This window comes from Lipotes vexillifer, unplaced genomic scaffold (genome assembly GCF_000442215.2).
Source record: "Lipotes vexillifer unplaced genomic scaffold, Lipotes_vexillifer_v1.1 scaffold1233, whole genome shotgun sequence".
In the NCBI taxonomy this organism is placed as follows: Eukaryota; Metazoa; Chordata; class Mammalia; order Artiodactyla; family Lipotidae; genus Lipotes; species Lipotes vexillifer.
Window position 1 is genome coordinate 1,503,321 of NW_006782167.1, and position 64,162 is coordinate 1,567,482.

Consider the following 64,162-nt stretch of genomic DNA (forward strand, 5'->3'; position numbering starts at 1 on the left):
CATCACAACTTGGGGTTGTCAGCTATGCAGATAAGTGCTCACAACTTAACCCCTGTCCTATCCAGAGCCATATACTTTGTATTGCTAGGAGTGAATGTGTCAAAATCATGTATTTTACTACTGGTCTGTTCCCAGCCCTGTGGCAGGGTAGAAAACTTCCACAGAGTATCCTAGGAATCACTGTATCAGAACAACCTCAGCTGTAACAGGCCAATGCCAGTGGTCATGGGTTACTCTTGTTGCTTTTCCCAGAAAGCTCAGACTGTCACAGAGGCTGCTCCATAAGGGTAGCAGAGACCTCAGACTTGACATCAGAATCATTGTGCGACTGCCCCCCCCCCCGACCCCGGACTAATTAAATAAAATCTTGAGGTGGGCTAGGACACTGGTAATGCCTTTAAAGTTCTCCTCACGATTCTAATACATAGCTTGGGTTGAGAACTGCAGATCTAACGCAGCTACCTAAGTTTACTGGGAGAGGAAATTGAACCTGGAGAGGTTACTGCCCCAAACAGCGGATTCACGGTACACTTACATCGGGGGTTCTCTTTTCCAGCAAGGCGTTCTCTCGCTATAGCACTACTGAACTTCATGTCCCAAATGTCATGACCCTTTATTTATAAAAGCAGCACATCCACACCTATCCCCGTCCTCTCCTTGCCTGCGTGCAAATAGACGTGCGGTCAGTTGAGTCAGCAGCAGCTATTCAGGCCTCCCGCAGAATTCTGCCGGCCACAGAGGGGCCACAGAATCAGTGTGGGACTGTCAGGACCACAGGGAAAAGTAGCTAAAGGTCCCACTTCCTTCCCTAGATGGTGCGTGGAGAAGGGAGTCTTAAACATGGAGTAGATGCAACCTTATTCTCCATTATCAATCCATTATTAGAATCCTTGCCTGTTTGAACAAAACAGCAGTAGGTTACTCTTCGAGTCTGGGCATAAATAAGAATGCTCAGCCCCTTCCCTCCTCCCTTCCCCCCCCCCCCCCCCCTATAAACCATGGTCTGCAAATACCCCCCCCGCCCCATCACTTCCAAAAATGTTCCAAATTGGACATGAAATGATCTGATCACCTTACTCTAGATTGTTCCCACCAAAAGTCTTAACCACACTTTCACTGACAGATCCTTTTTCAGGCTGGGAATCCCAAGCCTTTTCCCAAACCCACAGGCCACGCTCTGACTGCGCTCTGGCTGCGCGTCTGCTAAACCGTGTGCTGCCCCCCCCCGCCCGCGCCCCCGCATAGACCGCTGATACCCAGGGGATGTTAGTTGGTAGCCTTGGACTTCTCAGCTTAATCGCCCCGGCTTTAATGCCACTTAAATCAGAACGTAAGCACTGCAGGAATTTTAGGAATCCGATGATAGAAATTGTATTTTTAGAGCCGTGAATGACTTGAGCGCGTGAAACAGTGCAGTGACTGAAGAGAGTTCTCTCCAGTTTCCCATGATTTATCACAGGCGAGTTCACAGCAGGTTAAAATAATTGAACGCCGTGATAGCCTACATACTGGCATGGTTTTATGGGGAGTCATTCGTAACATATTTGTCACAAAGCATAATTTCCAAGATAGAACTCTGATCCACAGGCCTTTTTTTTTTTTTTTCCCACCACGACGACACAGTTGAAATAACTCCTTCGTGGAGGCTGGCTCCATTTTCACAATGTCCAGCCCCAAGCTAGAGCTTCGGGGAAAAGGACCAAGGAAATGATTAGTCCGCCAAATAAAATGTAAGTATATCCTGACAAAATGCTCACTTGTACTGGGGAATAAAGAGGAATGTTCTTTCTGGGATGGTTGTAACTCGGGAGCTCTGCTAGGCAGACTCTACCTGCCTCTTACTGCTTCCTCTGTTTCCTTTTTGCCTCATTGTTTATTTCCCACTTTTCTCCTGCTGTGCTTTTTCCTCTACTTATTAGCGGCAGCCCCTGGGGAAGTAATGTTTCCACTCTATAATCAAATGCTACACCATGGGGAGAGTAAAAAGGGATTCTGTAGCATCACTGCAGCAGAGCGAGATCTTGCACGTGTGGTGGGTCCATATGGACCCAAGTTCAGCTGTGTAAGAAATGCAATGGTCCTTTTTTAAAAAAAATAAATCTACTTAATTTCTCTTCTGAACCCCAATATTTCTTAGTCGTGGGGCAATAATCTCAGTCAAATGAGGATGTCCACATCCGAATCTGAGGAAGGCCAGGGGACCCATCTGATTTGCCATCTTCAGGGCCTGTCTGGCTGCTGCATCTCACCCCACCCAGGGGATAGTGGGCTGCAGGGCAGGTGGGAAGCACTCAGGGCTGCTTCTCAGGGTCCCCACCATCAGATCAGCTTTCTTGGCTTCCCCAGCTCCCCTCCTCCCCACATCTGAATAGTCTTATCAGGCCTGGAGAAAGAGTTTCCCAGCTTTTCATGTAATCTTCCAAATCTTTGGTTTATGCCGAAAGCCTGGGATTTGAGACTCAAGAGCTAAAAATATGACTCCTGTGTTATCTACATTTTGCTGGGTTTCCCTTCCCTGGAGCACTAAAGACAGACAGCCTAGCTGCCTAATGGGGAGAAAACACAGGGAATAACCAGTGGGCCGATATCTCCCAGTAATTTCCCACTGCAACTGTAAGGCACCAAGAGGAAGGCCTGGCGTACGGAAGGCAGTCCACAAGGGTGGTCGCCATGCTTACGCAAGGTAGATCAGAGAAGCAATTGAGAATGCAGTCTGTAGACGTTCCAAGTCTGATTCCATGGTTTCCTGGCTCTGTGTCCTTGAGCAAGTTACCTAACCTTTCTGTGTCTCAGCTTCTGCATCTACAAAACAGAGATTATGATAGCACCTGCCTTACAAGGCCCTATGTATATACCGTGCTCATGAATTATGTTATTATTACCACTACTACAAACTCCTGTCTCTTAAAGCCATTGGTGATCATGGGTCCACGCCATCAACACACACAGTACCTCCTATGTACCATTTCACAGGGAAAGAAACAGCTACTGCTCCCAGGGGGGAGGCTGGGCTGAGTTTTCTGGAAATGCAACCCTCTGGGTAAAATCTGGGTAGGTCCTCGGGGCTGGGTTAAGAAGGAATCAGCTGATGTCAGTCAAGGCAGTGCTGAGGCACTGTCATAGAGGGGCAGATTCTTTTTTTTTTTTTTTTTTTTTTTTAACCCAAGAGGCAGATTCTTGAGGATCAAGAGTCGGAATTGGAAGATGGATCCGTGCTTCCAATCCGGGGGACAGGAAAGAGGCAGAAGGGGAGATTGAGCAGAGTCGGGGAGAGGCCGGCCAGGTCACTGGGGACGTGCCTGGTTAACCTTGATGGCGGCTGCTGGACATCAGAGCCCATTCTGGGCCTCTCCTGAGATGTGAGTCCTGCATGGGCTTTTGCTGAGGGAGGTGCCGCTTCTGGGAGCCGGGAGCAGAAGGGGAAACCGAGGAAGAGACAGTGGTCCAGCAGTGCCCATCTACGTAGTCTCCTTCTGCAGCCCAACAAACTGGAGAGTGTGAGAACGGGAATGTGAGGACCTTGACCCTTCCTCCTGCCCATCCTGTGTGTCCCAGGGCCAATCTGGTCACTGTCCCTGTCAAGCCACGCTCAGGCAGGACGACACGCTTGCAGGGACGGCGGAAAGGACGTCATATCAGGAGTCAGGGGACCTGAGATCCCATCATATGACCAGTTAGCCTGTGGCCTTGGACATACCCCTTCTCCTTCTCCCTGGACCCCCCCCCCCACAATGAGGAGGTGGGAGCCGGTAACAATAGCTGCATTTGGGAGGAACAACGTGGGCATAGTTAAACGTGGGGTTTGGGAGCCAGAGGGACCTCAATGTGAATCCTGTCTTTGCTACTGAGTAGATGTAAATATAAGGCAATTAACTTATTTAATCTTTCTAAGCTCCACTTCCCTCATGTATAACAATGGAGATACTAATAGCACACTTCTCATGTGATTATTTGGAAGATTAAATTCAAGAGTGTATGTGAAGTGTTCTGCACAGCACTGCTGAAATACTGTAAGCACTTGATCGATCGTTGCTTCTTATCACTGTAGTGACTATTCAGAGCAGCCCCAGGGCTCCATCAGCTCTGCAGTCGGAGGGTTCTAGTCTGCGGGGCTGCTTCATCCACAGCCTCTTTGTTTTTCTATTTTATGTGTGTGTTTTTTTTTTTAATAAACGTAAATGCTCCACACTAAAAATAATAATAATATTATAAGTCACTGGACTAGACCGAGGGTTGGCAAACTTTCTGTAAAGGGCCAGATAGTAAGTAGCTAAAGCTTCATGGGCCACACGTGGTGTCCACTGCATATTCTCTTATTAGAGTTAATAAAAGAATAAAAGTTCATTCTTTTTTTAGGGTTAGGGTTAGAACTAGGGTCAGGCTTACACAGAGAATAAGAGTATTTGCTGGGATTGGGTAACAGTCAACAGAATATCTCAGTGGCTGAACATAGTTAAGATTTATTTCTCACATCACAGTAAAATGTGATTTGGGGGTCAGGGGGTCTACAGCACAAAGTCTTTTAGGGGCCAGGAGTCCATTCATCTGGAGGCCTCCTCTAGATGGAAGGGACAGACAGATGGGCCCACGTTAAAGAGTGATTTAAAAATATACCAACCATTCTGTACAGTGATAGACCGTGGGATGATTTTGGCATGTAGGATATTGTCTCCCCTCTCCTGGATTAGACCATCTCTAGGTTCCTTCTGAAGATGAAACAAACTTCTCCCTGATAAACCTTGTTTTTCTCCATCCAAGTAGCCTAGCACCCACTCCATAAGATCTCATACTCCCTTTCACATGATAATCATTTTCATATTTCTAACAGTTGTCAGGTTCAGCGTTTTTGTTAAATTTTATGTGTAACATTACACAGAGTTCTTTCGTGGGCAGTTCTCATAGAGATGGTATATTACACCCACAGGGCTGCCGTTACAAAAGACCACACAAACTGGGTGGCTTAAAATAATAGAAATTTATTCTCTCAGAGTTCTGGAGACCAGGAGTCCAAAATCAGAGTATAGGCAGCATTGATTCCTTCTAGGGGCTCTGGGGGAGAATCTGGTCCAGGCCTTTCTCCTGGCTTCTGGTGATGACCAGCAATCCTTGGCATCCTCGACTTGTAGACACATGACTCCAGTCTCTGCCTTTGTCTGCACGTGGAGTTCTCCCTATGTCTCTGTGTCATCACGAGGCCATCTCCCTACTGGGTTAGGGCTAGCTCTGACAACCGCACCTGAACTTGAGGAAATCTGCAAAGACCCTATTTCCAAATAAGCTCATGTTCACAGCTACCAGGGGTTAGCAGTTCAACATATCTTTTTGTGGGGACACAGTCCATAGCAGGTGGCGATCGGCACACGGTAGTCTCTCCATATCTAAGAACTGTGAAACGTTAGAAGTGGTGAGGATGGTCCGGGCTGCCCTGGTGTGTATCAGAGATGAGAAGCCTAAAGGAGCTACCTTTCATTGTAAATTGCAGAGAGAACAGTACTATTATAGCTGCTACCTTGGGGAATGTAGAATTTTCCTTTTTAGAGTGTTTTTTTTTTTTTTTTATGGACATGGAACAATGAACTAGAAAATGTTGCACATTCTGTACCCTCCTATTTTCAACTTAGAAAATGCTGTATTCAAAATACCGGAACAGTGAGGCTTGTGGTTACTAACGAAATTAAAAATAAAAGCAAAAGCCCCATAGCATCCACGTCACCCCACGAGGGAGATGCAGGCTGATGCCCTGGACAAGCAGTGGACTTTCTGGTGAATTTGCAACCCCTTCTGCAGAGGTCAGGATTGGAAAATCATGACCAGCTGGTTGTAATTCTGTCCTATTTTGAAAACAGATGACATAGACAGCTAGCCCATCACTAGGGCGGAGATTTATTTTCCCCTACTTGGTCTAAGTTCCAGAGACCCAGTTTGCAAAGCAGAGAAAAGGGGCAAAGTATTTTCTTGGTGACCTCACCCCACTGCTGCCAGTGGAAAACCTACCAATATCCCACAACTGGCCCATGGGAATGGGCCCATGCCACACCATCTCGAATATTCCAAAGCAGGACTCATGCCTCTCTTCCAAAGTTTCATGGCAGTTTTTGTCTTTACTCCTATTCAGTGACACTTATGACAGTCTTTCGTATTTACAAGTCACTTCTCCCCTCCTGAAGGGCAAGCTCTTTAAATCTTGGTCTTACGACTCAAGAGGAAGAAGCCAGTCGAAAGAGAGAAACTTGGGAGTGGACCCTTCAGGAATCAGGAAGGATAGGGCAAAGGGCCAACTTGGAATGGTCTCTGTCCTGCACAGGGCACCAAGCAGCAGGGAATTTCATTTCAGTTTCCCTGGAAGCCAAGTAACCCCTTCTATTGGGGGTGTAACATCAGACCTAGAATTCTAGTTGAATGCACCTGAGATAACCCTGTCCACAGCTGTCAGCAGGAGCGATTCACTTAACTTCTCTCTGCCTTAGGCTTCTCATCTGTATGATGGGCTAAATAAAAACCCTCATACAGTTGTTACAGGGATCATATATGATAATGGATGGAAAGCACTTAGCACATGGCCAGCCTAGCACAGTGGTTCCCAAACCTCCCAAATTTACCCCCCTGAGAATTCTGATAGACGTGGGTTGGAACCTGAGAATCTGTATATTTGCCAAGCAGAGAAATTCTTATTTCCAGGGAAATGTGGGAAACCATGCTGTCACAAAACTAAAAGTTCAATAAAGAGTAGCTATTTTTTATTATACTGATTTCATCATCATTAACACCATCATCATCGTGGGGAATTCTTTTCTTTTAAACCAACAAGTTTATCTCTACTAAACATATAGGAAAGAATTAATAGACTTAATCCTTAAGTTTTGGATTCAAGAATACATAAGCCGTGGATTCTGATTCTGGCTCTGGCTGATAAAGCATTCTGACCTTCAAAATGTTCAATCTCTACACCTCAGTTTCTTCATCTGTGAAATAGGTGGTTGTTACTGGTGAGGGTGTGGTAATGGTTATCGAAAATGATGAATATAAAGTAGCAGGTCCGTCATCTAGGAAAGATTTTCCTTCTTTTAAGCAACGGTTCAACTGCTTTAAAGAATACTTTTAAAGATAATTATCTAAACCCTTTTTGCCAAGTTGACCTTACATAGAGGACCATTACATAAACAGATGAAAACACAACTGTTTTGGTTCTCACATGTGTATCTTCCTTTCTTCCCACCAAACTCCCCTGTTGGCCCTTGAGTTACTCCCATAGATCTCTGTGCAATGTCTTTTTAAAAAAAGACTGTCTTAAATAACAGAATTGTTAACTGACCTTTAACACGTTAGCTGACCTTGTGATTTCTTGTATATCTAAAGTGTAGCTTTTGGAGACTATAAAAATGTCTTGCATAGTATAAGCCACTTACGCTATTTACAGTGTACTCACATGATGGGGTATCCTGCTTGAAGATACTGTTTGGGGAAAGATTCAGCAGTACTGGCAGATTCTTTGGTATAGTTGAGGCTGGTTATCTCGACTGTGGTCTGATACGGAGATGGTCTCACTGCTTGTGGAACTGGTAGGCTTGTAACCAAATCCAGATCTCTCCCAGCTTAAAAGCTCAAGGCCATTCTTTCAATTTTGCACTGATTTAGGTGGGGAGGGACCTTAACTTAGAATAAGCACTCGGATTTCACTCAGTACATTCAAAGGCTATAAATCTCACCCATGATTCATTTCCATGATTCCCCTGGGGATGAGAAACAAGAAAGCGTCCCCGAGAAGGGCTAATCACCACTTTCTGACTGGGGCACCCCCAAAGAGGGAAAGAACTGTGGGGCTTCGGGATTAAAGGGGCAGTGGGGAAAATCTCCTTGTCCAATGGGGACTCTTGCCCCTTTTAACTCTTCACGCTACTATTTTTCCGTCCTTCCTAGACATCCAAGGGCAAAGCCTTGTACGGACTCTTCTCTGTGTTTGATTGCTTTAATGGTTCTCAGACTCCTTAGAATCGGTAACATGTATTTTCCTCATTTTCTGTTTTCTGTTATGTAATTTTCTTGACTTTTCCCAGTCCCTACAATGAACACTTAGGGAGAAGAAACCAAATCACATAATTCATTGTACTTACTTCAGTGTCTAGTGTAGAAATGTCTTGCTAATGTATGTGTGAGAAGATTCATGAACCAGTTATATCAAATTACAAGGTGTCTTAAAGTCCTTTCTTTTGAGCATATCTGTCTAGTCAGTTGACTGTTTCTTGGCTGCTTCTCTACATTGCTTATTGTTAAAATTATATTGATAGTAGATTAATAATAATTATAATACTAGATTGCTGCTAAGGGCATATTAAAACGGCACCTAGTCCAGGGGGCCTGGAAATAATGAAATCCCAGAGGTGCAGCTCTCAAAGGGAAAGGATGTGTAGGTAAGAGTGGCAGGTAGAAACAAAGCAAGAATTTTGAGTTGGGTCTCTGGCCCAAAACGTTAAAGTTCCCAGAAGTTGGGCTGGACCCTGTAGAAGGCTTTACCTACCCCCAATTAGCATAACTCCCAATTAGCACAACCCTGGGTGTCAGAACTCACACTCTTTAAGGGAAAATTACATGAAAATATTCAATAAAAGTGCCCAGAAAGACAGGGAGGGGGAGCGTCTATAGCTAAGATAGAGCAACTCTATTAAAAAAAACCCTCTAATAGCTATAGCTAGGTGGCTGAACACAATTAAGATAAAGTAAGTCAATGGGGCAGGGCAGCTGTACCCCACGCAGGTTCTCAGGGACCTAGAATTCTTCCATCTCATGGCTCGTCCACTTCCAGAGCTCCTGAGGCCTCCACCTGATGGAAGAAAGAGAAAGATTATGGAGCAGTTTTTAATTTGAGAAGCTTGTAGATCGCTTGGACCCACATTTGAGAGCCCAGCCACAGGGCAAGCCTTAATTATAAGTGAGTCACCTAGCTGTGTGCCCAGGAAGGAAAGAGAAAAGGTGAACACCTAGCCCGTCTCTGTTGCGGTGAGTGAGGACTTGTCCCCAAAGCCCAGTGGCTAAGCCTCTGCAGGCAGCCGAGGAAAGTGGGAGTCCACAAAGGGAAAATAAAAGGCAACGTGTGGAAGAGGACAGAGAAAACTAATTCATGAAAGTCCTGAACTGCCCATCAGCGTCTGGGAGCTGGATTGTTAGCTCAGTTTCGTACCTTAGAAGAAAAGTAAAAACAAATGGGAGGTTGTAGGTTTGGGGCACAAGAATTCTGTCTTCAACTAGCAGACCATGCCTGCTTTCCCTCAAAATCTGCATTCTCATCCTAATTTCTCCCCGTTTCTAAATCTGTCTTCCCTAGAGTACACGGGCACAGTTGCTAGAAAACAAAAAAAATAGGACCCATGGCATATTTACTGTCACAATTAAAAGTAAGGGTTTTCAGTGTATGTTTTTAAATTTTGTGATTGTTTTTCCCTTAGGGAAAATGTCTTCAATTCAGATAATTTATCACCAGGTGGTAAATAATAGTGAAAGTTAATGATACTTAATCTATGCTTCCTTCTTGCCAAGTCCTATTCTAAGCACCTTACAGGTGTTACCTATTAGGTCCTCTAACAACCTGTGAAACAGGTCTTATTATTATCTTCTGTGTTTTACAGCTTTGGAAACTGAAACACAAAGAGGTTAGGTAGCTTGGCCAAGGTCACACCACCATAACTGGAGCCAGAATTCCAACCAAAACAAGAACAAGTCTTAACCACGATATTCAATGGCTTTGGTGCCAAAAGCTGGACATCCCCTAAGAGTATTTAAATGAGAAACATAGATAAGCCTGATTTTGCCCTCAATAATTGTTTTTTCTATCAAAAATAGAACTTTTCAGTTTATTTAAACAGCAAAACATAACACTACTGTTACCATGGCATTACATTTTAGAAGATTTAAAGCTAGATGTAAAAAGACAAGTTCCTAGATACAAGTAGGCACCTTTTCCATTCATCTTAACGACCAGAAATCTTAACCCTTTCCTTCTGTACTACTTTATACTGATTGAAAACAAGTAGCTTTTATTCACATTCTCATCAGTGATACTTTTTAATCCCTTTGCTCTTTAGACTTTCTTTTATTGCATGGAAACTTACATTACATTTCTGAAACTCTCAGAAAATGATTTACCTCCTTTAGTCTCATTTTCTATCAATATCCTCTTAACTGTAATATTTTCCTCCCCCCCCCAAAAAAATAATAATCAGAGTACATTTGTATGCCTTATATAGTCTCGTTAGTTTTCCTTTCCACTCAGAATATTTCCTCCAACTGGCCAGTTATTTTTGCTTTCATTATGTCTCTAAGTCATTTGAGATGTAAAGCTTCTGTGGTTCCTATTTACTGTTTTCTACGGGACTGGCTAAGACGTGCAGTGTGATATTAAATAGGGCATCACTTGCTTTCCTCCAAATCTTCTGGGAGGAAGCATTAAGTGTTTCATCATTAATTATGATGTTAGTTGCGGGAGTTTTATTTAGATGCTCTTTACCGGACTGAGGAGGTCCCCTTTTCTTCCGAGTTTGCTGGGAGTTTAGATCACGAATGGATGTTGCATTTTGTCAGATGTTTTTTCCCTGCGTGAATTGATATGATCACGTGGTATTCATTCTATTTTAGACTGCTATTTTGGTGGATACGTTGATTGATTTTTTGAATACTGAACTAGGCTTACATTCCCAAGATAAACTTCACACAGTTGTGGTCCATTCTTCCTTTTATACATTATTAGATACAATTCACTTTTTAAAAATTATTTAGAATTTTGCATCTATGTTCATAAAGAATTTTAGTCTCCAGTTTTTTCTTTCTTTTTGTACTTTTTCTCTCTGGTCTTAGAATCAGTAACGATGGACCTCATGAATTTAATTGGGAAGAGAGATTATAGCATTGGTGTTATTTCTTTCAAACATGTTTGATAAAATTTTCCAGTGAAAACATCTGGGCCTGGAGAATTTTCTTAGAAAATTTTCTTTTAATGACTAATTCGATTTCCTTAAAAGTTATGGAGCTATTCAGGTTTTCTGTTATATTTTGAGTGACTTTAGGTCATTTATGGTCTTTTCAACAAATGGTGTTGAAACAATTTGGCATTCACATACAAGAAGATAAACCTCTAGGCCTCACACCTTATAAAAGATTGACTGAAATGCATGCTAGATTTAAATGTAAAACGACTAAAATTTTAGAAGAAAATCTTCGTGACCTTTGGTTAGACAGAGAGCCCTTAGATATGATACCAAAACCATCCTCCATAAAACAAACCAAAAAAATAGATAAAAATGTATCAAAATTTAAAATCTTGCCCTGAGAAAGACCCTGTTTAAAAGAATGAAAAAAAATGCTATAGACTTGAATTTTAAATCACACTCTGACAAAGAATTTGTATCCCACTATATAAAAAACACTCAGTACTCTGTAGTAAGAAAATATACACGCCAATTAAAAAATTGTCAAAATATTTGAATAGACACTTCACCAAAGTGGACATACATCAGGGAGAAATAAGCACATGAAAAGGTGTTCATCAGTAGCCACTAGAGAAATGTCAGCCTGAAACCAAGGTATTGGGATTTAGATGCTGGACCACGTTAAAATTCCACTTGTAGAGAAAACCGTGATAACTGACACATATTGAGTATTGAACATGGGCATTCAGAAGAGTTCTTAAGGAAGAGGGCAAGACAGACTCAAATTGGTAACTCCAAGAGGGGACTGGTGCTGGCAGCTGCTTTCAATCTGGAGGGCAAAGCCCAGAAGGTCAGGTTGGGACCCCAGCCAAAATGCCTAACAGCTGGGAGTCAGCATCTAAGCAAGAGGTCTGAGTACTAGTCCAGCGGCTTTCCAACAAAAATAGATTTTATTATAAAACTATGTCACCTTCTGAGGCCAAGTTCTCCAGCGACGTCTGCCAAGGTCTCAGATGATGGGTGATTTGAGCTACATGTATGTAGGAATACTTAGACCTAGCTGTCTGAAGGAGGTGGCTGATTGAGAAATGGAGACCCCAGTGTGTTCTGACACATCTACTGCATGGCCAAATATCAAAGCATAGGAAGTGAAAAAAGCAAAATTAGATAAAAGAGAGTTCATGGTTTGTAAAGGTGTTGTTGGGTATAGTTTCCTTTTTTGTCACTTAACTTCATCGAGAATGTTGGAAGTTTTGTACCTGCGTAAACCTGATGATACAGGGATATCTGTAGTCATCTCAAACTCTTGGACGTATGATAGTAATAATTACCTATCACAATATATAAATTATGTTTTATACTATGCGTGTTTTGTGCTAGGTTTCAATAGTGTAGTCGGCAACAGTGCATTCTCTGGAGTCGGATAGCCTTGAATGCAATACCGACTCCATCACTTCCCATTTATGTGACCCTGGGCAAGTTACATGACTTCTCATCAGTTTCCTTAATTGCAAAATGGAAATAATAATAGCTACTCATGATTTAATTGTTTTAAAACCCTTGGAACAATGTCTACTACATGCTGCGCTTTCAGTAAACAATTAAATCACCGTCATCCTCATCGGAACACAGTTTGCTTATATTTTACCAAGAGAGACTTTTGCAGAGCCCTTAGCTGTAATTCACTGACAGCTACACAGAGATATGCTAGTTGCTTCGAGGTAGAGATCGCTTACATGATTAATACTCCTACCGATGATTTTAAAGAAGAGAGAAAAAAATACTTTGTTCATTGTAAGGTGTGCTGAAAACCTTCTTACCAAGAAAAATAAGTCTTCCCTCCCCTTCCCATCTTTCTAAGTCTGAGTGGAACTGATTTTCTGAGTTTGTGAAACCTTAAAGGGAAATCTTATGGTGTAAGAACTTCCTGCAATTGGATGTTTTTGTTTCTTCGATAATTCAGATTTACTATAACTCATCTGGGGAGAGGCCACTTTGACGACCAGGCCAGGCCTATGTGTGCAGGCCTGAAAGATGACATTTCTGAATGTGTCTCACACAAAACCTTCCATTTCTTCTTCAGGGCAATTAAAATATTTGTAATACATGTGAAGAATGATTGACAGCAAAGAAAAGCAACAGTGACATTTGTCCCCTTATTTTTTTTTTAACATCTTTACTGGAGTATAGTTGCTTTACAGTGGTGTTAGTTTCTGCTTTATAACAAAGTGAATCAGCTATACGTATACATATATCCCCATATCCCCTCCCTCTTGCGTCTGCCTCCCACCCTCCCTATCCCACCCCTCTAGGTGGTCACAAAGCACCGAGCTGATCTCCCTGTGCTATGCGGCTGCTTCCCACTAGCTATCTGTTTTACACTTGGTAGTGTATATATGTCCATGCCACTCTCTCACTTTGTCCCAGCTTACCCTTCCCCCTCCCCGTGTCCTCAAGTCCATTCTCTATGTCTTTGTCTTTATTCCTGTCCTGCCCCTAGGTTCTTCAGAACCTTTTTTTTTTTTTTAAGATTCCATATATATGTGTTAGCATACAGTATTTGTTTTTCTCTTTCTGACTTACTTCACTCTGTATGACAGACTCTGGGTCCATCCACCTCACTACAAATAACTCAGTTTCTTTTCTTTTTATGGCTGAGTAATATTCCATTGCATATATGTGCCACTTCTTGTTTATCCATTCATCTGTGGATGGACACTTAGGTTGCTTCCATGTCCTGGCTATTGTACATAGTGTTGCAGTGAACATTGTGGTACATGTCTCTTTTTGAATTATGGTTTTCTCAGGGTATATGCCCAGTAGTGGGATTGCTGTGTCGTATGGGAGTTCTATTTTTAGTTTTTTAAGGAAGCTCCATACTGTTCTCCATAGTGGCTGTATCAATTTACATTCCCACCAGCAGTGCAAGAGGGTGGTTCCCTTTTCTCCACACCCTCTCCAGCATTTATTGTTTGTAGATTTTTTGATATCCCTTTATTTTAGTTTTTCCTTGTATTTTGAGGCCTTTGTGGGTAAGAAAATGAAGCCAGGTTTTGGGATCACATAGCTGTAAGTGCAGTTTGTATGACTTTGGACAAGTTACCCATATTTAAGTGGACTTCAGTTTCACTATCTTGAATTATTTCACATTATAGGGTGCAACAGGCTGAATAATGCCCCCACACCTGCCGAGATATCCACGTCCTAGTCCCTGGAATCTGTGAATGGTACTTTATGTGGCAAAAAAGGACTCTGCAGGTGTGACTGAATTAAGGATTTTTGAGATGGGGAGATTATTCTCAATTATCTTATGGGACCCTAGATGCCATCACATGTAGCCTTAGAAGTAGAAGGCAGAGGGAGACTACACCACAGAAGGTGGGACTGCAGTGTGAAGACAGAGACAGAGATTGGAGTGATGCAGCCACAAGCCAAGGAATAGCGGCAGCTGCCAGACGCTGCAAGGGGCAAGGAACAGATTATCCCTAGAGCCTCTGGAGGGACAGTGGCCTGGCTGACACCTTCAGATCAGTGATGCTGGCTTCAGACATTGAGCCTCCAGAACTGGAAAAGAATAAATTTCTGTTTTAAGCCACCAAGTTTGCAGTAATTTGTTATAGCAGCCACAAGAAATTTATACATATATGTTATATACAAAGTATATGACATATACATATACATATGAAGAGTATACACAATGTATCTAGCAGGGTCGGGCACACAGGACTTCAGTTGTTGGCAGGCATGTAATCTCTCAGTCATATTTATCTGAGCTGTAGCAGTTTGCCTGCCTGGTTGACATCTCCCTATGATATTAAAAAAAAAAATAGCCCTTTTTGAACTTTTTAAAAAATTTAATTAATTTATTTTATTTTATTTTATTTATTTTATTTTATTTATTTATTTTTGGCTGCGTTGGGTCTCCGTTGCTGCGCACAGGCTTTCTCTGGTTGCGGCGAGTGGGGGTTACTCTTCGTTGCGGTGCACGGGCGTCTCATTGCGGTGGCTTCTCTTGTTGTGCAGCACAGGCTCTAGGCGCACAGGCTTCAGTAGCTGTGGCTCACGGGCTCAGTAGTTGTGGCTCGCGGGCTCTAGAGCGCAGGCTCAGTAGTTGTGGCTCACGGGCTTAGTTGCTCCACAGCATGTGGGATCTTCCCAGACCAGGGCTTGAACACGTGTCCCCTGCAATGGCAAGCGGATTCTTAACCACTGCGCCACCAGGGAAGCCCTAAACTCTTTTTAAAATTAATTTTTATTGGAGTATAGTTGATTTACAATGTTGTGTCAGTTTCTGCTATACAGCAAAGTGGATCAGTTATGCATATATCCACTCTTTATTGGATTCTTTTCCCATATAGGTCATTACAGAGTATTGAGTAGAGTTCCGTATGAAAAATAGCCCTTTTCAAAAAAAAAAAGTGTTGATTCCTAGGGTTTTCTAAGAAGAAAACAAACCCTAGGCATAATACCATCCCTTTGTTTTATTTACAAAAATAGAATTCACTATGTGACTGTTTTCTGTTTATTAAAGTAAAATTCCCCCCAAGTTCTTTAACCATCTTTAATATTCAGAATTAGTCAAACATTATCACGTTTCAAGAATTTATTTCCTACTACATTGCAATATATATATATTATATTTACATCAATAAAGTAATATCCTTTCTCCCTAAAATAGTCACATACACACACAAGGAGGCTGGTAGAGAGGAAGGTGTCTAGGGAGGACAGAGCTGATGTCCCGGGAGTGAGGGAGCTAAACAGGCTCTAAGGGGAGGGGTCGCCGTTGGTGAGCGAAGCCTGAATCCACGATGCCAGAGCTGTAGCCGGGGGCAGCCACGCACATGGGCGCCTCACTGGCCTGAGGATGACAGGGTCACAGAGAAGGTTCCGGGGTATTGGGTCAGCCCTCCATGTGGGCGTCAAAGTCACCTACAACTCCTGCAGAACTTAAATAGCAGGCGGACTCTAAGCCAAAGCCTGCAGTGAATCCAGGACAGGGAGTAGCAGGTCCCCAGGTCCTAAATTATTCACAGGTGCTGAACCAGTCTCTACGTTCAGTTTTCAGGTTTGTATTTTCTGCACAGGTTTTGTAAATTTGGACTTTGCACCTGTATGTGGGGCAGGGCATCCAACTTCTTTTTTTTTTTTTTTGCATTTGTTTTTTGTTTTTTGTTTTTTGTTTTTTTTAACATCTTTATTGGGGTATAATTGCTTTACAATGGTGTGTTAGTTTCTGCTTTATAACAGAGTGAGTCAGTTATACATATATATATGTTCCCATATCTCTTCCCTCTTTGTCTCCCTCCCTCCCACCCTCCCTATCCCACCCCTCCAGACAGCCACAAAGAACCGAGCCGGTTTCCCTGTGCCATGCGGCTGCTTCCCACTGGCTATCTACCTTACGTTTGTTAGTATATATATGTCCATGTCTCTCTCTCGCCCTAACACACCTCACCCTTCCCCCTCCCCATATCCTCAAGTCTGTTCTCCAGTAGGTCTCTGTCTTTATTCCTGTTTTACCCCTAGGTTCTTCATAACATTTTTTTTTCTTAAATTCCATATATATGTGTTAGCATACGGTATTTGTCCTTCTCTTTCTGACTTACTTCACTCCGTATGACAGACTCTAGATCTATCCACCTCATTACAAATAGCTCAATTTCGTTTCTTTTTATGGCTGAGTAATATTCCATTGTATATATGTGCCACATCTTCTTTATCCATTCATCCGACGGCGGGCACTTAGGTTGTTTCCACCTCCGGGCTATTGTAACTTCTTATAGGAGAATTTTTAGTTTTCCCGTCCAAGGCATCCCACTGAAGCCCAGCCTCCTCCCTACCTCCCTGGGCCAGCGAGCCCCTCCTAGACTACAGGGCGCTCCCAGAGACACGGGTCTCTAGGGTCCTAGTTCTGCCTCTCTTGTCTCCTCTGTGTGAAGAGGTGTGCCCCCTTTTACCACCTGGGCATTAAAGTCCTGGTCTACATGTAGACCTGGGGTTTCCGGTTACTCTTACCACTTGGATTTTAATTTTTTCCTTTTTCTTTTTTTTTTTTTTCCTTTCTTTTCACTTCTTCTATGTGTTAAAAATATCTTTTTCTATTTTATGTAGCATTCCTATTGCTTATATTAAAGGAAGGGGCTTCATATCTGTTTGGACCACTGAGTCACCAGAAGTGCCACTGTTCCCCAGACGTGGTGTCAACCTCCCATTTTTTATTTATTTATTGTTTTTTGCAGTACGCGGGCCTCTCACTGTTGTGGCCTCTCCCGTTGCAGGGCACAGGCTCCAGACGCACAGGCTCAGCGGCCATGGCTCACGGGCCCAGCCGCTCCGCGGCACGTGGGATCTTCCCGGACCGGGGCACGAACCCACGTCCCCTGCATCGGCAGGCGGACTCTCAACCACTGCGCCACCAGGGAAGCCCCCAACCTCCCATTTTTAATACTTCACACCTCACAGTTGTTTGTGAGTCTGTCTCCCTTCACAAGCTTCTCTAGGGTTGATTGATGGCATAGCTTACTTCTCTTCGTATCCTGCTGCCCAGTACAACACAAGGAAGATGCTTATGAAATCATGGAATGAGAGAGAGGGAGAGAGAAAGATAACTTAATAGGTGTTAACCTCAAAGTAGTGAACTTTTTTTGGAGCCACACAAACAAAAATGTGTTACTTTGTTCAGTATGAGATCAAGTCAGAACAGTTGAACTCAGTTTCGAGGTACGTACAACTCCGATCCGACCCTATTACTTATTAAATGCAGCATCTTAAAGAACTGCAAAAAGCCAAACTGTAAATCTTCTAAGGACTCCGTCGTTTTAAATTTATGTTTGCAGCTGAGGTCAGCCACACCTCCTGGGGCTGGTCTTAAAATAATTCGTTTCTCAAAAAGTCACAGTATCCTGGCACTGAACAATAACACGAAAGAGCCCCAGCCTGGAGGAACTATTTGTTTTTGTAGCACCAGAATCAACCCTCTTTTAATGAACACAGAGCTCGCCATAGGTTCAGCGGTTTTATTCAGCTGTTTTCTGAATCTCTCAAAGCTCAGCTTCTGAAATTCTAGCAAGACCCCATCCACGGCTCTCCTCAGCCTGGACACCCCCTTATTCTTTCTGCTCACCAACCCCGACCTCAGACAGACAGGCAGGGACAGACAGAGGGGCCGTACTGACCAGGAGCCTTGCTGCCTCTCACTTGCTTTGCACCGCAGCAACAGAGGTGTCCTGGACCAGCGCCCACGCCCTGGAAACAACACACCAGTCTCAAAGGCACAGGCCCTGCCTGATAGGACTTGAATGCGGAGGTGATAACAGCAGCTGAGACAGAGCAGGGCCGGGAGCCCCCCCACCCCCTGTCTATGGAAGCATAGCAGACACTTAAACACCCCCTCCACTGCTGCCGGAAGGAGGGGTTGAGGCGGAGACTGACGGGCAGGTGGCTGCGCATCACTCCAGGTGAGCAGGCACTGAACCTGCACGCCAGGTTGGCACCAGACCACCAGCTCTACCCTCCTTCCTCTAGGGTGACCCCGAAATGGTACTTTCCCAGCCAAGAAGCCTGGCGGGCCAGCCAGGCAGCCAGGAAACGGATGCCAAGGCTGTCACTAGCGGAGGGCTTGAAAAGGCGCAACCGAGACCTTCTGACTCCCACCTGTATCAGACACACCTGTATCCATCTGACTGCCTGCTGCACCAGAGATTATAGAGAACAACAGAGCGGGGAGGACGGGCTCCTCTCTGGCAGATTTCAGTACAGGAGATGGATGATGAGAAATGTGCAAGGATGATGAAATCGCCCCTGCCACCCCAGTGCCCTGTGTGTCTGTGCTCTAGGCACAAAGCCAAAACATTATAAGAGGCGTGGCTTTTTCTGCAGAACCTCCAGACCTCTCTGAATATTGAGGTCGTCTGATACATACGGTATCTCATGCTTCCTGAGCATTACAAAGGGAGGGGACAATTTCTGCCAACATGCTAGCTACTCTCCCTGGGACCAGCTAAATCTAAGGGTTCGCGATGACGTTTCCTCCGGCCACGGGCTGAGTGGAACAGGGAGCCGTGTGGATTCCTCATTTTGTATCCCTGCAGGCCTGGAATGAGATGCACCAGCCAGTGTGGACTCAACAGACGCCTGAAATGCCATTCCTCAGAACTGAGTCTGCCACTCAAGCGGGGGCTTCCTAGAAGGCGGGGGGGGGGGGGCCCGAACCCCACCTCAGGCCCCTCCATCCTGAAGCTGTTCGTCCTAGAGCCCTAGGTCTCCCCACTGCCGGAGGCCAACTGGGAATGCTGGAGGGCAAAGCCCTGTTGCAGGAAGCAGACCCCAGCTCAGCGGGAAGTATTTCTTTATTCATTCCAGAGGTGGGCTGTGGAGCGGGTGTGGGTTAGGGCCGTGCTGCTCCGATCAGCCTTGAGCATCTTGTCGGACCGTGTGCCTGCAGAGTTGGACGGAGACCAAATGCGTCTGCAGGTAAAGCACGGCTGTCCGTGGGGCTCACAACACGGCCGTCCGGGTGAAGAGCTCTTCCAGCAGAAGCAGGAAGGTGTGCTGCCCATCTCCGGGGGCCCAAGGCAGCGCAGAGCTCCCTCTGACCTGCACCCACATCTGAGTGCTCTGAGGGCCTCTGGGGTTACTCCACTAATTCACAGAGGGCCATTAACCAGAGGTGACGCCTGACACCACTCCAGAAGCAAAACAAGAATTCAACTGCACCAAGCTCATTGAAATATTCAGACGCACACAAACGCAAAAGCAAATGAGACCCCAAATGCGGCGGTTTCTTAGGGCAATCAGACTAAAAGCAAGAGATTAGGTTCGAATTTAGACTCTGCTGATTAGATATGAGAATCCAGCAAGTTGCCAGATGAGACACAGGACGCCCTGTTAAACTTGAATTTCAAATAAATTTGAATAACTGTTTAAGTGTGCCCCATGCAGTGTTTGTTCCCTGCGGTATTTTTAGTTGCTAAATTTGGCAACCTTGGTGCTGCAGAAGTCGAGGTTATCGTTAGGAGGTAGATAACATGGGGTGATCTTTGTAAAAGGGTGGTGTGACATTGAATGAAACTTTGGGCGGGCCTTTCCTACGTGTTGGCTGCTCCTAGAAGCAGGGACTGTGTCTCACCAGATTGTAACCCACAGTCCCCAGTGCCCGGCGTATGGGCAACAGTACGTGAACAGTATGTTGAATTGGGTATAATGATTAAATGACATTTAGGTGGCACTTTTGGTAGAGCAGCTGATGGAGATGGTGGCTGAAAAAAAGGTTGCAAAGAATATGCAGTAACTGCACCCTGAAGGAGCTGCCCTGGCTGTTCTCATGGAGGCCTGCCGGGTTGGAAAGGAATCAGCCATGGCAGCAAAATGGAATCCGCAAGTTGTCAGAGCAGAGGTGTGCGGGGAAGTTCATGATAGAGAATTCGTGATTAAGTGACAGTGTGGCAATATTCCTGATGTGACATTTTCCCCAGATTATAAAAATCATTTATGTGCATTGGAAAATTGAAGGAAAAAAAAAAACTACAGAAAAATATTGATTAAATTCCTTCATAACTTCACAACCCAGAGATAAGCACAATTAACATTTAATTCTATACTCATATTATTTCTGAACCTATATGTATATATATTCAGAAATTAAAATTCATATAATTTTTTATCTAGCTTTTTCAAAGTATTGCGAGCATTGCTTCATGTCCTTAAATATTCTTTGAGTATATAATTCTGATGTCTGCCTCTTATCAACTTTTGGATGGGTCCAAATGTGTTACACCAATCCCTAAACATTCAAAATTGAAGTTGTTTTTAGTTCCTTGGCATTATAAGTAAAGCTGTTATAATCATTCAGTCATGCACACCAATATACACATCTCTGATTATTTTCTCAGGGCATTGGAGGGAAATTATGGGATCATTGATTATACACATAAAAAGGTATTTTTTAAATGTATTTGTATTTATTCAGCACTGACTGTATACCCTACACTATTCTAAGTACTTAAGATATGCTAAATCATTTTAGCCCTGTAGTACTAAAGGTGACGATGGTTGTTTTCCTCATGTTTCAGAGGAGGAAATTACACCACAGGAAAACTAATAACATGCCAAGTTTTCACATCTAGAAAGTGAAAGAGGAGGGATTGTCACAATCCAGATGGTCTCCAGTCCAGCTGTCTAACTGCTCCTCGCTGCTGTTTTACAGGTTTTCCATTGGTAGCTTTTGAATTCTCATCTCACACATTGGGAGACAGAGGGAAATATTATATCTTTATCTTTGGTACTGTGATAACCTATAGGTTGTTTCATTTGTACCTTTGATAACTATGTACGTTGAATTTTTTCACATTTATTAACATTTTTCATCATAGAATTTTTTAATATTTATTAAAAAGTTGCTTTTTTCCTCATTAGCGAACTGGCAGTGTTTATGTTAGGGTGATTGTCTTTTACTCTTTGACATATGTAAGTGTGTATAAATACGTATATGTGTGTGTGTGTGTGTGTGTGTATTTTTCTCTCTCCCCCTCCCTCCATAGAGGTATATACATGTATATATACATATATATATATATATACACACACACACACACACATAATATATACATATATATGTATATGGAGAGAGGGAGAGGGGATGCACATGTTGAGTATACTAACCCTTTGCTTATCGTAAATATTCTATTATTCCCTGTGTAGTGCCACGTAATTTTATAAAGGTTTGGATGTCTTTAATTCCTATATACCCAAACTATTTATTGTTCCTTACTTTAAATATTTTTAGTTAAGAATTGCTTCCATCTTAAACATTCATATTTTCTTTTAGCTCTGTTATGATTTTATGTTTTATTCAAATATCTGATCTACTTGGAAAATTTTTTATTAGTGTTATTTTGCTATTAGGAATATAACTGATCTTTAAAACTAATAACCAAGTTTTCTAGTAACATTTACTAATTGATGCATCATTTCTCCAATTTCCTTGGAAGTGTACTTCTGTCATATACTTTTTTGGGCTTTCTGTTCTGTTCCGTGGCTCTCTTTATCCTATGATACTACCACATTGTTCTGATGATTGTAATTTTATAAACAGTTTAGCAATGTCCCTGCATTGCTCCTCTTTTAAATAAAATTGCCTGTCCTTGTTCCTTTATGTTTTTGAATAATCTTCAGAATCACTTTTTCAACTTACAAAATAACATCATGGTGAAGTTTACTGGAAATACCTTAAACTTACCTATTATTTGAAGAAAGACTTACGTTTATAAAATAATATCTTTCCTTCTAGGAATAAAATTTATTTTACTTTTGTTTCTTTAATATATCTTGATAAAGTTTTGTAGTATTTTTTCACATAGACCATTCTTTTTTAATTTATTCCTTGCTATTTTGTGTATTTTGTATTCATTTGAATAAGGCTCTTTATTTAAAAAAAAAATGCTACTTGGCTTTTTGAAATGTTTAAAAGAGTCATTGAGGCTTCTGTGATAGTGGTAGTTGGTGCTTCTTTGTTTTGTTTTAGCTAACGTTCTGTGTAATTTATTAGTTTGAGTAGATTTTTAGTAGATGCTCTTGATTTTCCAAGGAGAACAATCATTCGTCATCTGGAAATGACAAGTTGGTCTTGTTGCCACTAATGATGTCTCTTTTTTCAGTCGTTTGTTTTATTGCTTTGGATAGAACTTCCAAAAAATACTGTGTAATTGTGGTGATGGTGGGGAGGGAAAGGGATGGACTCGGAGTTTGGGGTTGGTAGATGCAAACTACTATATATAGAATGGATAAACAGCAAGGTCCTACTATAGAGCACAGGGAGCTATATTCAATATCCCGTGATAAACATATGTATATGTATAACTGACTCACTCTGTTATAAAGCAGAAACTAACACACCATTGTAAAGCAATTATACCCCAATAAAGATGTTGAAAAAAAAATAATAAATAAATAAATAAATAAAACATCATTATATGTTACAATAAAAAAAAAAAACAATAATGGAAAAGAATGCCTATATGTGTATAACTGAGTCACTTTGCTGTACAGCAATTAGCATGACATTGTAAATCAACTACACTTCAATTTAAAAAGAGAGAGAGATCATTGTCGTGATGGCAGATGTGTACCTGATCCCAATGAAAACTCCTATGGTGTTTCATCATTGCATGTAATCTTCTCTGGGTTAAAATATATCCTTTTTTCTCACGTCAAAAATTATGTTTTTTGATTTGCTAATATTGGTATTTGATTTTATCTAATACATTTTTTCTTAGGATGCTTAGAAGATTTTCCCCTCCTCTGGCCTGTTTATGTAATATATTTTAATAGTAGCTTTCCTGAAATTAACACATCCTTTCATTCTTTAGGAAAAAATTGCAACTCGGCTGCAGAACATTATTTTTTGAGGTCAGAGTCACATTCCTAATATTTTCTCTCTGACTGTACAATGGGTACATAGTTTGTATTTTTCTTCTCTTGTGCTGTAGTTGTCAAGTTTTAGAACCAGGGTTAAGATAGCTTTACGGAACTAATTAGGAAGCTTTGGATCTTCTGTCCTTTCAGTTTACAGAGTCCGAGAATTATCTGTTCTTAAAAGTTGGAAAAAATTGTTCATAAAAACATGTGAGTCAAGAGCCTTTTTTGGAGGTAAGCCTTTGACAACACTTCCAGTTTCTTCCCTGGTTATTCATTTTTTTTTTAAGATTTATTTATTTATTATTATTATTATTTTTGGCTCCATTGGGTCTTTGTTGCTGCACGCAGGCTTTCTCTAGTTGCGGTGCACGGGCTTCTCATTGGGTGACTTCTCTTGATGCGGAGCGTGGGCTCTAGGTGTGCGGGCTTAAGTAGTTGTGGCATGCGGGCTCAGTAGTTGTGGCGTGCAGGCTTAGTTGCTCCGCGGCATGTGGGATCTTCTACGACCAGGGCTTGAACCCGTGTCCCCGGCATTGCAGGCGGTTTCTTAACCACTACGCCACCAGGGAAGTCCTTCCCTGGTTATTCTTTCCTCCTCAGGTGTCTGCTTCATCCTCAGTCCATTTCTGTCATCTCTATTTTCCTAGAAAATCGTCCATTTCATTGAGATTTTCAAACTGACGAGCATAAAGCAGTAAATAGTATTCTCTTAGGAACCTTTTAAACTCTCTCCTGTCCACAGCATCATTGCCTTGTAACTAATTTTGTACGTTTACATTTTCTCTCTCCTTTTTAAAATTAGATGTGTAGTTTGTCTATATGATTGGCTCAGTCACAGTACTAACAAGGTCCAAATATCAGACCTTTAAAATAAATTCTAATTTTTTCCCTCTTTCCTAATGAATTTTTGCTTCTTTCCTCATTACTTTCTCCTTTCTGCTTTCCTAAAGCTTATTTTGCTATTCTTTTCGCATATCTTAGTTGAATGTTTAATTATTTTGTATTCATCTTTTCTTGAATAGCAATGAACATATTTAAGACCGTGCAAATGCCCCTGAGTGTCACTCTGGCAACATTCCATGGTCCTTTATAGGCAGCCTTCCTATCAACATTTTCAAAGTAAAATTGACCCTTGAACAACACAGGTTTGAACTGCGTGGGTCCATTTATACATGGATTTTTTTCAACAAATACTACAGTTCTACCTGATTCACGGTTGGTTGAATCTGAGGATGGAGAACCATAGATATGGATACAGAGGGCTGACTAGGAGACTTGAGCATCCGTGGATTTGGGTATCCGCAGAGGGTCCTGGATGCAATCCCCCATAGATACTGAGGGATGATTGTAGTTCAGAGTTATAGTTTTTCCCCTCCAAAGTACAAAAGCTATTTACATAGTATTTTATCTTAATTTAATGAGGTTGGATTTGTTTTATTTAAACTGGCATTAGTCATTTATAGAGTAGGTTTCTTCTGTTTTTTGGTTTTTACCATAGTATGTGTAGATGATGCTATCGTAAGATTTCTGCCCTGAGGGATAGACATACTAAGGTTTTGTAAGGGTTTTGATTTTGTAAATGAAAATGTGAATCAGTTTGATTTAATACGTCATGAGCATTTTAAAATAAAGTGGATTCCATATTTTTAGGGCTCAAATTTGGTATGTATCTATTATATTAGTAGCTTTCATACTTAAAGTCATTATAATATTAATTACTTGTGACTTCCTGCAGCTATTAATGACCAAGAATGATATATTAAAGTATATTATTGTGTTTCTATTTCTTTCTCATTGTATTTTTAATTGATATTCTTTGTATGCTTCGGTGTGATGTTTTCAGTTGTGTGTATGAACTGTATTTTCATGGTGGAGTATATACTTTTTGAAATATAATAGGACATAATACGATTCCTATTTTTCTGTGTAAAGTATTGCATCTTTCATTTTACTTCAGTATAAATATTTGCACTCATCTTTGTCAGTTTGGGTAAATCTTTATCGGTTTTACTCTTAGCTGTTCTGAGTAATTTCAGTTAAGATGTGCTGCCTTTAAAGAAACAGACTAATAATACCTACTTCTTATAGCTGTTTTAAGGATTCAGTGAGATAATACAATTAAAATGACTAGTGTAGTGTTCGGCACATAGAAAATGCTCATGGGACTTAACTGGTGGCTCAGTGGTTAAGAATCTGCCTGCCAGAGCAGGGGTCACGGGTTCGAGCCGTGGCCCGGGAAGATCCCACATGCCATGGAGCACCCAAGCCCGTGCGCCACAACTATTGAGCCTGCGCTCTAGACCCCTCAAGCCACAACTACTGAAGCCCACATGCCACAACTCCTGAAGCCTGCGCACCTAGAGCCCATGCTCTGCAACAAGAGAAGCCACTGAATGAGAAGCCCGCACACAGCAACGAAGACCCAACGCAGCCAAAAATAAATAAATAAATAAATTTATTTTTTTAAAAAAGAAAATGCTCATGAAATACCAACTGATAATAGCATTAAACAGCATGCATTGAATTTTTTAAACAAAATGATAATTTAAGGATTGTAATTAAAGAGGATGGCCTATTTGCTTTTATGGTCACATGGCTTATGTAGGCATTATTCTTGACATCTTGTTTCATACTTTCTATTTTTTTCTATGCCCTTTGCTCTTTCCTTGTTTGTTCACTTTACTTTCTCTCGAAAAATTGTATCAGGCACTGTGATAAGCTCTATGGATGTTATCGTGAGCAAAATGTACTTGGCCTGACCTCAAGCAGCTTATATTCCAGCAGGCAGACACAGATCAAATCATCCTTCAAACAATATGTGAAATTCCAACCACAGTCAGTGCTTTGATGTCTGTTATGAAAGTAAAATCACGCGTGCCACCTTGGACTCCTATAAACATTAGTAAAGCACTTTTCATACATTATGTCATTTGAGAAGAATGATGGTGGTATAAGAGGTGTCTCTCAATAGGGTGTGATTAAATGGCAGATGGTTATTAGTTCCTTCATAATAAACATCTCTTGTGTAAAATGTCACAGTCAACTCACTGGAATCTCTCTTAGTGGGAACATGGAGACATGTTGCCTTCTGATGGGATTCAACATTTTCAGGGAGAAAAATCACCAGAACATCTCATTTCTCAGGTAGAATATCCAAGACCCCAGGCTGCGGTTCTACCACATTAGAGGGGGAAAAAACCCTACAAAGTCATTAGCTATTCAGTGACATGTGTTGTGTGTCTTCCATGTGCTAAGTACTGGGCTAAGTGATACTGTTACAAGAAAAGTGAGACATGGTTCCTGCCTCAAGGAACTGCCAGGCATTTGGGAAGCATCGTGAAGTTGAACATGAACAGCAGAGGACTCAGGTGGGCGATATCAGGATGGGGCAATTATAGCCCTCTTCAAATATTGAAAGGCCGAAAAACCAGAGTATCTTTCTTCTAGTCTGAACTGTTGAAAGATGGAGTGAGTTTCCTCATGAAAAAATATGTTTTTCTTTCACCAGTTCCACGGACTGGTCCTTCAGCTTTTTTTAGCTCACCTATGACATCAAGTGAAGATACCCTGTATGCGTGACTTTTAGAATTCTTAACTATAGTAATTTTCAAAGTTTCAGAAAGGTACTGAAAATAATTTAACAATTAACCATGTACCCAATCCCCAATTTATTCAGTGTGATCATTTTTGCAAATCTACTTTAGATTTCATTAATGAAGAGGTAAATTTTTATTTTTTTTAATGACGTATAGTCGATTTATAGTGTGTTAATTTCTGCTGTATAGCAAAGTGATTCAGTTATGAATATATATATATACATTCTTTTTCATATTCTTTTCTATTATGGTTTATTGAATATAGCTCCCTGTGCTCTACAGTAGGACCTTATTGTTTATCCATCCTATATATAATAGTTTGCATCTGCTAACTCCAAACTCACAATCCATCCCTCCCCTCCCCCTCCTCCCCCCGGCAACCACAAGTCTGTTCTTTACATCTGTGTGTCCTGTTCTGTTTCATAGATAAGTTCATTTGTGTCATATTTTATATTCCACATATAAGCAATATCATACGGTATTTGCCTTTCTCTTTCTGACTTCATTTATTATGATAATCTCTAGGTCCATACATGTTGCTGCAAATGGAATTATTTTATTCTTTTTTATGGCTGAGTAGTATTCCATTGTATATATGTACCACATCTTCTTTATCCATTCATCTGTCAATGGACATTTAGGTTGTTTCCATGTCTTGGCTATTGTGAATAGTGCTACTGTGAATATAGGGGTACATGTATCTTTTTGAATTAGAGTGTTGTCTGGATATATGCCCAGGAGTGGGATTGCAGGATCATAGGGCAACTCTACTTTTAGTTTTGTGAGGAACCTCCGTACTCTTTTCCATAGTGGCTGTATGAAGAGGTAAAATTGTAAAGATACAGTTGAAGCTCCTTTGTCCCCGCTACCGATCCCATTCCCTTTTTTCCAACCTCAGAGCTGGTACTGCAAACATCAACTGAAGTCGATGTCCATCTTTCCCATCCCTGTTTTTCCATATTTACTGAATAGACACATCTGGGTTTTTCCTGAAACTTTTACCCTAAGTCACTGTCTTGCTCAGAATCCTTCATTGCTTCCCACTGCCTGTCCCAGTGGTTCTCAAATCACAATTTTCTGAATCCCCGTGGGAGTTTCAAAATTATATGAAGAGATTCCAGGGTTGTCCTTGAGGACTTTTCAGTTTTCCAAGGTGTCTTGACCCTGGAACTGTTGACGCTTGGGGCTGCACAGCTTCTAGTAGTGAGGACTGTCCTGTGCATTGTGGAACGTTTAGCAGCCCCGCTGGCCTCCACTCGGTAGATGCCAGTAGCAGCCACCCTCTCCCCAAGTGTAAAAACCAAAACTGTTTCCAGACGTTGCTGTATTAACCATATCTTTTACTTTCTGTAGTTCTGATGCTTTGTCACCTGGGGTCTTGCTTAACTCTAGAACGATTGCTCCTCGCAGGGTTAACCAATTCTTAGAAATAATAACTTGCCCACAAGTGTGCTTTTCAATTACAACTCCACCAAACCAGAGCCCACATTCCAAATACCTCTTTTATGGAATTCCCACACATCAGGCCACTATCCACCTGCTCTGAGCATTCCAGAACCAGGTACCAGACAACTAGGGACACCCCTTGCCCCAGAGCCTGCTGAAATGATTCATGCTAGCCAATTCTAAACCTGCTTACCCTGCCTCACCTGTTCCTTCCCATGGAAACCCCAATAAAGTCTCGTGTCCATGGTTCCCCCTCCTCCTTTTGGCTCATGCCTGACCCTGGTGCTTTCCTGAGTGGCCCTCCCAGCAATGGCATGCCCCCTCCTCTTGGAAACTATGAGTAATAAAATATCTTTCCTTTTTTAAAAAAAAATTTTTATTTATTTTTGGCTGCATTGGGTCTTCATTGCTGCGCACAGGCTTTCTCTAGTTGTGGTGAGCAGGGGCTACCCTTCATTGCGGTGCGCGGGCTTCTCATTGTGGTGGCTTCTCTTGTTGCGGAGCACGGGCTCTAGACGTGCGGACTTCAATAGTTGTGTCTCACGGGCTCAGTAGTTGTGGCTCGTGGGCTCTAGAGCGCAGGCTCAGTAGTTGTGTTGCACGGGCTTAGTTGCTCCGCGGCATGTGGGATCTTCCCGGACCAGGGCTCTAACCCGTGTCCCCTGCCTTGGCAGGTGGATTCTTAATCACTGCACCACCAGAGAAGCCCCTAAGCTATCTTTTCTATGGTCGTTGTTTCCTGATCTGTTGGCCCTCTTGTGCCTCAAATTTGCTATGAATATACTCAATTTTAAGCAATTCCCAAGTGTCTTCTGGTGCAGAATTGCCCCAGTGTGAGAATGACTGGGTTAACTTGAAAGCTGGGCATCTGTATTTTTAAAAAATGATCCAGGTGATGTGAGATCAACAAGTTTGGGGAACCCGCAGCCTTTAGAGTTTGTGCACAGAGCTTTGAGTCTGGCGCTCAAGGCTCCATACAGTCTGACCCCATCGAGCGTGAATTCTTTCTCCTTTCCTGCATAACACTTCACAGCTCTAGTCCTCTTGTCCTGTGACCTGATCCTTTGCTGCATGCTGACCCCTCTTACTTCCAAACCTTTGTTCCAAATGCAGACCCCAGCTTTTCAAATGAGCCATCAGACTTCTAATCTCATATGTATTATTTTTAATAATAAATTTTTTTTTAATCAAAGGAATTAACTCACCACATCTTAATCTGGACACATCTGAAACTGCTAAAACACTACCCTCAGGCCATAATGCTTTACAAACCCTCATACAAATATGAGGCAGTCATTGCAAATTTATACTCTCATAACACATGGCAAGGCACTTCTCACGGTTTAATTTCATATCCGCGTCTGTGGTTATTTGATTCCTGTCTCTGGCATTAGACTGAAGCCTTCACGAGGTCACAGATCAAGTCTGTTTTTGCATTACTTACCACGGTGTCTGGCAGTAAACATTCAGTAAATAAACAAAAGAATTGATTAATTAACCAATTAATTAATCACTACTTTGTCTTCTCAACGTGATTTCACGCTCCTGCGTATTCTTTGTTTCCATATTTCCTTCCAACCTTATGCATATAGTTATGTTTAAACAGTACATATTGAAACAATAAATGATAACTGTTACCTAAACCACATTAGTGTTATCAGCTCTGCTCTACAGAGACTGAACTACAGATGCCAGCACTCATTTGTTTTATTTTTTAAATGGCAGACTCCCTTCAAACAACGACAAAAAAAACAACAACAACAATTGCATTTGAAAAGAAATATGATGTTACTTATGGCAATTATGTCGTTGCTTATCTAGAAAGGACAGGTTTAATTAAAACTGAGCATTGGTTCCTAAACCCCAAAACTATCCTCTCATTTGACAAATGTCTGTGTTGCCAAGGCACTTCCAAAAGTTGAAAGGAATTAGTAGAAAGTGTTCTCTGCTGTATTTATTTCTGTTTCCTACATGGAGATGCCCTTCAGCCTGAGGGGAAAAAACACAACATGTCTCCCCAGCTCCCTGTTTTTCCACCTCAGCATCTGCATTTCTTATTTAGAGGGGGGAAAAAAAAAAACCCTCTCAAATGCTAGGATTTCTTTCGTTCTCAGTGATGAATCTGCTCATGCTTAGAAAATACTGACTTGCCAGTTCACTGTGAGAATTCTCACCTGCAGCTCCCACCCCACCCGTGGGAACAGGTGGCACCTCTGGGCTCCTTGTAGACCTGGCACCGCTCAGGCTTCTGAGGGGCTTCTGAGGACCCAGGGCAGGTGCCGTCAACAGGTTGATTCCCCAAAGCCTTCTTAATGTTCTGCCCATCTCCATTGCTGTAACGCAATTAAGACGTACTTGTTTCCCAAATTCTGAATGTAATTTATATCTAAAGGGCCTGAACACCTAAAATTAAATGCTGACTTATGAAGGTAGCCTCCGGGCATTATAGGATGAGTCAGACCTCCTCTCGCAGAGAGTAAATGTGAGGTATCCTCACAGCCCTTGAGACTCAAGGGAATTTTTTGACCATAGTTTGTATAATAACTGCCAGCACCAAGGCCCCGAAAAACAAAACAAAACAAAATAAAACCTCTTTGATCTTTCTTAGATGGGCAAACCTTCGAACTTCCTCGAGAAAATAAATCTGCACTTGAAAATTTATATCCCAAGGTTGGAAAACAAAACCACACTCGCTGGTTTCACTAAACAGAAAAGACTTGTTGGAAATGGCTCCAGGGGTGATGGCTGTGACTAGAGCCATGAGGAAAGCTGGCAGCTTCTTTGCCAGATGATCAGGGTCAGCTCAGGCCCGCCCAGGCGTCCCTGCGCTTTCTTTCTCTCCTGCTTTCTCTCCACAGACCCTTCCATCTCCACCTGTACCCCCAGCATCTCTTCCTCTTCTCACCCCCGGACGCCATCCCATTTCAGTCTCTTTGTCTTGTTTTTCCCTCCCTCTGCCTGCCCTCTGCCTCCCCCCTCCTCTTTTCTGAGCCCTGTGATAACCCTTTTTCCCCTTTTCCTCCTTCTTACCTTAGAGCTGTTTGCATCCCTGTTTAAGGTTTCAATCTGCCTTAGATCCCTACAAAATGAGATGCGCTCAAAATAGGCGCACAGGGGCACCTCAGGGCCAAAGCAGAGAATCCAGGACCTCATTCTCGGTCGTGATTTCAAGCCTTCGCTGCTAATCACGGCGTCTTAGACACCTGAGGATGAGCGTACCACATACCACGTCGCGGGACCTGACCTGACATCTGAGCGTGGGACTTCCCAGGCTCCCGGAATCGAGATGCGAGCACCCCATCAGCCCACTAGTCTCCGATGAGCCCCTCAGGCACTGCAGTGGGAATGGGCTTCTCCCATGAACTTAAGGGGCACACGGCTCACGCACAAAGAGATGGGTGACTAGCCAGGCAGAAATGACAGCCCAGGCACCAGGTTTGGTTGAAGAACCAATGAGTTAAATGGGGGAAGAGCAGAAAGGTGCAAGAAGGTTGCACAGGCCAGTGCAACCAAGAGGAGGCGGGTCACGCATCCAGACTCTCCACCGATGAATGGAGTCCCTGTTCATCCAAGGCTCTCACATCCCCAAGGCAGCCTCTGCATGGCCCCCAGGACCCTGCATTGGTAACCCGGTCTGGTCTTCTCTGCTGCACGATAGTGAGCTGGACAGGCAGGTGGCTGTGGTCCCGCCTTTTGTCTTCATCTCCTTAGGACATGGCCCAGGTCCTTGAAGCCCATGGGTGTTTTGAAGAGGACGAGGTCTCAGCATCTTCAGCAGCCTTTATCAGTATCTCCCCTTGTCTGGTCACCCACTGGAGAGATGGGGCCTCTCTGTCTGGTTAAGGCAGTTGATGCCTATGACACAGGGACATGTTGAGAATTTTAGAAGCCTTCCAGATGGTTAATTCTGTAGATTTCAGATATCACGACTCTAGGTCATATGTAGAATTTATAGAGGATGGCTCCATCTTCCCTTTGCTTGCCCCTATCTTCCTTTGTGTGTTTCCATTCCCAAATTTATGGGTCAGGGGCAGGACAGATATGCTGGAATGTCTGCATGTGGGAGAATGTTTGGACACTGGGAGCATCCCCAAGCCCCATTCCACGATAGAGAGTGGCAGGGGGAGCTGGGGCGGAAACGTATGCTACATAGACACGTTATCTTTATGGAAAGCCAGTGGTCCGTATGGCAGGTAGAGAGGTACCAATCACCGTCTACTGAAATGAAATACACACCAATCTCCACCCAAAATAAAAACACACACAAAATTTGTAATCTTTCTTGGTGAGAGGGAGAAAATGAGCTCTTAACAGAGACCCACTCCAGAGGTGAAGGGAAAGTGCCTCATGTCCTGTTTAATATCCTCCTCATTCACTTTTTAAGCAAATGCTTGAGTCAGAAAGAAAAAAAAAAAAAAACCTGCTCCCATGTAGAGATAAGTCATAATCAGAAAAGAGCCAAGGCATGGATATAACTAGAGAGAAGGAAGAAAGAAACAAAAGCCAGATGGAGAGAATATACATCAGAAGAATGACTTAGCAAACAACAGTACAAGCAAACATCTATCCACAGACTCAAAGAATTTTTAATGGCATCTGTGAAACTCAGAGCTCAAAGAAGAGATATAAGGATCAAGGAAGACGTGATAAGGCAACAGAAAGAAATAATGTGAGAGCTGAGAGAGCGCCAGGGAAAACGTGGAAGAGAAGAAAAATCCTTTCAAAACCTTTTTGAAAAATCGGTTCCAAAACCCAGAATCTTCAGAAATCAAAATAAATATTGTTGAGAGAGAGGTGAAGGACAGTCTTAGAAAAAAAGAAACAAACAAAATATGTGAAAAGAAGTGAAGAAAGTGAGGCACAGTGGTTAAACATGCACGTGACTGGTGAACCGTCAAAAGGAAAGCAAACAAAGTAGATCTAAAATATTCAAATATACAAGAGAGGGACATCCTATGAAACAAAGGCAATTATGTGTCTTAGGATTGGAAGGGTACACTGTGTCCCAAGAAGAGCTAGTGCAGAATGATCAACTGAAACATATCTATTAAATTTGTTGTGCTTTGTTAATTACAGCGAGTTTCCTACACCATCGAGCTCATCCTTTGTATGGCTCTCCAGCCCTCCCCAAAAATAAATTAGCAAAGAAGACACACATTTTAAAGAAGCTACCCCTAGGGGTGAAAAATATCTACCTGGGTTCAAAATTCTCTACAGCAACATATGTCTACAATTCCTCAGATATAAGAAATGAGACCAAATGTTTTCTGCCAAGACAGACACGTTCAAATACTCAAGAATGAAATAAACATAGACTCCATAAACCCTTCCGGAAAAAAAAGTGTTAACTGAATTGAGATTTCTAAGAGATTTCGTTAAATCAACTTAAAAACTTTGAAAATTACTGCCACAGGAAAAAAATATATATAAATTTTGATTAATGCTGAAAAACCAGAACGCATAATAAAATGGTCTACTTGGAGAGCAATCTTTTTCTGAAAAACTCATTGTAAGGTGAATTCACCTGTTGCTATTATTGTTGTTATTGTTATTATTATTATTATTATCTGCCTCTTCTAACTAGAAGATAGTTCCATGAAGGCAGGAACTCTATTTTGTTCACTGCTATATCCCCAGCACCTGAAATTACACCTGGTACATAGTAAGTGCTCAATAAATACAGTCAGCCCTCCTATCCATGGGTTCTGCATCTGGGTGTTCAACCAAATGTAAATCAAAAATATTCAGAAGGGCTTCCCTGGTGGCGCAGTGGTTAAGAATCCGCCTGCCAATGCAGGGGACACAGGTTTGATCCCTGGTCCGGGAAGATCCCACATGCCGCGGAGCAACTAAGCCCGTGTGCCACAACTACTGAGCCTGCGCTCTAGAGCCCGCAAGCCACAACTACTGAAGCCTGCGTGCCTAGAGCCCGTGCTCCACAACAAGAGAAGCCACCGCAATGAGAAGCCTGCACACTGCAACAAAGAGTAGCCCCCGCTCGCTGCAGCTAGAGAAAGCACACATGCAGCAACGAAGACCCAATGCAGCCAAAAATAAATTAAATGAATTAATTTTGTAAAAAATTTCACAGATGCAGGGAATGGACTTGTGGACACGGGGAGGGGGAAGGGTAAGCTGGGACGAAGTGAGAGCGTGGCATGGATATATATACACTACCAAATGTAAAACAGATAGCCGGTGGGAAGCAGCCACATAGCACAGGGAGATCAGCTCGGTGCTTTGTGACCACCTAGAGGGGTGGGATAGGGAGGGTGGGAGAGAGACGCAAGAGGGAGGGGATATGGGGATATATGTATAGCTGATTCACTTTGTGATAAAGCAGAAACTAACGCACCATTGTAAAGCAGTTATACTCCAATAAAGATGTTACAAAAAATTCTGAAAGTTCCAGAGAGAAAACTTGAATTTGCTGTGCCAGACAACTACTTACATAGCATTTACATTGTATTTACAACTATTTACGTACCATTTACATTACATTAGGTATTAGAACTAATCTAGAGGTGATTGAAAATACGTGGGAGTATGTGCATAGGTTACATACAAATACTACACCATTTTATATAAGGGACTTGAGCATCCATGGATTTTGGTATCCATGGGCGTCCTGGAGCCAATCTCCTGCAGATACCAAGAGACGACTATTATTTTTTAAAGAAACATACAAATGAAAACAGAATACAAAGTGAAATTACAGAAATGAAGCCAAACACTGATAACATATTGATAAAAATGGATGAAATGAATGCATTTATTAAAGGAAAAAAATCTCAGATTGAGCCAAATACATAAACCAAGAAAATTTAGTGGTTAAAAAAATACAGGCTCTGAAGTAAAAATGCAGCTTTGATTTCCAAAACAAGATCTATCCATTGTTCATCATTCATAAATTATCCTCATCTTACAAGGTGCATTTCCCCCTCTTCTCCTAGGACTGTTTTGAGTCTGTAAGCAGATAATCCATGTAAACCATGACTTTGAAGGGTGCCTAGTGTACGGTGCCCAGTCTGTAACTGTCAGCCCCCAGAAGTAAAAATGGAAGTGGCCTTGGCTGTAACAGGGTGAGAGTAGTAATAACCCAAAACCAGTGGTTCAGAAGGACCACGACAAGAAGGACTAGTGACATGGCAGCATGAAAGACGGGGCCTGATGTGGTCTGCAGAGTGAGAAAAATATTCTTTTTTTTTTTTTTTTTTTTTGCGGTACGCGGCCCTCTCACTGTTGCGGCCTCTCCCGTTGCGGGGCACAGGCTCCGGACGCGCAGGCTCAGCGGCCACGGCTCACGGGCCCAGCCGCTCCGCAGCACGTGGGATCCTCCCGGACCGGGGCACGAACCCGTGTCCCCTGCATCGGCAGGCGGACTCTCAACCACTGCGCCACCAGGGAAGCCCAAGAAAAATATTCTTGAAGGAAGTGACACTTAAGCTGAGACCTGAAGGATAAATAGGAATTAGTCAGGTAAAGAGCAAGACAGTGAGTGGAGAAGATAGAAAAAAAAGTTGTGTGTCTAGTGGGGCACGTGGCAGGGGCACCAGCTCACGTGAGCAGAACTTAAAATAGAGAAATGCCAAATAACGCAACCTCAGAAAAAAGTATCATTGGCCTAAACACTTTAGTTAACAGACGCTGTAACAAAGGGAATTTTTGTGATTCATGCATTCAGTTTACTTAACAAATACTTATTTAAGTTCTATATGCAAGTTCTATGTCAGAGGCAATAAATAGTGCCAAGAGATGCAGAGCCCTTGGACTCTGGAAGCTGACAGTAGAGGGGGATGTTCTGAAAAATTAATCTTAAGTACCCTAGGTTTAACCATGAAAAATGGCAGAGTGCTATAGGAGCCCTTATTTAATTAGGGTCCAAACAATCTTCGTAGAGGGAGTATCTTTCAGGAGAGAACTTAAGAGAAAATTAATAGCTCTTAGGTGTGTGAAGTGAGATGGTCAAGGCAGTTGTGAAGATATTGAAGCAAAGCACGTTGCATGCAAGGATCCAAAATAAGTCCAGTATGTGTGAAACAGAAGCAGAAAGAAAGCAACAGAGAGCAAGAGTGAGGGAGAGTAAGAAAGTAAGAAGAGAAAAAAGCTGAGAGGCCGACAGGGCATGGTCATCCATGGTAAGGATGCTGTGATTTCCTGAGTCCATAGAAAATCATGGAAAGGGCAGTGATGAATGCATTTTGTGTATTTTAAAAAGATCCCTCTGCTTACTGTGTGGGAAATTGTTGGGAGCAACCAGAAATGAAAGTTGAGATCAAGCGTATTTGTCAGGATAGGCTTAGTTGCCTAAGAGTAACAAGCAACCCCGAATCTCAGTGGCTTAACAAATAAAAATGCTTTTCTCACTCAGGCCGCACATCTTTCAAGGATTGCCTGGGAATTCTGTTGCACATCATCCTCCCTCAGGGATGCAGACCGAGAGAGTTTCCTCCAGGGAGGGTGCTTACTTGCCATGGCGGGGAGAAGGAAGCAGGGCAGATCACTCACCAGCTCTTCACACGGCAGAGGGTACCATGTCATTTCTGCTGACATTTAACAGCCCAAAGGACATGCCTGAGTCCAAGGGTCTGAGAGGTACAATCCCACCGTTTGCCAGGGTGAACTAGAACCAGAGAGTTGTAAACATCTTACAGACCACCACACCAATTCAGATGCAACAGTATTCCAGGTAACAGGTGACAGAGGAGCAGTTAAGTTTTTTTCTTTTAATTTTTATTGGAGTGTAGTTGATTTACAGCATTGTGTTAGTTTCAGGTGTACAACAAAGTGATTCAGTTATACATATACATATATTCATTCTTTTTTCAGATTCTTATATAGGTTATCACAGAATATTGAGTAGAGTTCACTGTGCTATACAGTAAGTCCTTGTTGGTTATCTATTTTATATATAGTAGTGTGTGTATGTTCATCCCAAGCTCCTGATTTATCCCAGCCCTCCACATTTCCCCTTTGGTAACCATAAGTTTGTTTTTGATACCTGTAAGTCTGTTCTGTTTTGTAAATAAGTTCATTTGTATCGTTTTTAAATTAGATTCCACATATCAGTGATATCATATGATATTTGTCTTTCTCTGTCTGACTTACTTCACTTAGTGTGATAATCTCTAGGTCCATCCATGTTGCTGCAGATGGCATTATTTCATTCTTTTTTATGGCCGAGTAATATTCCATTGTATATATGTACCACATCTTCTTTATCCATTCATCTGTCAGTGGGCATTTATAATTAGAATTATTAAAATTTATCAGTTAGGTGGAAGTGGGTGTTGAGGGAGGTGGAAGCCTCAGGGGTCAGTCCAATCTCCTGTGATGGAAAGGGCAACTGGGTAGGTGGTGGTGACATATCCCATGTTACGGGACATAGAAGATCTAGATGGGAGTGGGGGGAAACATCCAGAGGTGGCTTTGGCATCTAGATGGTACCAAAAGCCAATGGAACAGACGAGATCCACAGAGTAGGGGCGCAGTTAATTCTACTTTAAGGCAATTCATCCTACCTTGGGATTTTATGTTTTAGCACGAGAAGTCCCATGTCATGGAAACCTCCTCAGGCCTGGACAAACTGTGACAGTTGGTCACCCCATGAGAGAGAGTGTGTGAATAAAAGGAACACTAAGATTCTTGAGGAGGACAGTGTGAGCTGGACAGACAGATGGAGGAAGAAGGGCTGTCAAATGATCCTGAGAAAATTAGCCATGAAGACAGAAGCCAAGTCAGGGGAGTGTGAGTCCAGATACCGCAAGGGAAGGGAGTGTTTCAGGAAGGAGCAAGTGAGTGGTCAACGGTGGGAGATGTGCCAGGAAGTCTAGTGGGACACAGTTGGAAAGCGCCCACTGCTGCAAGATTGGAAAAGAGCTGATGTTGGGGTCTGTGGTGTTCATGCCTCCAAGCAGAGGAGCCTACAAGAGGGGAGGTCTGACACATCAGCAAGTGGTCTGGGCTTGTCCCTGCCATGCTGACCAGATGGGCCAGATAACAGCTTCTCACACAGCCGACAAGAAATGGGGCTGATCAAGTTTCTTGACCTACGGTTCCCTCCACACCTCCTCTGGCTCCTGAGCTGCAGAATTCAAAAAGAATCCATTGAACCCACAAGAGGAATTTAAAAAAAAAATCCTCCCTAATTATACAGCTTTAAGATACAGACGAAACTCAAAGACAGAAAGAAAATAGCCAGTTTGGAGTGTCTGAAGGATTCCTTAACATAAAGATGAACTGTAAAGAAAAAATTTTTTAATTTTAATAAACATCTGATTTTTTTCTCAGTAACTTTCAAGAAAATTCTGATAATGTAAAAAAAGGTGAAGAATAAAGACGCTAGAATTTCAACAAGTTTCAGATTTTATTATAAGCTCTATTAATTGGTATAGGCTAGCTACTGAAACATGCAAGAAAAAAAAAGCCTCCAAAATTTAAGTGATTTAACCTGATGGAATTTTGTTGTTTGATCCTGAAACTGTATAATGCAGATATTTGTCAGATGGCCTTCCACGCAGTGACTCAAGGACCCAGGCCTTTTCCATCTAGTGGCTATCAGAATAAGGAGTTTTTCGTTCTCCCCCCCAAATAATTGAAATATAATACCAATGAAATCTGACATTATTTTGGGAACTTGACAAGGTAATTCTGATGTTCATTTCAAAGAAATACAATTTTGAAAATATTTGAAAAATAACGTTAATGACTGGGGACTTTACCTCCAGAAATCAAAATCAAGCTGCAGTGATTTTTTTCACTTTTATTTTTTTCACTTTTTATTTACATTAATTTGCAAAGATAGTACAGCAAGGTCCTGTGGACCTTATACCCAATTTTTCCCAATGCTAAAACCAGGAATTTGACATTGTACAATGTGAGTGTATGTAGTTCTGTGTCATCTTATCACATGTGTAGATTTGTGTAACCACCACAAAACAATCAAGACCCAGAACTTTTTCATCATCACAAAGATCTTCCTTGTGTTCCCCTCACCTCCCTACCCTCTCCCCCATATCTAATTCCTGGCAACCACTAATCTGTTTCCATCTGTATAATTTTGTCCTTTTGAGAATGTTACAGAAGTTGAATCATACATTATGTGACCTTTTGAGATTGGCTTTTTTCACTCTGCATAGTGCCCTTGAAATCCATCCAAGTTGTTGCCTGTTACAAGAGTTCATTGTTTTTTATTGCTGAGTAGTATTCCATGGTATGGATGTGTCAGAGTTTGTTTAGCCACTTACCTATGGAAGGAAATTTGCTTGTTTCCAGTTTTGGGTAGTTACAAATATTTTTATAGTCCTGTATGTCCCTGAGGCTGTGTTCTCTTTTTTAAAGTCTCTTTTCTCTCTGTTGTTCAGACTGGATAATTTCTATTATTCTATCTTCAAAGTCTCCGATTCTTTCTTCTTTTAATTCTGATGTCCAGCTCATCTTAGTTTGGTTATTGTACATTTTAGTTCTAAAATTTCCATTGGATTCTCCTTTATATCTGATATTTCTTCGCTGAAGTATTCTATTGTTTGTTGGAAATTTCTGTGTTCTTAGTATGATGAGTGATGTTTTAATTGAAACCAGGACATTTTAGATATCATGCTGGAATACTGGATCTTATTTAAATTCTTCTCTGATACCACTCTGGTGAGTGATGGGGGCGGCACCTCACTTCTGCCAGGTGGGTGAGCTTGGAAGGTCTGGCTTCTCTACTCAGCCTCCATTGACACCTGGGGGCTATAGGAGGGACTCCTGGTTACTGCTGGGTGGGGATGGGAGGTAAGGTTCTTATTAGACCTTCCCTGACACTATCCCAGCAAAAAGGGGTAGAGTACCTCGTTACTGCTCCCCGTATGTCCTCCACTGACATCTCATCGTGGTTTTGATTTGCATTTCTGTTTGGGTTTTTTTTTTTTTTTTTTTTTTTCCCTCCACTGACATCTCATCGTGGTTTTGATTTGCATTTCTGTTTGGGTTTTTTTTTTTTTTTTTTTGTCTGCACTTGTTGGTGTATCTTGGTTACTGTTTTTTTTTCACTTCCAAGTCTGGGATATATAAGAAAACAAGAAAAATCCAGAGGACTCAACACCATGTCTTTCCTTGGATATTGAGGTCCCTAGCCAGTCTACCTTCTTTCCACCTTTGAGAGTCTTCTTATGATTCTCTTGTATAAAATCTCCAGGACTTATAGTTGTACTCAGGAGGAATGGGAAAATGTATGTCTACTCCATCTTCCTGGAAGTGGATGTCCAGGCTTTAATAGTTTACAAATGAAAAATGTGAAAGTGTTAAATGTTGCAGCAGAAATGGACAGAACAGTCAAATAGAGAAAAACCGCATTCGGAAATCAGTAAGAATTCTTCAACAAATGTTGAAGAATTACCCAGCTAACCAAAAAGAGCAGAATTAGATCTCTGCACATATAATACTCCAAAATGAATTCCAGATAGATTAATTGTACAATTAATTAATTAATTGTAAAAGAAAACCATATATAGGAGAGAATATAAGCACATTATATAATCAGGATAGGAATAAATTTGTAGCATTTACACACAAATGATGGCTATCTTTAAAATATAAATAATTCTTATAAATCATTAAGAGAAATATGAGTACTATAAGTAAATAATTGGAGAAAGGCCCAAAGAGATTATTTGCATAAAGGATATAAGTAGCTAACCAACATGAAAAAATGCTTCCCTTCTCAAGCAATGGGGAAATAAAAATTAAACAAATTAATTATTCTGGGTTTTGGTTTGAATTGGTTCCTTTTTGGCCTGTTAAGTAGACATTTTTTTAAAAAATTATTTTTTAATCGATTTTCTTATTGGTAACTTTCCCTGAATCAAAGAAGGACTTGGAATTAAAGCAAACTCTTCAAATCCCTAAATACATTTCAGATATATTTTTTTAAATTGAAGTATAGTTGATCCCCAATGTTGTGTTAGTTTCGGGTGTACAGCCTAGTGATTCAGTATTTTTGCAGATTATACTCCGTTATAGGCTGTTATAAGATAATGGGTATAATTCCCTGTGTGATACAGTATTTCCTTGTTGCTTATCTATTTTATAATATCGTACTTTGTATCTGTTAATCCCATGACCCTAATTTGTCCCTCCCCTGACTTCCCTCTCCCCTTTGGTAACCAAAAGTTTATTTTCTGTATGTGTGAGTCTGCTTCTGTTTTGCATATGCATTCATTTGTATTATTTTTTAGAGTCCATATGTAAGTGATATCATGCAGTATTTGTCTTTCTCTAACTTATTTCACTAAGTATAATATTCTCTAAGTCCATCCACATTGCTGCAAATGGCAGTATTTCATTATTTTTTATTGCCAAGTAATATAATATTCCATTGAATATATATATGACATCTTTTTAATCCAATTGTCTGTCGTTAGGCAGATGGTTTGCTTTCATGTCTTGGCTGTTGTGAATAGTGCTGCTGTGAACGTTGGGGTACGCGTATCCTTTCGAATTCATGTTTTCATTTTTTCTGGCTATATACACAGGAGTGGAATTGCTAGAACATACAGTAGCTCTGTTTTTAGTTTTTTAAGTAACCACCAGCCTTTTCCATAGTTTTCCATAGTGGCTGCACCAATTTTTATTCCCACCAGATATCCCATGCTCTTGGGTTGGAATAATATTAAAATGGCCATACTACCCAAAGCAATCGACAAATTTAATGCAATCCCTATCAAAATACCAATGACATTTTCACAGAACTAGAACAAATAATCTTAAAATTTATATGGAACGACAAAAGACCCCAAATTGCCAAAAGAATCCTGAGACAAGAGAACAAAACTGGAGGTATACCCTCCCAGACTTCAGACTGTGCTACAAAGCTACAGTAATCAAAACAGCATGGTGTGAGCACAAAAAGAGACACATAGATCAATGAAGCAGAATAGAGAGCCCAGAAATAAACCCACACACCTATGGTCAGTTAATCTATGACAAAGGAGGCAAGAATATACAATGGAAAAAAGACAATCTCTTCAACAAGTGGTGCTGGGAAAACTGGACAGCTACATGGAAAACAATGAGATTAGAACATTCCATCACACCATATACAAAAATAAACTTAAAATGGATTAAAGACCTAAATGTAAGATCTGAAACCATAAAACTCCTAAAAGATAACACAGGCAGAGCACTCTTTGACATAAATCGTAGCAATATTTTCTTGGATCAGTTGCCTAAGCCAAAAGAAATAAAAGCAGAAATAAACAAATGGGACCTAATTAAACTTAAAAGGTTTTGCACAGCAAAAGGAAACCATCAACAAAATGAAAAGACAACCTACTGAACGGGAGAAAATATTGGCCAGTGATATGACCAACAAGGGGTTAATATCCAAAATATACAAACAGCTCATATAACTCAATATCAAAAAACAACCCAATCAAAAAATGGGCAGAAGACTTGAATAGACATTTTTCCAAAGAAGACATACAGATGGCCAAGAGGCATATGAAAAGATGCTCAACATCACTAATTATTAGAGAAATGCAAACCAAAACAACCATGAGGTATCACCTCACGCTGGTCAGAATGGCCATCGTCAAAAAGTCTACAAATAACAGATGTTAGAGATGATGTGGAGAAAAGGGAGACCTCGTAATTAGCCCTTTAAATAAAATGAAAGTGACAAAACTTTAGAGGAGTGCTCTGAGCTGTGTACTAACGTATAAACACAGTCATGGCAGGAACCACCTTAATACACTTTTTGGCAGAAATATTGCCAATAAGTATCAAAAGTAATAAAGATCATCATTCCTTCTGACCAAATGATTCCACTTTGGGGAACTGACCCTAAGGAAAAGGAGATTAACATAAAGGTTAATGGACAAGGTTGCTTATAAAATATTGGCATATTCATAGAATAGAATACAACAGGGCTATTATAAACCATGTTATATAAGAGTATTTAATGCCATGGGAAAATGCTCATAATTCATCATGAAATAAAAAACAAAAAGCCAATTGCAAAGCAGTGTAGACGGTAATGCTATTTTAATAGGATAAAAATGTTCAGAGAAGTGGCATATTGAGAAAACATTTATTAAAATATCAGCACTTGAAAATTAGGTACTGCAACTATGATTAAGTTTTATTCACCAGCTCTCTCTATATTTTCCTATTTTCAAAATATATTTTTAAAAGCATATTTTCGTATTTAAAATAAAACAAACAATATATGTTAGGGATCTCTAGTTCTTAGAGATGCTTAGTGATGTCATCTGAGACACAGGCCCTTCTTAGCTTTTCATTCTGCCTTTCTTAGCTTTTTGGTTTTTATTTTTATGTTTGTTGCTTCATTGCTACAAGATGGCTATTGCACCTCTAGGCATCACATCAACAGTCCCGGTAGAAAGAAAGACGAAGAGAGCCCACCTTCTGCATCTATACCTCCTTCTCATCAGGACTGTTTCCCAGAAAACCCCTCAACAGACTTGGTTAATCTCACATGGCCGACAAAGGATGCTGAGGAAATAAGTATTCAATTTTTCTGACTGCAGAGTAGATCATGACAAGAAAGAAGGGGCTGGGAATGGATGCCAAGTGAGCCAACTGCAGTTTTCACATAGTATTTTTGTGTAGAAAATTAAAAGCACGTTTTGCAGAGTGCACTGATCGAACGCAGTGACAACCAGAAATGCAAGAACTGTGTTTTGCAGGCACTGGAAAGAGCACTTGTGACATCGGACCATTAAAAGGGGTGAGGGGATGTACTTACAAATTATCCAGGCTCTGATCTCTCCGTGGCGGGGGGTGCGACACTGTATATTGCATGTCTTTTTATTAAGAAAAGATGAGAAGCTTGAAGTCAAGCACATACGTCTCCACCATAAACTCTTCCACGGACACTTTGTTGTAAGCGACAGGGAAGAGTGCTTTCAAGCTGTGTTTGGTTACGTGAAACCTGAGTCAGCTATCCAGTGACTGCAAAAAAAAAAAAAAGAAAGAAATCACCGCAAAGCAGGATTGGTCGTACAGCTGAAGGCAGCAGCAAGCTGTTGGACAAAGAGGGAAGTCAGGGGGTCAGGAGATCTGAGGGATCCATCACGCTCTGCTGCTAAACAGCTGTGGGCCCTTGGACACATCATTTACTCTGACCGACTTCAGCCTCCTAATCTGTAAGATCAGGGGGTGTATGGAAAAGACCCTTTGAGTACTTTGAGCACGAGATGACTAGATCCCATTCTAATTGCTATCTTCTGAAGAGGAATAACTGCAAAGGTAATGAATCTCTCAAAACTTCTCACTGTGGGGCTTCCCTGGTGGCGCAGTGATTGACAGTCCGCCTGCCGATGCAGGGGACGCGGGTTCGTGCCCCGGTCCGGGAGGATCCCGCGTGCCGCGGAGCGGCTGGGCCCGTGAGCCATGGCCGCTGAGCCTGCGCGTCCGGAGCCTGTGCCCCGCAACGGGAGAGGCCCGCTGAGCCTGCGCGTCCGGAGCCTGTGCTCCGCAACGGAAGAGGCCACAACAGGGAGAAGCCCCGGTACCAAAAAAAAAAAAAAAAAAAAAAAAGAGTGAAGCAAATCACGGTGATCAGGAAGTGGTCACTGGTAGTTACTAAAGTCTTTCAGTCCAGAAATCAGAAGCTGTACAAGGAACCCTTTATTGTTACCATGGGAACGTATCAACCTTCAGTTTTGGATGAAGGTGATGGCCGTCAACATAGGCTGTGATGAAGTTGGAATTCTTCTTCCACCACTTAGAGCTGTGTGACATTCAGAAGATTACTTAACCTCTCTGTGCCTCCATTTCTCACCTGTAAAATGGGGGCCAATAATGGCATCCACTCCTTAGAAATGGGTGAAATTTAAAAATTTTAGTCTAGCGCCTGGTCTCTAGATAGTGATTGTCAGGTAAATTTTAATCCCTCAAATAAATCAATGAATTTGCAACTAAGCTTATAAGCTGTTATGCACTTAGTAACTTGTGGTGGGTTTTTCAGTTGGGGGGGGATAGAGTTTTTCCTCTATGCAGAAATGTACAGAAATGGCAGAAGTAGGAAGTTTACCATAAAACTTGGGGAAGCTTTTAATAAAATTCATTCCAGAACACATGTGCAATTTTGCAAACAGTAGTTGCCTAAGGTCCTGAGCTTCTCCCTAAGGCAGTGACCTCTACTTCTGGGAGGAAGAAACAGAATAAGAGAGATATAAAGTCTGGACAAAGCAGGAATAGAAATGTATCTTTGGATTTGGCTCAGACCGTATCTTTTGGCAAACACTGACAATTTAACTGGAAACAAAATTGGAAATGTTTCCAACTATTGACTGTTCCTGTTTCCCTTGTTGGAAACCTCTCCTGGGTCCTTAACAGGTGGTCTACTTCCAGTCCCCAAATATGAGGTGTTAAAATAGACTTTCAGATCAGTGGGGAAAAGCTGGGTTGTTCATTAAATGGTATTGAGACAGCTGGCTAACCATTTGGTAAAACAAAGTTAGAACCCTATCTCAAACCAAAATAAACCCCAACTGGGTTAAATATTTAAAGAAATAGAGACATGAAAATATCAGAAGAAACTACAGGTGAATAACAACGGAATGATATTATGGGAAAAGGCCTTATGACTATAATACTTAGCAGAAATTATCATGGGAAACATGATTATTGGCTGAATAAAAAAACTGAAATGTCCCTTTCTAAAATTCATCAGCAAAATAAGGAGAACAGTAACTGAAGAAAACTAATTTCAAGATATCAGGTTAAGAGGTTATGAGCCTCGATACAGAATAAACTTTTATAAATGAATTAAAAAGGAGGTGACCTGTCCCCTTCTCCTCGCCCTGTCCTAATGTGATCATGGCCATAAAAAGAAGGACATATGGCTAATAGACATGAAGAAAATTCAGCCACCCGTGTCATCAGCCACTTTTCTTCTATCAAGTTGTCAGAGCTGAAGGACAGCAGCTCTCCGTGTCAGGGAAAGCGCTGCTGGGTGATATGCAGATGTGTGCAGGGACGCTGGCAGTGTAACTACACAAAAACTTTTTGGAGACCTAATGGGCCATTTAGATCATTTTTTTAGAGAAAAGTCTTTGGCTACTTTTCATATTTATCCTTAGAAAATGATCAGGGACATGCCTGGAAATATAGATCAAGGATGGTCATTGCAGCAGAGTTGGGAATCTCAATATAGAAAGTTAAGGAGACATCTGTCATCTGAGGCTGGTTAAGAATGAAGATTTAGTTTCCACAATGGAATACTATGAAACTGTTTTTGTGTGTGTGTGAGTGGTACGCGGGCCTCTCACTGTCGCGGCCTCTCCCGTTGCGGAGCACGGGCTCCGGACGCGCGGGCTCAGCGGCCATGGCTCACGGGCCCAGCCGCTCCGCGGCATGTGGGACCCTCCCGGGCCGGGGCACGAACCCGCGTCCCCTGCATCGGCAGGCGGACTCTCAACCACTGCGCCACCAGGGAAGCCCCCAGCATCAGTTTCTTAATTTTGACAAAAGTACCACTGTCATATAAGGTGTGAACAATGGGAAAACTGGATGAGGGGCATGTGGGAACTCTCTATACTATCTTGGCAGTTTTTATGAAAATCCAAAGTTTTTCCAAAGTAAAAAGTTTATTGAAAACATCAATATATTTTCAAAAAGGGTGTATACCTAAGGAGCTGGATTGGGGTGAGAGACCTAAAGAATTTCAGATTCTACGTGTATAAATTTTTACAGTGACTATGCATATTATATAGTGAAGGGTAAACAGATTTAACAATAAAATGATATTATAGAAGTATATTTGTGAACATGGAATAATAGGAAAAAAGATTATAATACAACATAATCCTATTGAAATGGTTTTTAAGTTGGTGGTTTGTTTTTGCCTACTTTTTTTTTCTAATTTTAAAAATATGTATTGCTTATAGGCTACAGAATAAAGTTTAAAACATCCCCGAAGGCGATCATGGGGCAGGTGCCATTCTCAAATCTCTGCTCTCATGAGTTCGAATCAGGGGTTTCCTGATCATGTGCCTGGTCCTTGGAACTTTGGGGCCACAGAAAGTCTGTCTCTTTCTTCTGGTGATAGATTTAAATAAATATTCTTTTAATTATGATCCAACATATCTTGTCTTTGCTTAACACAGTGCATTCAAGACAGAAGGGTAAAGATGAGAGTCTCGATACAAGTAAAAAGAAAGAGAGAGCAGGAAACATTATTTCCTACTGGGTTGGTTATTTACATGATTTTCAGAGAAAATGACAGCGGGCTGAATGAGAGAAAAAAAAAAAAAAAAACAAGATCACTAAACTAAAACACTGTTATTAGAAAACTGAAGACAAAATGTAAATAACCATTTTGCCAGTTTCATGTTTATCACATAATCACAGCACTGCCATATTTGGAATAAATAGCCTAACATTTGAATGCAAATGTGACTGATACTTATTATAATATTTTGGACATGGAATCACATACTGCAGTCTTTTCATATGCTTGCCTTACCCAGAAATGAATTTGCTGGATGGTTTCCAAGCTGTAATTTGGGCTTATAAGGCTAAATGCCACGTGACAGTTGAGTCCCCAGTAGCTTTTAAGCTCATGGAAATTAAGCAACAGCAGATGAAAGTGTATTCAGAAGCCCAGAGACCCATCTGCCCGGATCCCTACCCCCATGGGCCTCCTACTCACATGGGCCGTATTTCAGAATTCATCTCTCTGTGTCTCAGAGACTTTATGGTTTTCAAGGGCCTTCTCATGAACACAATGGCTCTTGCCTGCTCGGGGTTACAGACAAGCCAACTGGTAATTATACAAGAGTGCAAAAGCTACTGTAATTGGTGAAAATATAAGATTTCACAGGAAATCAAAAGAGAGACACCTTGGAATCTAGACACCTGGACACACAAAGGGCTTGCCAGTGTAAGGGGTGCATCTGACATGAGGCTTGAAGGATGAGTAGCCATTTCTCAGGTGAACGGGGAGATCGGTATTCCAGGCAGAGGTGACAGCGTCTGCAGAGGCCACTCAGAAGATGGGAGAGGGCCCAGGGGTGGGGTTGGGGGCCTGACGGGGTGGAGTAGAGAGTGCCAGAGGGAGGGGTGAGAGCTGGGGCCAGAGGGAAGGCAGTGGTCCCATCCCGAGAGGCCTTGAAAGCCATGTTAAGCAGGTCGGACTTTATCCCAAGGGTGTTTGGGGCTGAACTGTGTCCCTGCATCACTTCCCCAAACTCATATGTTGAATCCCTAATCTCCAGGACCTCAAAACGTGACTGTATTTGGAGAAAGTGTACTTAAAGAGGTAATTAAATTAAACTGGAGCCATTAGGGTGAGTCCTAACCAATGCGACTGGTATCCTCCTAAGAGGAGATTCGGACACACAGCGGGAAGACCGTGTGAAGACACAGGATGAAGACAGCAATCTAGCTGCCAAGGAGCAAGAAAGGTCTCAGAAGAAAGCAGCTCTGCTGATACCTTGATCTTGGACTTCCAGCCTCAAGAACTGTGAGAAAGTCTGTTGTTGAAGCCCGCCAGGCTGTGGTATTTTGTTATGGCCGCCCGAGCAAACTCATATCGATACTAAGGGCAATAAAGTGTTCTAAGCAAAGAGGGGGAGGATGGTTAGATTTAGCTTTTGAAAAGTCACTCTGGCCGATGGACAGAAGGGGTGAATACCTGCAGTGATCTGTGCAGGCTGAGCTTAGCACACCACAAGGGGCATCTTCTAAATAGACAACAACACGAATCGCGTGTCCACAACTTGTATAACACACAGTTCGCAACTGCACACCCATATGTGGCCGTGATACCAGGAGATAGGTAAAGGAATGGAAAGGAGTGAACAGATTTGAGACAGATTCAGAGACTGGACTCAGTGGTTTTTGAAGATTGGTTGGATGCCACCAGTGAGAGAGGGGAAGAAAAAAAGGATAAAGATGTTTTCAGTCTTGGGCAGCTGGGTGTATGGGTGCACCTGCTAACCATATAAGAAATCGAGAAGGAAGACCTGCATTGGAGAGGATGATTGAGTCAGTTTCGGCTTCAAGTTTGATGAACCAAAGGAAGGTAGTCCAAGTGGAGCTCTTCAATAGGGAATTGAATGCATGAAGGTATGAACTTGCACATGCATCACGATTGGAAGCCCACAATTTTTTTTTTTTTTTTTTTCCTGCGGTACGCGGGCCTCTCACTGCTGTGGCCTCTCCCCGTTGCGGAGCACAGGCTCCGGACGCGCAGGCTCAGCGGCCGTGGCTCACGGGCCCAGCCGCTCCGCGGCGTGTGGGATCTTCCCGGACCGGGGCGCGAACCCGCGTCCCCTGCATCGGCAGGCGGACTCTCCACCACTGCGCCACCAGGGAAGCCCAGAAGCCCACTATTTTAAACCACGGAGGTTGGTAAGAACAGAAGGAATCATATGTAAAATAAGGAAACAGTATAAGAGAAAGAAAAATAAGCATGACTTTTATATCCAGACTTCTAAGTCAGAGGCTCATTATGGGAATGAGGTGGCAAAACGAGAAAAGTGGTGCCCCCTGTTTCCTTCTCTTCTACCCATCCCCTGGTTCCAGGCATGGTCAGTCAACTCCTCACATCCGTCTTCTTGAGGCTTGGGTTGCTTGGATCCAGAGAGCGTGCTTGAGTGGATTTCGTTACTCACTCAGCAAATACTAGGCACCTACCGTGTGTCATATACATGCTAAGCTTCTTTCTGTTGGTCAATAAAAAACATCATATGGCTCCCCATTCTCAGAACAGTCCAGATCCTTGGTCTGTTGCAGGCACCCCTAGAATTGTAATTCTACTGACAGCATGGAAGAATAAGACTGTCTTTGTTGAATGCATGGCTGAATTCGCTTCAAGGATACATGTAGCACAGGGAGATCAGCTCGGTGCTTTGTGACCACCTAGAGGGGTGGGGTAGGGAGGGTGGGAGGGAGGGAGACGCAAGAGGGAAGAGATATGGGGACATATGTATATGTATAACTGATTCACTTTGTTATAAAGCAGAAACTAACACACCACTGTAAAGCAATTATACTCCGATAAAGATGTTAAAAAAAAGAAAAGATAAAGCTTCCAAATTTTCATGGTTGAGTATGATATTAGCTGTAGCTTAGTCATATATGGCCTTTGCTATGTTGAGTTTTTCATCATGAAAGGATGTTATATTTTGTCAAATGTTTTTATGCATGTATTGAAATGACCATGTGATTTTTATCTTTCATTCTATTAATGTAGCAGATCACATTTACTGATTTGTGTATGTTAAACCATCCTCGTATCCCAGAGATGAAAAAAAAAAAAAAAAAAGAATACATGTAGACCTGGAAAAGATGAAAACAAGGCCACTCACTGCCCCTCCCACTTTATTGTCACACATAATCAAGGACCGACCATAATATCGCTGAGGGTGGTACTTTGCATTTGGCATTATCTGAGCTGAAGCTCAAATAGTGCTAGTTATCACACACTCCCCAATATCTTTTTAAAAAATTCATTAATAAGCCTGAATGCTTTTGTCTAGTTATTAGGGAAGCTGGGGTTAGTAATTAAGCTTTGCAGCAGGACAAGCTAGGACAGAAGAGGCTGCTTGGCAACCACAGCTGACTGCCTGGTTTGGACATACCCGAGAGGAACTTCTTGGGGACCACCTGAAAGTAACTGATGGACAAAGGAGAGGAGGCTTTGTTCTTGCTTGAGCTCAAAGGATTACAATTTGGGCACAGATAGAAATGCAGTCCTGTTACCAGCCCTGGGCTGGTGAGCTCCAGAAACGTTTGGGCAACATGAGATAAGTATACAAATATTCAAATCCTTCTGGGAACCTGGGATAAGATTGTCTTGCTTCTGAGAAAAGAATACTTGTAACGTGAAATAATCCTTGATGTTGATGTTTGACTTAGGATGACAATTTGATCAGCTTAGTAACTCCATCAAGAGCAAAAAATTCATATGCAAGAGATTATAGGGAAGCAGGAAGCTTTAGTCTTCTGGCAAAAGGGACGGGAACCAGTCAGCCATGACCAAGAAGTCAACAATCCTTAAGCAAGTTGTAAAATCCAGTCTGGAAGCCTGGGGAAATCCACAATTAGTCACCCAATCATGTCCCTGTGAAGAGATGGTGACACCAAAGGAGGAAATGGACTTGACAGGAGAAGAGGTTTGAAGTGGTTTCTCCCAACTCTGGTTAAATTTGATTCTAGAGCTTTCCAAGGGGCCATTTCGAGTCCTTTTATTGTTTCATTCTTGTTCAATACAATTTCAATGCAAATGAGAAATCAGCTAGGGCTAGGAAGTCTTTGGTTATAGAGGTGTGAGAGGTATAACAAAATTCTACCCCGTCAGTAGGGAGAAGAAAAATTCACAAGTTAAAATTAATTCTAGGAAACATATCTACATAGGTGGATGTGCCAATACCCGGTGTTCACCTGCCTTGTTTTCTCACCATGCTTTACTGGAGATGAGCCGCCTAAAAAACAGCCAGATGACTTTACTGAGTGCACTGAGATTCTGCATCCGGTCCCTACAAATCAGTTATGGGCAGGACAAAGCTGACCATCAAAGGCCCATTCATAGCTGACAGATTATTCTTCAACTCAGCAAGCCTGCAAGTTGGTGCTTCTCAACTGTAGTGTGCTCACAGATCTTCCGGGGGGTATTGTTTAAAATACAGATTCTGATTCAGAAGGTCTGAAGTGGGACCTGAATTTTTGTGTTTCCAGATGATGCTATTGGCCCATGTCACACACTAGCAAGTTGACTTTTCCTGTAACATCCCATAGGTGGAGCAAAATCACATTACCCCTCCCACCTAGAACTGCAAGGAGAAAATCAACAGCTACAGGGCAGCGATTTCCCTTGTGTTAAGCATGGATTTAATTCTAGGCTGCCTTCACATGACGGATGAACCTTACAGATCATTACCAATTTAAAGTAAAAAGACATCGATGTCGACTTTTGTCATCCCGGTTACCTGTCACGACTGTAAAACACCGTGTTGCGAAAGACTGAATTTACTCAGAGGTCCACGATTAGTGGCAAACTGTCCATGTTCACCATCGAATTTCACACCTGAAATTTAAAAGCTGAAAATGCATGAGAGTCATATGACATCCCTTCATGGAAGTGAGAGTGCTTCACTAGGATTCCAGAGGCTTGGAATAAAGTCTGAGCTCTGTCATTCACTTGCTGGTGGCTTTGAATGATGCCGTCCGCCCTTCCGAGGCTCCGACGTGACATGAATAGTTGTTGGGTGACCATGACATATGAAGCAACCCCAAATGGCTGCCTTTCTGCTAAATAAGCATCAGGACCACATAGCTTCTCAGTGGTGAGACCCTCACAAGCCTGGTTTGAGAATTCTGATTGTGTGGCTGCAGGCAGACAACAGTGCTATGGGACCAGTACCAACTGGGAATGGGGGCAGCTGTCCTCTCTAACCCCAGTGTCACGTGCTGACATCCTTTTCCTCCATCACAATCCTCCAGAGCTCATCCTTGTCAGGATGTACTCAGATATGGCTCCGAGGGGTTTCAGGGTACCTCCTGTCTCCTGTCATTGTTGCAGGAATTTAGGACTCACCCTGCTAGAAAGTCTGGTGTAGACCATTCTGCATAGACAATTGAAGGAAACTCAGTAGCCAGATTCCCTACTTACAGCCACTTCTGTTCTCTAACCTGCTTTTGGAGGTTTTCTGCTCTTTTCCTCCTTCCTACTCTTTGTCCATATCGGCTTCCCAGTCTTATGGGAATGAGCCTCAGAGCTCATTATCCTGGTTGCAAGTTGCCAATCACACCAGTTCCTCAAACTTTCTGTTTTTTCCTCTTGGCGTTTGTAATTCTCCATCATTTCTCCTGTGGTTTCCATGTTTGGGATGAACAAGATACACACTACTATATATAAAAGAGATAAACAACAAGGAACTTCTGTATAACACAGGGAACTATATTCAATATCTTGTAATAACCTATAATGGAAAAGAATCTGAAAAAGAATAGATAGATAGATATGTGTAACTGACTCACTTTGCTATATACCTGAAAATAACTGACTCACTTTGCTGTATACCTGAAAATAAATGCTATATACCTGTAAATTAACTATTTTTTGATATCTTTAAAATGTTAAAAAAAAAAAAAGCATATTGCTCTACCCAACTGAAACTTCTTAAACTTTACCCCGGCTGTGGGATGTCCTGGTTTGTCCAGGACAGTCCTTGTTTACACCTGTTGTCCCAGGTTAGTAATTAGTTGAATCCCCTTCTACTCTCAAAACTGTGCCAGTTTAGAAGATGAACTATATAATCACGCTATGTGGAAGCAACTCCAGCAAGATGAAAAAGTCAACCAGTGCCAGAGAGGATGAAACATTCATAAACGTGGTCGACACTAGCTATGGTGTGAGCAGAAAATTCACCAAAAGAAATACAGGTAGAAGTCTACATCACACTGATGAATATGTGCTCCTGGGCCAGACTTCATTGCTTTAGGTACAAAATGCAAAAAAAGCCCGAAAAACAAAAAAACAACTTCATGAGCAAAACTGTGAGTTGTACTTCTTAAGAAAGAGAAAAAAATAATATAACAAGGCTTATTACCAAGCAAATAGATCATCAGAATGAACATCCACAATTCTACCTTGGTAGAAACCACTGGGGATAAGCCTCCAGCAGTGGAAAGTGGGCAGCATGCAGGACCCTGTGGAAGGACCTGAGGCTTTGGGATAAATCAGACTAGAATTAGGATACTCACTTCTCCTTGAATGCTGTGACCCTGGGCAGATGGCTTCATGTGTCTGAACCTTTGTTTCATCACTTATGAAAGGAGAGTTCAATTAGCCATTGGTTTTCAAACTAGGCTCTGCAGGGCCCAAGGGTTTTGCCTTTCAGACCCGTGGCGGGGGTGGGGAGGAAAACTTAAGTTTTCCCACCACTTTTACGTGTTTTATATCAAGCAGTGAGCTCTCTTAAGATGTTTTAAATTTGATTTGAGGTATTAATTTGTTTGAAGAAAAGAGTTTGTTGCAAAAATAAAATGTGAACACATACGGGTTAGATGGTCTCTAAGATCTCTTCCCAGCTCTAGTAGACATGGTTCTGAGGCCTCGGTTAATGTCAGCAGTTAGTGAACCGACAGGTGGAAGTGGGCAGAAGATTCCTCTGATGCCTGCAGAGACTTGCTTTTAAGGGCAGACCAGATGGGCCTTAATGTGTGCACTGCTTTATTAGGGAGGCTGATGAAGACCAGGGTGTGTCTGAGGAGCGTGTGTTTACAGACACATGGAGGTGTGGCTGGGAGATGTCTTAGCTGCAGAGGAACATTCCTAGGCCTCTGAAGAGTGTTCTTAGAAGTATCCTCCATTACTCATAAAGATCCAGAGATTCTAAGTTGGTCCTAGACTGATTCTAGATGATTAGGAGAAAGTCTGGTGTCTGAAAATTATTGCCAATATCTTCAAAATTCTTAATAATTGTAATAAGGAAGGAAGGAAGGAAGAGAAGGAGGGAGGGAGGAAAGAAAGGAAGGAAGGAAGGGAGAAAGAAAGGAAGGGAGAAAGAAAAGTCTGGTATATTCTAGCACTTCAGGGCACTGGGCAGCATACATAAATTTTATTAAAGAGTAAAACGTCTTTTTTTCTGGAGTAAAAATCAGAAGTCTAAACGTTTAAATAAGACACATTAATGAGGACAAAGGTGGATCGGGGGACCATGGTCTTTTTCCCACATGCTGCGTGTATACCAGGAATCAAGAGAAACAAAGTAGGTGATGCTGAGTGTGTGACCGAAGTGCTTTTTTTTCACTGACCTGGAAGAAGATGCAATCTTGAACCAGAAGAAAAATACTAGCTTCACTAAGGGGCTTTGTGTCCTGGCTACAAAGTCAGATATACCTTGGGAATCCAAATTTAAACCCGGGAGGCTGGTTTCCTTTTCTCTGTAAAAGCACCAGAGAAGAAGTTAGGCTTCAGACTGAACTTGAATGCAAATCGTTTGTGCACTTTTCTTTCTGTCTTAATCAGAAAAACGGGATTCCTTACATTTTATATGCTATTAGTCTCATATCTGAAATACTTTTAAATTCTGGTTAGATTTGGAGTTTGTCTGAATCTAGTCTTGATCATTTAAGAATGACTCAGTTGGTGGCTGTTTCTTATTTCATCAGACTTCTAATCATGCCATGATGCTGTTTTTAAGAATATCCAGAGGTTTCTACTGCCTAAGAGATGAAGCCCGAAGTCTTTACATTAAAGACTTTCATTATCACACACCAGCTTACTTTTTCAGTCTCGTGTCTTTATGATCTAGAAGCACCAGGTTACCCACTAATGGCCAAGCACATCGTTTGCCTTCCTACTGTCCGTCCATTTACCCTCAGTACTACCTTGTTCATGATGCTTTCCAGATACCGGAGCCCCAGGCAGAGCGAATCACCTTCCTCTGCTCCTAGAATCCTCTGCTCCCACTGTTGGCCCAGGAGGGATCTCACTGGTCCTCAAAAGCCATGGGTGTGACTCTCCTGTTGTACAGTCAGTGACAAGCATTAGGGCAGGGACTCTGCCTATTCCTCTTTATAACTCTGGCATCTAGCACAGAGCCTGGCACATGGTAGTTGCTCAAGAAATCTTTGTAGAAAAAAAATGTTTCTAATGAGTGAATTCTCAATGGCATCTAGAAATTAGGGGACTGAGCAGTTCTCTACATGGTGGATCCTTCTTTTGTCTGTTTTAAATGTATAAGCTTATTTACTAGTTGTAAAATGAAGAGCACTGTGGGTCTTTTGAAACTAAATCTTTCCAGTTTAGGATGACATGTTCTTGGTTTTGTGTTTTTTTTCCTAGGTGGCTTTTTAAATATTTTATTTTTAAAAAATTTTTATTGAAGTGTGGTTGATTTACGATGTTGTGTTAGTTTCAGGTGTACAGCGAAGTGAATCAGATATATAGAGATACATAGAGATATAGATATCTGTATATCTATAACTATAGATATAAAAGAGCCCAAGGAACCGCTCCCACCCTTGAGTGAAGACTTCCTCCTTAATGCTTTGTCCAAGGACTTCACCGTCCCCCAAACACTTCATCTCTTCAATTGGAAGATGGGCAACTTTGGGCTGTCATCTCTGAATTAGTTTCCCCAACCCCAGCTCCACCCACCCACTATGCAGGTCCACCCCCTGACACTCCGCAGCGTGATGACAAAGAACTTGACAATGGCCCGGATCAACTTTCTGACAGTCTCGGGCAAAGACAGCCTGACCCAGATGGGAGCAAACCCCCTAGAGGGTAAAGTCGAGGCAAAAGCGAAAGCTGAACACAGAGACAAACTGGGAGAAAGGGATGACACCATCCCACCTGAATATCGACATCTCTTGGACGATGACGATGCGGGCGAATCAGCGACACCACCTACAAAGAAACCTGAGGCATCAAAGAAACCTGCAGAGGCCCAAGACCTCATTGATGCCCTCTCAGGGGACTTTGACAGCTGTCCCTCAACTACAGAAACCTCAGAGAACACAGCAAAGGACCAAGACAAGAAAACCGCTTCCAGCTCCACAGCACCCAAGAATGGGGCTAAAGCAAAGGAGGAAACTTCCAAGCGAAAAGCTGGTGGAAAAAGTACAAATTAAAGTTCACACTATTTGGTATCTGCATATTAAAATCTTCATCTGGTAGCTGGTGACTTCTGAAGAACAAAAGGCTTTGACAGCAGAAATATTTTCTGAGTGGCTTCTAAGACAGTGGTATTTGTTGAGTCTTCTGGCATCCTAAACATTGTTTGTTATTCTTTTCCTGAAAAGAAACTGAATTTGTCTGGTTCACCTGTGTTATTCTACTGAGTATTGGCAAACTTTGAATATCTATATATCTATATCTATTTACATTTACATTCTCTTCCTTTGTAGGTTATTACAAGATACTGAGTATAGTTCCCTGTGCTGTACAGTAGGTCCTTGTTGGTTATCTATTTTCTATAGAGTAGTGTGTATATTTTAATCCCAAACTCCTAATTTATCCCTTCCCTCCTTCCCCTTTGGTAACCATAAGTTTGTTTTCTGTGTCTGTGAGTCTGTTTCTGTTTTGTAAATAAGTTCATTTGTATCATTTGTTTAGATTCCACATATAAGCCATATATATTTGTCTCTGACTTACTTCGCTAAGTATGATGATCTCTAGGTCCATGCATGTTGCCACAGATGGCATTATTTCATTCTTTCTTATGGCTGAGTAATATTCCATTGTATATATATCCCCCCCTTCAAAATGGCCATGGAACTGCCATTCTCCCATAAAGAAAAATTAGCAAAAAGTCTGCATCAACTTTGCAAAACAAGGAAGGGCATTTTCTGCATGAAAAAAACTCTGAGGGGGCTTCCCTGGTGGCGCAGTGGTTGAGAGTCCGCCTGCCGATGCAGGGGACGCGGGTTCGTGCCCCGGCCCGGGAGGATCCCACGTGCCGCGGAGCAACTAGGCCCGTGAGCCACAACTACTGAGCCTGCGCGTCTGAAGCCTGTGCTCCGCAACGGGAGCGGGAGAGGCGCAACAGTGAGAGGCCCGCGTACCGCAAAAAAACAAAACAAAACAGAACTCTGAGGACTTTCTGATAAATGTAGTGCCGATCCGAGCCCACCCACAGTTTCAGACACGCACCTGAGCAGTAAAGGAAGAAGCACCCAGAGGTGAGCTTGAAAGCCACTGACTTGAGAGTTTGGTGGAACGACGTGTGAGTAGTGTTAAAATAGTGCTGGAATAAGTGGGAAAGTTGAGGCCAGTTGGCAAAGCTGACAACATCTTTGAAAGATGATTCAAATAAACTCTACATGAAAAAGAAATTATGAGACAGGGAAGTGTGAACAGAGACTGGACATTTAATGATTTCAAGTAATTACTGTTAGAAACAGACTCACAGACGTAGAGAACAGACTTGTGGTTGCCAAGGGGGAGGGGGATGGGAGAGGGATGGACGGGGAGTTTGGGGTTGGCGGATGCAAACTATTACGTTTAGAACGGATAAACAACAAGGTCCTACTGTATAGCACAAGGAACTCTATCCAATCCCCTGGGATCAACCATAATAGAAAAGAATATTTTAAAAAGGATGGATATATATGTACAACTGAGTCACTGCCGTACAGCAGAAGTTAGCACAACCTTGTAAATCAACTATACATCAATTTTTAAACATTCATTCATTCATTCATTCATTTATGGCTGCGTTGGGTCGTCGTTGCTGCGCTCGGGCTTTCTCTAGTTGCGGTGAGCAGGGGCTACTCTTCGTTGCGGTGCCCGGGCTTCTCGTTGCGGTGGCTTCTCTTGTTGCGGATCAGGGGCTCTAGGCACGCGGGCTTCAGTAGTTGTGGCTTGCGGGCTCAATAGTTGTGGCTCTTGGGCTGTAGAGCACAGGCTCAGTGGTTGTGGCACACGGGCTTAGTTGCTCCACGGCACGTGGGATCTTCCCAGACTAGGGCTCAAACCCGTGTCCCCTGCATTGGCAGGCGGATTCTTAACCACTGCGCCACCAGGGAAGTCCCGTATACATCAACTTTAAAAAATAAAATAAAATAAATAATTAATTAATTAAAAGTAATTACTGTTAGAATTTTTAGGTATAGTAATGGGACATGGGACTTTGGTTGTGCTTTTTAGAAAGAGTTTATATTTTTCAGAGACATATACTGAAATAGAGTTGATCCTCATTATTTGTGATTCCATCTTTGCGAATTTGCCTCCTGCTAAAATTCATTTGTATCCCCCAAATCGATGCTCACGGTGTTTTTACAGTCATTGGAGGACATGAGCGGAGGGGTGACAACTGAGTCATCCGACACCCCACCTGAGGTCAGCAAGGCAACAGCCGTCCTTGTGTCCCTTTTGCCATCCGTTTAGTACTACATGTTTTGCATTTGTGTGCCTTCTGCTGGTGACTTTATTGTTTAAAAGGGTCCCCAAGTATATGCTGAAGTGCTATCTGGTGTCCCTAAGCGTGGGAAGGCTGTGATGTGCATTTCGGAAGAAAGATAAGTGTGTGAGATAAGTTTCCTTCAGGCATGAGTCACTGCTCTGTTGGCCATGAGTTCTGTATTAATGAATCCATGATGTATAGTCACTAAGGTGTCTTTAAACAGACGTACACATAAAACAAGGGTGTGTATTAATCAGTTGACAAAAAGTTTGTGACCAGAGGCTCTCAGGAACCTAACCCTGTGTGTTTCCAAGAGCCATGGTTGAGTATTTGCTATTTCGGTATTCACGAGACTTCAAAAAACATCACTACCACGAGTAACAAGAATCAGCTGTCAACACGGATGAACTGATGTGTGTCTGAAATTTGCTTCAGAATCATCCAGAGGATTAGAAGCAGGAATATAAATGAAACAGGTTAGCCCTGAGTAACTCGCTGAAGGAAAGTTCATCACACTCTACTCTCAACTTTTGTATATATTTGAAATTGCCCATAACCAAAAGGTTTTATTTTTAAGAGAGAGAGTGAGAGAGAAGAGCAGAAACCCAAGTGTGGCCTTTTCTTCAGGCATTAAAAGAATCATTTCATGTATTCTCTAAAGAAATATAATTATTTAGAAGGAGGATGAATTAAATTTCACGTTCAGTATAAATGATCCAGGGCCACGTAAAGTTAATATATACAAATCCGCAAAAGCAAAAGACAGTGAACGAGTGTGGGCTTTTATAAATTGTAAGGTAATATAGAAACTTCCATGTTGTTTTAGAAAGTGAAAAGCGAAAGGCAAGAGACATCTAAATACAAGACCACGTTCTGCCATTTCATTATAATAAAGCTCAGTTTCTAACCTTCACTCTTGTTTATCCCATTAATAAAACTGCTTCAGGCTCCTGGGAGGGCCTTGGCCCCTCTGCCCCAGCTTAGCCTCTGAGAGTTCAGAGCAGGGCAAGGGCAGGGGTGAACGCCCTACTTTATCTCCATCGGTTTCCATCACGATGCCTCCACTTGTACTCAAGCCCTCGGACACTAATTCCAGTCACTTGTCCCAAGTTAAAGCCTTTCTATCATTCCATCTTCCCTCACCTCTAACAGTGTTCTCCAAATGCATCCTGAGTGGTCCTAGAGCTCCAGGGAGATTTCCCAGGAGTGGGGAAACTAAAGGACCCCGCGGCATGGAACCACACCACTTTTCTTTTTCATTGAAGTCTAGTTGATTTACAATGTTGTGTTAGTTTCTGCTGTACAGCAAAGTGACTCGGTTATACATTTTATATATATATATATATATATATATACATATACATACATATATACATATATATATACATTCTTTTTTTATATATTCTTTTCCATTATGGTTTATCCCAGGATATTGAATATAGTTCCCTGTGCTCTACAGTAGGACCTTGTTGTTTATCCATCCTATATATAATAGCTCACATCTGCTAACCCCAAACTCCCACTCCATCCCTCCCCCAACCCCCTCCCCCTCGGCAACCACCAGTCTGTTCTCTGTGTCCCTAATTCTGCTTCTGTTTCATAGATAGGTTCATTTGTATCATTTCTTTTAAGATTCTGCATATAAGCAATATCATACGATATTTCTTTCTCTGTCTGACCTACTTTACTCAGTACGATAATCTCTAGTTGCATTCATGTTGCTGCTAATGGCATTATTTCACTCTTTTTTTATGGCTGGGTAATATTCCATTGTATATATGTGCCACATCTTCTTTATCCATTCATCCATTGATGGACATTTAGGTTGTTTCCGTGTCTTGGCTATTGTAAATAGTGCTGCTATGAACATAGGGGTGCATGTATCTTTTTGAATTACAGTTTTGTCCAGGTATATGCCCAGGAGCAGGGTTGCCGGATCATATGGTAGCTCTATTTTTAGTTTTCTGAGGAACCTTCATACTGTTTTCCATAGTGGCTGCGCAAACTGGCATTCACACCAACAGTGTAGGAGAGAACCACACCACTTTCATCTGCTGTATAATTTGGGTTTTGCACAAGATTTTGCAAGGGGAAAGACAATAGTCTGCTTCTTAGGAAAGAAAAAATTGCACAGGCCAAGCTTCTGAGATACACGGTACACTGAGGGGACATGAGGGCTTGATGGAGACACATCACAGCTGTTCCCCATGAACCTGGCTCACTTCAGGTGAAAGACACACTTCCTCGGAACATGTCACTCGGTTTCTTTAGAGAAACCAAGCCCTTTTGCAGCCCAGATCAACATCAGTACCTCTGAGGTGCTTAGCACTGGCCGCATCAGGTTGAGAAAGATTTGGAGGACTCTGAGAGATTTTTGAGGCACCGTCCTCGTTACCATTTCTTGAGAGCCTTTTGTTTGCCAGTTGTTGCGCTGGTTACTTTGCATTTATTTATTTATTATTTTTATTTTTTTTGCGGTACGCGGGCCTCTCACTGTTGTGGCCTCTCCCGTTGCGGGGCACAGGCTCCGGACGCGCAGGCTCAGCGGCCACGGCTCACGGGCCCAGCCGCTCCGCGGCATGTGGGATCTTCCCGGACCGGGGCACGAACCCGCGTCCCCTGCATCGGCAGGCGGACTCTCAACCACTGCACCACCAGGGAAGCCCTGCATTTATTATGTTATTTAATCCTCTCAACAAACTTGCCAGCTAGGTGGTGGCTTTCTCATGTATTAGTCAGCACCCTTTTACAGGCAAGTGACAGACACCCAGACCCTAAGCCACAGAAACTCACAGGAACCAAGTGTAAGAAACACCAGACAGAGCCTGTCTCTGGAAGGACCAAAACCCAGGGCTCCAGCCCTGAAAGGATGGCCTCTGCCTTCACGCTCCTTGGTGTCTATCTTCACCTTGACTTGAACCCACAGAGGGGTCACTGGACGGGCTTGCTTTGTCACTGCAATATTCTCAGCAGATAGACCAATGCCTGGCATGTGCAAGGCACTCAAAATATAACTGTTGAATGAACGGATGGAGTGAAAGCAGGACATGGATTTTTGTAAGTCCCATTACGCTATGCTTATACCGAAGACACAGGCACTTCCTGGTGTACAGTGTATCAGGGTGAGCACTGAGCAAGTGCATCCCCCGGCCTCCGTTAATAGATTATTACATCTTTCCCCTCATATTTAGCTAAGTTATCATTCCACATGTTTTTTTAAATGTGATATGTGTGAATCTAGAGGTAAAACAAGACCAGAACACTCTTTGTGAAATATACAGGCAGGTGTGCACACACAGCTGCCGTTGACTTTGGGTTATTGCAGAGACTACCACAGTTTTCTAAGGAATAATCCCTCTTTGTTACAGTCTACCAAGTAATTTCACTATGCTTTTATAATTTTAATTTGGAAAAGAAGCGTCTTCCCATGGGTTTGGTCCTGAAGAAAGTCGAGTACTTGACCTCAGATCTCCCTACATAAAATGAAAGTTTTAGACAAAAGGTTCAAGGAATCTTCTGGTTCCTTCTAAATTTCCTTCTCCTTGTCACTCACCCCTACTTATGCCCCGTTCCCATCAGTATTTGTACACTACAGTAAGTCCCCTACATACAAACACGTTCCGTTCAGAGAGCGGGTTTGTAAGTCCAATTTGTTCGTAAGTCCAGCAACGTTAGCCTAGGTACCCAACTAACACAATTAGCTATATTGTACTGTACAGGTTTATAATACTTTTCACACAAATAATACATAAAAATTTTTTTTTAAATAAAACATTTTTAATCTTACAGTACAGTACCTTGAAAAGGACAGTAGTACAGGACAACAGCTGGCACACAGGGGCTGGCATCGAGTGAACAGGCAAGATTAGCTACTGACTGGAGGAGGGAGAGGAGGTGGGAGATGGCAGAGCTGAAGGATCGTCAGCAATAAGAGACGGAGGGCGAGCTACAATTTCACTCACGCCTGACGTTGATGGCACAGGTTCTGGTTCCTTGCTGGAACCAGATGCACGTTCGCATCTTTGAAAGTTCGAAACTTGAAGGTTCGTATATAGGGGACTTATGCACTTGGGACCAAATCCAGTGTATTTTCCTCCTTTGGGGCTTTTAAGAAGATGCTGTATTTCCCCTACATCAGCCTCAGGAAGGTACTCCAATACTTAAGAAAATATAAGATGCTAGTAAGGCTTCTAGAAAGGGAAGCAGACAATAAACAAATAATACCATAATATGTTATATAACATAGAATTCATTATTTATTAATTTTATTAAATTAGTTAAGATATATCATGTCAGGTAGTAAAAAGGTAAAGACATAAAGCAATGCCGTCCAATAGAAGTTTTTAATTTCTACTAGCCGCATTTAAAAAGTAAAAAGAAAGGGGTAAAATTAATTTTCATAATATATTTTAGAAAACCAAATATATCCAAACTGTGGTCAACATGTAATGAATATAAACATTGAGTTATTTTACATGATCGTCTTCTCATACTAAATCTCCAAAATTCATTTAAAAAAATCTTTGAAACCGAAGTGTATTTGACACTTTCAGCATATTTCAGTGTGGGTGCTCAACGTTCAATGGTTAAAGCGGAATCGGTAGCCCCATCAAACAATAAAGTTGTTTAACAGGAGAATCATTTACACCCCATCGGTTTTTAAATTTCAGTTAAAGACAATTAAAAATTCAGTGACACTAGTCACATATCGTGTAACCATAGAACCGTGTGTCTCATGACCACCGCATGGAACGGCAAAGCAGAGGGAGTTACAGGGTGGGAGATGGGGGAGAAGGCAGTTTCAAGTAAAGTCAGGAAGATCTTGTGTGGAGATGACCCTCGAGCAGAGACATGAATGGAATGAGAGAGGGAGTCTGCCAAGCTGGGAGAGAACAGCATTCCAGGGAAAGAGAAATAA

At 42.0% G+C, this 64,162-nt stretch overlaps 1 pseudogene; it reads left to right on the plus strand.

Moving 5' to 3' along the window:
* The first annotated feature begins 36,500 nt into the window (after positions 1-36,500).
* On the plus strand, positions 36,501-56,971 carry LOC103070832 (calpastatin pseudogene; annotated as a pseudogene).
* The last annotated feature ends 7,191 nt before the right edge of the window (positions 56,972-64,162 follow it).